General features: G+C 46.7%; 3 protein-coding genes and 3 long non-coding RNA genes across 13 annotated transcripts in view; 4 read left to right on the top strand and 2 right to left on the bottom strand.

Annotated features, from left to right (window-relative positions):
* LOC137863706 (G-protein coupled receptor 83-like) overlaps window positions 1–5,810 on the top strand; it is a 19,345-nt gene extending 13,535 nt beyond the window's left edge. For all 4 annotated transcript variants that reach the window (XM_068697085.1, XM_068697084.1, XM_068697086.1 and 1 more), the window contains 3 exons: window positions 326–451; window positions 2,600–2,733; window positions 3,208–5,810. In XM_068697085.1, the coding sequence (XP_068553186.1) occupies window positions 326–451; window positions 2,600–2,733; window positions 3,208–3,832 (885 nt within the window). In that variant the 3' untranslated portion in view covers window positions 3,833–5,810. The remainder of the gene's footprint in view (window positions 1–325; window positions 452–2,599; window positions 2,734–3,207) is intronic.
* Window positions 5,811–16,697: 10,887 nt separating this feature from the next.
* LOC137863911 (uncharacterized) lies at window positions 16,698–29,591 on the top strand. Its single transcript, XR_011101215.1, has 3 exons — window positions 16,698–16,832; window positions 26,395–28,135; window positions 28,696–29,591. It is a non-coding gene; the product is annotated as an uncharacterized lncRNA (long non-coding RNA).
* A 1,000-nt stretch (window positions 29,592–30,591) lies between these two features.
* On the bottom strand, window positions 30,592–41,738 carry LOC137863913 (uncharacterized). Of its 2 annotated transcripts, XR_011101218.1 has the most exons (4): window positions 39,922–41,738; window positions 36,537–36,753; window positions 35,864–36,331; window positions 30,592–32,638 (listed from the first exon to the last, which is right to left on the bottom strand). It is a non-coding gene; the product is annotated as an uncharacterized lncRNA (long non-coding RNA). The 2 variants fall into 2 exon arrangements; XR_011101217.1 differs by lacking the exon at window positions 30,592–32,638 and having other exon boundaries at window positions 35,618–36,331.
* LOC137863912 (uncharacterized) lies at window positions 33,805–35,773 on the top strand. Its single transcript, XR_011101216.1, has 4 exons — window positions 33,805–33,952; window positions 35,033–35,138; window positions 35,379–35,534; window positions 35,637–35,773. It is a non-coding gene; the product is annotated as an uncharacterized lncRNA (long non-coding RNA).
* A 2,439-nt stretch (window positions 41,739–44,177) lies between the features above and the next one.
* LOC137863910 (G-protein coupled receptor 83-like) lies at window positions 44,178–57,400 on the top strand. Of its 2 annotated transcripts, XM_068697523.1 has the most exons (6): window positions 44,178–44,319; window positions 44,790–45,040; window positions 45,808–45,933; window positions 47,029–47,162; window positions 50,963–51,571; window positions 56,938–57,400. In XM_068697523.1, exons 2-5 carry the CDS (start codon window positions 44,903–44,905, stop codon window positions 51,555–51,557), a joined length of 993 nt encoding a protein of 330 aa, XP_068553624.1. In that variant the 5' UTR covers window positions 44,178–44,319; window positions 44,790–44,902; the 3' UTR covers window positions 51,558–51,571; window positions 56,938–57,400. The 2 variants fall into 2 exon arrangements, with proteins under 2 accessions (XP_068553624.1, XP_068553623.1); XM_068697522.1 differs by having other exon boundaries at window positions 44,178–45,040.
* A 6,552-nt stretch (window positions 57,401–63,952) lies between these two features.
* EDA2R (ectodysplasin A2 receptor) overlaps window positions 63,953–69,785 on the bottom strand; it is a 15,218-nt gene continuing 9,385 nt past the window's right edge. For all 3 annotated transcript variants that reach the window (XM_068697520.1, XM_068697519.1, XM_068697521.1), the window contains 2 exons: window positions 69,343–69,391; window positions 63,953–68,921 (listed from right to left, as the gene is read on the bottom strand). In XM_068697520.1, the coding sequence (XP_068553621.1) occupies window positions 68,626–68,921; window positions 69,343–69,391 (345 nt within the window). In that variant the 3' untranslated portion in view covers window positions 63,953–68,625. The remainder of the gene's footprint in view (window positions 68,922–69,342; window positions 69,392–69,785) is intronic.

The raw sequence follows: 69,785 nt of genomic DNA, 5'->3' as shown, positions 1-69,785 counted from the left end.
TGCAGATACTCATCGAGAAATCAGTAGAAGATTTCTTTGTGTTTTCCGGAATAGCCACGTTACATGTACACATGCACACACAAACACACGCAGCGCAGTGCTCAAGTGGCTTTGTTTGCTCAGTATAATAACTCTCACCTCTTTTTCAGAGCCTCTTGCACAATCGTCATTTTCCCCAAAATCTGAGTATAATAATACATCTACAAAGGATAAGGAAACTGTATCACAATATTTTTCCCTTAAGATATTCCCAGGAATCCTATTTGTGACTTTTCAGGTAATGCACAATTTTAATTAATTAAATTATTTTTCCTCTGTTCTTCAGGTGCGTTTTGTAAGCAGTACCTGGGTTTTTGGAAAGCTGATGTGTCATGTAAGCCGATTTGTTCAGTACTGTTCCGTTCACGTGTCTGTATTGACCCTTGCTGCCATTGCTTTGGATCGGCATCAGGTATGCAATACACATCACACCCCTATTTTCTAGAAAGCAGTGAACCAAACATAGAGCTTTTCTCTTCTTCAAGTCACAATCCTGTGAGCCAATCCTGGAATCCTGTGCTGTCTTGGGAATTAAGGAATCCTTGAAGGGGAGTGATTCTAGCTTTTATGTTGGTGGATGTAAAAACTGCTTTTTGTACAGTGATGGTGACCAAACACTGCCCAGACAGGTTGTGGAATCTTCATCCAAAACCCATCCAGAAATAGTCTGGTGCAGCATGCTCCAGGTGGGCCTGCCTTCTGCAGGGGGTAGGAAAGGTGGTCTCCAAAGGTCCCTTCCTGCCTCAGTGACTCAGTGCCCTAAAGCATGGCAGGAATATATTCAAACATCAGCAAGCCCAAACATTATCTCAGCATTTATACATGAAGACTCTTCCGACTTTCAGGCTTGCCCCATTATTTTGGGATACCTGGGATTGGCAGTCGAGAGAACTGTGTTAGTATGTTCAGCTTAAGATGAGAAATTCTCTGCACTGTCCCCCTCCCCAGCAAAAAGATGCTTCTTGGCAAATACCAACCATAAAAACTGCATAGGCCAACCAATGAGTGCAAACAGGGCTTTCCTTGAAGGATAACAAAATTTGTCATTTTTGCTAAGGCTGACAGATGCTGTGCGCTGGGAGAGCAGGCTCTGCAAGGTACACTCGTTGGGCTTACTGTGTATTTTCCTTGCAGTGCTGGAGCCTGCAGTAATGGTTGTTACTGAAAAGCAGATGATAAGTGACACAGCTAGATGAAGTTGAAAACAGTAACTGATTCCACTCCGATTATCTGGGATGTGCTCCATCTAGTGTCAGAAAGTCACAGTGACTGCCAGAGCACAGACCATCCGCTTTTGTCTTTTATACCACAAAAAGTTTGGTAGTCTGTCCCTTCTACAAATAACATTGCAAAGTATTCCAATAACGAGGCATTTTAATTAGCAGATTCTGGGTTGATGGCAAAGCATGGCTGTGCATTAAGAAATGCTGGTTTAATTATGAGCAAACAATAATTGCTGTTAAACCCAGTGCAGTAAGCTCCTCAGAACTGGAATTAGCTGGCATGGCCCAAGGAGAAATAAATAGAAGTATGGAGATGTCACTGAGCAAAGAGAAAGCAAGACTTGACTCTAAAAATATTGCTAGTCCTGGGAGGTATCAGAGCAGGCAGATGTTCCAAGGGAATTATAGAAGCTCAATTAAATAAATATTTATAATGAGACAAGAAAAGATGCAGAAAAAAAATGCCAAAAAATTAATCAGCTAAGAAATCATGTGGATGACATGATAGTTCTATTTGTAATTATTGTTTTATTGTGTAATGTAATCATCTGTGGGCCACGTAGCTCAATGGACATATAACTTTCATGATCTCTGAATTCAAGTTGATGGTGACACTGAACGTGTTTTTCTGCTCAGGGCACCAGGCCAGCAGCAGCATTTAATGCTCACATAGCTCTTTACATTTTCCAGCCCTTACACTTTCAGAAGTCCCTTAAGATGACACTCTCCTGCCCACCTTTTAAGACTGGGGGGATGCAAAGCTGTTGTAGCATCTCAAACTGCAATGTGAGGCTGAAAGAGTGACCAAGACATCACCAGACAAAGTAGCCCTCCTCAGCAGCAAGCACACATGCACACATGCAGTGCACCACACTGTAGCCAGTACTGCACAGGACAGACTGTGGATAGAGAAGAAACCAGCTTTGAAGTTAGTGCCATGTTGGTCCAAGATTACATTTAACTGTAAGGATCTTAGGCACCATGTCAGACTTGTGCAAGTCCATCAAATGTCAAAAGTTGTGAATACCAGGTCTGCCATCTGCATTTGAGACCTCTTCTACAGTAATCAAGAGACACTTTGTGCTCTCTGTAGTGCAAACCAGAACAGACTCTTGGCTTTCAACTTCTACCACCCTTTAGGTCCACGCTGAGTATGCCTTGCTGTCTTGAAAAGCCCATACTCTGCTTTTTACTCAGAGTTCAGTGTCAAATGCTTGCTCTTGAACATGGATAAAGCAAAGGTGCACCTTTATTATTTCATTTATTTATTTTAATTTGCAGCTCATTTTTATCAGTTGAGGACATTTTAAATCCTCTGGATTGGTTGTTCTCTGCAGGTTATCATGCACCCTCTCAAGCCACGCATGTCCATGGTGAAAGGAGGGATTTGCATCATTATAATATGGGTTTTGGCCAGCTGCTTCTCATTGCCTCATGCCATTTATCAGACCTTGACAAGATTTTACATCGGGTAAGACTTTTACACAGTGCTTTTTTTATATGACATAGCTCAGTCAAAGTCCCACAGATTCTAATGCATGCATTTCTTCATCTGTGTTATTAAAATAGAAAGTATGGTGAAGCAAAGAAATCTTCCTTATATTTCACCAGGCAGTGAGTTTCTCTCAAAAGGATAATGAAAATCAATGACATTGCTTTCAGGCTTGTTGTTAGTTCATTTCATCTCAGAGATTCAGTGCTGTCATTTGAAGCAGGCACAGAAGAGATGTGAACAATTTTTAATATGAATTATTATTTCTTTTCTGGGGATGTGTTTAAAATACCTTCACTGGAGCCAAAGGTCAGACTTAATGTGAAGTTCTCAATTGAAAGAGGCCCTTGCCTGTGTTACCGAATTAATTCTGCTCTCTGTGCCTTTACTGAAACCTACAAGAACACTTAAGATGCAGAGGGATTAATGGTTCTTTATCTCTTGGATCTTCAGGAACAGAACAATACGAATGGTCTGCCTACCCAGCTTCCCTCCTCCTGCTGACCTTTTCTGGAAGTATTTGGACTTGACTACTTTTGTTCTCTTGTATGTCCTGCCCTTGCTTGTGATCTCCATCACATACACCATGGTAGCTAAGAAGCTCTGGCTGAGGAATGCCATTGGGGACATCACGATGGAGCAATACTATGCACATCAGCGGAAAAAGAAGATGACGCTGAAGATGCTGATGGTGGTGGTGATTGTGTTTGCAGTGTGCTGGTTCCCTCTGAACTGCTATGTGGTGTTGATCTCCTGTAGGGCTATCCACAGCAGCAATGCTCTGTACTTCGCTTTTCACTGGTTTGCCATGAGCAGCACTTGCTACAATCCCTTCATTTACTGTTGGCTGAATGAGAGCTTCAGATCTGAGTTGAAGTCTTTGCTGTGCGTGTGCCGGCGAAGGAGTGCAGCCCAGAGCCATGCTCTGCAGTCCATCTCCCCTCCGTTCAGGCATGCCTGGGTTGAGAACTGCCATTATAAGAGAGGCAGTGCCTGCCAGAAAACACGGGCAACCTCCCAGAGGAACTCTGCAAAGACAGACATATCCAGCGTTCAGCCAATTGTGGCAGAAAACTAAACCCTTGATCTGACGGCCAGGCAGCATTCTGTTATAATTGCAAAGTCACAGGGAAAAAATGGATTGGAAAGGGCTGCTGGAGATCATCTAGCCCAGCCTTCCTCCCAAAACAAGCTAACTTCAAAGTTCAGTTGGGTTGACTGGGACCTTGCCCAGTCAGGTTTTCCGGGGGTGAACAGCTCATATGTGGGTTCCAGAATGAAGTGTGTAGAGTGAACTTTTCATCTAAACAGTCAGCAAAAACAAAAATTCTTCAGTAGCACACCAAATCTTTCATAGCCGGAGCAAATGAAAAGAACCTATAGGTATGAACTAATGCATACTGTTTTAAAGTAGGTGGTTGTTTATGCATATAGAAACACGGCATTGATTCCACACTTTTATTTATTTGTATTTTATTTAAGAGTAATAAAATTTGTAGCCATTCTCAAATTTCCACACACAACATCTTAGCTGTTTACTCTGCTGTTATACAAATTACTCAGCTCTGCTCATCTGATTCATTGTGATCCAGAAGTGTTTATGCCAGTACCATATACAGATGCGCTTCCTGGTAGAGGAGGTAACATCTCAAAAATCACAATGAGAACACAACTTAGAAACAGGACAGCAAAAAAGTTACTCCATTCTTCTTTCAATTGTTTGTTTTGTTCTGTAAAGGTCACTCCCAGTCACCAAAAAACATTGTTTAAACTGCAGTGTCTAGCCAGCTGAGGAACCAATCCTTTCTTAAAACACATACCACATACCATTTTGTTGAGAACCAACCCAAAGCCCACTAGCCAAACACCGCCTGCAAGCCAAATAAATGGTTTCAGAATAATTTTGCATTTTTGCACTTTCTACTACTTTTCTTTTGTGATGTCTTTCTATTATCTACATAGGTGATACTAAATTGGAAGTCAAATGTTCATGGTGGAAATCATTTTTTGGACCGTGTGCCAGTGATCAGTGCAGACACCAGCCTGAGCCTCACAGAGACTGTCATTCCCAGTGGTGCCAGCAAGTTAAGCTGGTGACTCCAGGGCAGCTCTGCAGGCTGGAATATGACAGCTCGTTGGGTATGCTCCAAGGACTGGTGAAATCAAAGGCTATCACCCCTACCTCATATTCCAAATCATGAGTGGTGACTTAACTGTCCTGTCACTTACCAGTTGCGAACTGCCCTGTGACCAGTTTGTGCTGGGAACACTGGCTAACTGTAGGCAAGCAAACTGGGGGGGTGGCTCCATGTGTGAGAGAGGGTGGCTTGCAAACTCACGAATGGGTGTAGGGTCCATGCAGAAATATGGCTCTCTTGAGCTGTCCATGAAAACATGGCTAAAAATAAAACCAGTACGCAAGCACACAGAGATGGTGAAGTCTGAATTGTGACAGCATGGACATGGTGACCAAGGAGGTGTTGGCCACTAGGAACCTGTCCTAGGTATTGGCCGCAAGGAACATGTGAGTCTGAGTGCAAAACAATATAATTCTGGAAATCAAGATACTTTAATGATAGGTACAGAGCCTGTTAACACGTAGTCTGATACTGTGTTTGCATCTAATGAGGAGTCTGTGAAGCTGAGGGAGAAGTAATTGTAAGGCAAATCTTGTAAGATTTGGAAGGGGAGAGGCAAGCGGTGCACCATACAAGGAGCAGAGATGACACATCACTCGGGATACTGCAAAACACACTGGCATATCCAATTCTAGTGCTTAAAGTAAATGCTTGCCTCTTGCAAATGGCAATACCTTGTAACTGTCATGTCTATGGGAATTACTGTGCAGAAGGGTGTGCTTAGGGAAGGAAATTGAATTTAAAAAATGTCTTCAGAGAACGAGCACCCAGGACTCAGATATCTTCTCTAATTCACTCACAAGAAATGTGTTTGACAGACTTTCTCATGCAGGCGTTATCATCTGAGTGCTTATTTTACTTACATTAATAAACAAGTGTAAGTGGAGCTCTGAATGGAGCTGGCACAGTGGAGGCAGACATCTGAGTCTTTCATTTTTTGTTACAACTAAGAAGCATAAACCTGATATGATGACTAAGTTATCTGGAAAAACTGGAATTCAAACCAATGCAAATGTAATTTCTATAGAGTAACTGTCCGCAGTGTTTCTTTAAACAAAATGACTGTTGTTAAAAACAAACAAACAAAAACATAAAGCAACTGAATGCAACATTGTTAAGGTGAGCAGTAAATACAGTAATTCACTGAATACGGTGACCTGGCCCTATGAAGCAGTGTACTACCCAACAGCAAAGCCAAGATGTTTTTTTCCAGTTGTTGCTGCTCGGAGGTGGTTGAGGCAGCACCAAGGCCAGTCCCTTTCTGTTCAGCCCCACTGCAAAGCCCTGTTAGGAAGGGTCGATGCAACACAGACTACAAGCTCACCCGGGAGACAGGGGCCAGCACTGCTTGCTCCGGACCCCATCCCAAGCCATGCAGCACGAGAGGGGCTGGGCACGAACATGCTCAGGCACCTCGCCCCAGCACCTGCTCCTGTGGCCAGAGCTGGTGGGAGAGCCGGGCCCCTGCTGCATGGCCTGCCCTGTGCTGCTGCTGCGCAGGAGGAGGCGAGCAGCTTCGTTTTGCAGGGAGGAGCAGCTGACAGCCTGGAGCTCTGGGCCTGGGTGCTGGCTCAGTGTTTCATAGCACCTGGCAGGGTTTTAATCGGGCTTGATGATGTGAAATACTCTGTGAAACCAGAGCAAGATCTCTATAAACAGGGTTCTGGGAAAATTATTTATTTTTCTCCTTGGAAATAAAAGACATGCTCTTATGAAAGCTTCATGAAGAACAATATGGCCATGTAGCACAGCAGAAATACTCATCTTTCTCAGTAACATAGGCAAAGCACGTCTGGCCCTAACCAACTTCTCTGAAGATGGAATTGTCCTTTTTGTGTGCTAATGGTCTGCGCCATGCCACATTATGCTGCAGAAATGACCTTATTTCTTTTCTATATAATACTTGAAAAAAAAAATCAGAGGTCTGAATTTCTTCCCATGGTTGTATTTTACTCCTTTAGCAAAAGCTAAAAGCAACAATGCTTTTCTTTTCCTTCCTACATAACCTGATTTGAAGTCCTTAAACGGAAGAGCCCTCACTAACTTCAGGCAGCTCTGCATCGAGCCCTGGGCACAAAGGACAATTCATTTCTCTGTGACTTGCCCCCAGCCGCAGAGGGAGAGACCAAAGAGGTGTCCTCACCTTCTGGTACAGGATGTGAGTAATGCCAGGGGCGAGCAGGGTTAGTCACATCCGGAGCTGTTAGACCTGGGCCCATTAATTGGGTTCACTTTTACAGCACCATTACTGCGCAAAGCACTGTGGTTCTCCCGTAATAAAGACCAAATGCCTTTATTTAGAGAAACAGAGAAGTAGAAACAGAAAGCTACATGTAATCAAGGGAAATGAGGAAATACATCCATCCATAGAGGATGATTCTAACAGTGAAAGGAAGAAATGTGAAGCTTCACTTGTAAGGCTGTCAACTTTGTCTTCTCCTGAAGGAAGAGAAAATGCTCCCAGTCACACTGCTATGAAGTTGTCTGACTGGCAACCTGAATTTAGACTCAGCTTTGGATTATTGCTATTGCTAAATATTCCAGTGCTAATTGTGCAGGATAGAAGTTCGCTAGTCAAGTAATCATTAGCTAACTGTATAACTATTAAGCTGGTAAAACTAATAGCAACCCTTTATTTCTACTGAGGACTTTGTTCATTTTTAAAATTTTTGGTCACTGACTCAGACAAGAATTGCTCCTTGTTTATTATTTTATTTTCTTTACAAGAAAGGTACAAGTGTCATAAAGCCATTATTTGTGCAGATGTTGTTGTCTGTGAAGATGTGAAAGAGTAAACCCAATATCTTACCTGACAAAATTAGAACCCATTATTTTTTTTCCTAGAACAAATTTTTTCAGCTTTATTGAGTGGAAAATCCTCATCTGCAGTATCTGTGCTGACCCTTAAAATTTCCCTAATTCATTTTCATTTTTAATATTCTTCTGACAAGAAGTGGACAAGAGTAAATGGGTTTCCTATTGACATTTAACCCACAGAAATCTGGTGTGAAACTATCGCATTGATTGCTTAAAATCTGACAGGCTGTTTATTGACAAGATGCTGTTCTTGGGTATGTCAACACAAACAAAGATGTAAAAGCATGTCCTCCAAAATGGGCACAGAGCAAGGAGAGGCAGGACGGGGACCAGGAGGGGACTGATGTGTTGGGAACTCACCAAAGCTCTGAGGACCTGGAGGTGACACACACCACATGCTGTGGTGCATGTCACTTCTCACCCACTGCAAGTCCAAAGGCCTGCAAGACTGAAGTCTATTTTTCAGCCTGAATGTGTCACACCGAGGTCCAGACCTCATTGAAGGTTGGCACTACCAACGCTGTAACTATTTTACTTCTATAAACGCATTCTACAGTTTCAGATGATACCTCTGTCCATTTGCTAAAGTTCAGAGGTTTATTCTCTTTGTGGTTTGCTTTGTTTTATTCCAGAACATTTTGATGAGGCATAAAACAGACTTTTCAAGCGATAAAAACTGATTGCAGTGTGGGTCACTACCAATTCAAAAGTTGCTGAATGATCTGTAGCTGGAAGTAACTTTGTATGTTTTGCTGATTCAGAACTCACATTGCACCTTATTTCCCAAGGAAAGCATTACGTTAAATAAGCATGAAAATAAAGCTGGTTTTATCCACATAAAAGCTTCCATAAAACCAGAGCTGAGATACTAAGAATTAGAGAGTGGTTCTGAATCAGAGCCACCGAGAAGCACAACAGCCAGCAGAATGACAAGTTCCCAGAGATACTTGTGCATTTAGTGTTTGAGCCTTGGAACAATGGTAATCGCATAATATCAGATCAATATCTTTTTAAGTGTTTAAACTGGTCTGCAGTGATAGGAAAGATTTTTCTCTCCCCTTCTAAAAAAGCATTTCAAGAAGCAATTTGCTGTCACTGACCCTGTCACTGAAACCAGAGTGAGATGTGAGTTCTCTCCCATTGTGCAAGGAACTGGTACTTGCTTTTCTTCTTCCCTCTCCCTCCCTCCCCCCTTTTTTCAATGGTGGTTATCAGAAATAACCCACTTAGAGCTAGCCTGGAACAGGAAGGTCATGTCTTTAGTATCTCCTGGCGGAGGTTTCCAAAGAGGGATGATCTCAGCTCAGCTCTGCTGTGTAACTTGTCCTACTGACCTTTACCCCAATGTACATTGGAACTGATTCCTCCACTATTAGCTTTTAATGCAAAATCCAAAGGAAACTTCTGGTCCTGAGAATCAAAATCTAATGACAGAGTATATCGACAGTCAAAATCCTTAGTGCACCACTGTGCACAAGACCTAAACGTTGTTTCTTGTTACTGCTGGATGTTGTTAATAAAGTGCTTGCTGCCTCTCTCACAGACTAGAAACCACTTCTGCTGGTGCCTTGATGGAGAGCCTGTGACACTGCTCACAGCCTGGCAGGGATCCTGAGCAGACTGAAGTTTTCTGACAAGGCCCTGCTCAGGACTGAGCCCTTCCTTCAGTACCTCTGAAAAAGCCATTTTCTTGTATTAACATCTCAAATGTCTCTTAATAAAGCAGCTCAGAGAGCATGGCTTATGCAGGCAGCATGGCTTTGCCTCACTTTCTCATTCAATAAATTTGAGTGGGTGGTTGCTGCCTCCTGATGGGTCCTTCCCAGCCCGTCTGCTATGGGAGGGAGCATCTCAGACTGAAGCCTCTGTCTCGGCCTACAGGTTGTCAGAAGTCTTCCCATTGATACAGGGTTTTGTGACCTGAAACTAGCGTGCCTGACAGTACGTGTAAGCAGTGCAGCCTGTTCCATCCTAAATCTCTAAAATAAGGTGTCTAAACTATCCTCCTGCCGTAGTCAGTGGAGACAGACACCTCCAGCAAATTGCTTGTCCTATGTGTGGAACAGAAGGAGCGGCTTCTCGGGGGCTGCTGTCACAGAGGGGGGCAGCTGTCATCTCACACAGTGCACCCAGATCCTGCATGATTAATGCCAGACACACGGCTCCCACCTGGAGGAACTACAGACAAATTTAAGAAGGAAACGTCCTTATAATCTTACTGCTCAAGCTCATTCTTCTCTTCACAGACTCTGACAGTGAAAAAAAAAAAAGATGTCTGTCTTGCTAGTTTGAAGATTAAAAGTGACTTGGACTTGGCCTCCCTGATACCTTCAGTGTTCTCAGCTCATGTCCAGTTGGGCTCAGAGCAAAGGCTGTGTGTGACTCATTTCCCGATGCGACTGGCCCGCTTTCCTCTGAACCTGCCTCGACCCCTCACAGTGAAGGGCAAAAGGCTCCTTCCCTGTTTTACTTCTCTCAGAGCCCTCGTGAGACTTTAGCACAGGTAACCAAGTTTCCCTTTGTGCTCTCCGCATGCAGTCACTCTGCAGCCCTTGTGCTTCACTCCTGCAGATAGCTCTACCCTGTCCTGTACCCCTCTCGCTCAGTGGTCCCACGCCTTACTGGTATTCAGGACACCCAGGTCTGGTTTTGGATCCACCAAGTTCTCTCTCCTTGCTCAGTCTCTCACCTACAACTTGTTATTTTAAATAAACACTTCTCAGTTCAGCTTCTCCAAGGCTAAGCTTATTTTTTTGCCCCTGCTTCTTGTGTTTCCACTGCCTCTGGTTTCTCCTCTTACTCATCCTCTGTGCCAAATAGCCCCATCCTTTCCAGCTGCACCCTCTCTCTGCATTGGATTCCCACCTCTTGCTTCCCAGAATCAAAGCCTTGGTCTATAAGCTCCAGAGCTCAGCCAGCCTGTTAACACAAGAATGTTGATCTTCCCTCCCCATTTTCCTGTTTGCTTCCTTGAGACTCCCCCAGTCCTCTGCTTCCTTTGCTAGGAGTGGCCCCTCAACTTGACTTCATACTCTGTCCTTCTTGAAGAGCGGATTCTTTAGAGTAGAAAGGTTGTGTACGACAAGTGGCATGTATGTTCATGAGCCACCCATGTATGAGAATACATGGGTGTATTCTCATACATGGGTGAATGAAAAAGTCACCTTCCTCCACTAGCAATGTCCCTTGGGTCTATTAAATCATCACTTGACAGCTGGCTCTATAATGTTCTTAGGCAAAGGAGGGTATTGTGTGTAGACCAAACTGGCAGAGCTTTTCTGACAAACCATTTTCCTGACAAAATGATAATTTGTGAAAAATGAAAATTATTCAGTCAGAAATTAAATCTTCCATCTACTTCATATTCTTTAGACTCTTTGTCTTCCTGTCTGTGGAAAAAGGGGTGTGTTAGAAGCTGTAAGGCAGTGGCAGCAGTATTCCAGGGATGATTTCCCAATAAAATAAAAACAGCTTTGTTCCTCCCTGCAAGGAGCCATGGTTAGCTTGGGATGAGTGCAAAGGCAGGTTTGTAACGACAGAGAACAGTTTCTCCCCAGAAGCTGGGCTCAGCCCAGAGCTCCCTGGTATGACCAGAGCTCCCCGGTCATACCAGGGAGCTCTGGGCTGATGACTTCAGCTCTCAGCACCTGCTTGCCCAGCTGTGAAGTGTCACCTCCTCTACCTTGCTGGTGTGGTCAGCTGAAGTACTCCCACTAAAGGACCATGGAAATAAAGAGACATTGTTTTTCTCACAGCTTGTTGTGAGGGGAAGCAGCTTTCTTTTTGTGTTTTCCCTAGTTCTGCTGCAGACTAATGTCCATGTTACATTTTAACTTTTCAACTTGTTCCAAATTCTTTATTTGTTTTCAGGGTGGTGAAGAATCGCTTGCACCTCCTGCAATAGTGAATGACTCAACAAGGGAGAGCGCAGGGCTCTCTTGCAGTGCCTGGCTCCGCACACAGGACCCACACAATGCTCCGGTGTTGAGTGTTAGAGCAGAGTGGAAATGAGAAAAACCAAGAATGTTGTAAACAGTGTCAGAGGCAAAGATGTAATAAAAATGTTGTTTCATGAAATCATACTTGTGTTTACTGTACCTGGAATCCAAATGGGAGGAAAAACACTAGGAGGTTCAGATGAAGGTGGCTTTGACAACTCACTGCTTATGTTAAAGGACCAGAAATTTTCATTATTCCTGCAGTTTCCCGATCAGGTTCAAGCCTTCTGTTGTAAATGCCAGTTGCTTTTCCAGAGGCAATGACAATCGGTGTTTGGCACTGGAAGTCTTCACAGTGTGAGTCTGTGTTGGCTGCCTGCAGGACAGGCCATTTCAGTCCCCACCTGCTCTCTCCACATCACTGAGGTCTTGGCCACTCTCCTCCTGGCTGTGGTGGGGATTTCACAACGTGTACCTCGCCCATCTTACAGCATTCACAGACCATGATCCATGGCTGTGGCTTAGGGTGAAAGATGCTTTTCAGACAGAAGAGCAAAGCCTGGAGCCTGGAATAACATTTATACCTCAAGCTTTGTTGCAGCCTCTGAAAGTGCTGTGAGAGACAGGGAAGTAGGGAGCCCCACCATCAGCACTTGCCTTCTCCTGCTCTTGCTTGACAGACAGGGAAAGGAAGAACTGCCAGCTGCAGCATGGCACTAGACCTGGAGGTGTCTGCCAATGCATGTGTTGCAAGCACTGCAACAACACGAGGGCTCTGACCCCTGCCTTGCCGGCTGCCTGGCACCAGCAGGGAGAACTGAGTCCCGCAGGTGCAGTGAATGTCACCTGTGCCAGGTCAGCTCCCTGTGGCACTGGGATGGCTGGCAAGAAGGAACGAGGAGGTCAGAATAGTTTCATCAGGTAAAGAATTAACACATCAGGGGAATATAGCCTGCATGGATTCCTACAGTATGTGAGGCAGCTTAGAATTAGCTCTGAACCTACCACAGGATAAAATTAAACTTGTGTCTGCCTGGTCAATTCCAGCGCGCTGTTTTGAAAGCTATGCTGTTGCAAGAGCTGCACTGAAAATATTTTCTTTCATGAGCACATACCATTGGTTGTCAATCCTCTTGTTTTTCAAGAGAGGAAAGAGCAATAGGAAAGAAAATACACAAAAAAAAAAAAAAAAAAAGAGATGAATAACCTCATCCGGAGTTAGTCACCGGTTGCCAGAAATGTCATTGCTTTTCCCCACACTCTTCTTGTATTTCCATTTGACTGGGCGGCTCCCACCCCTGCTCTGCTTGCCCAGTGTCCAACCTGTCCGACTCCGGCGCCGCTCCCGGAGCAGGGGCCGGGGGGAGCGGCGGGACCCCCCCGCGCTGCCGCCAGGGGGCGCCGCGACACCGCGCTGCGGCCGGGGGCCGGGGGGGCCCGGGGGAGCCCGGGGGTGCCCGCGGGTCCGGCCCCGCCGTGCTCGGAGCGGCGGCTCCAGCGGGTCCCAGGAGAAGTGCCAGCTTGCTGGACAAAGCAGAGGCACCGAAAGCTGCCTACTTGTTCTGAAGGCCACGCAGAGGCAGCACGCTGTAGAATAATCTCTCGTTACAGCTCTTCCTTGTGTGAGTCATCAAGCGGGGCTCAAAGTATTAGCTGGAGGCTGGCTGAAATGGCATTTGATGAAGCATTGCTGGCTGAGGTTAGACACGGGTAAAACTGAAACATAGCAAGGTCAGGAAAAATCAAAATAAATGTCAAGCATTTGACAGGCATCTTCCACGTGGCAGCAGACTGCAGGACCAATAAGGTGTTCAAGCAGTTGACCTGGTGCTACCCTCATCTAGAAGTGGTTCTGTCGCTGCGTCCGCTGAGGTGTCTGGTGCAAGCGCAGAAACAGACAGCAAGGGGTGTCCTACTCTGGAGATAAGTCTGTCCTCCACGTCCTGACCTGAGACGGGTAACTTTATTACTTTTCAGTCTGCTTTGGGAATGAAAAGTAGAATAAAGGTTATCATACACACAGATATCTTATTAAAGTGCTGTTTTTTTTTCAGTAGTTCTCCACTCGGAATTTTTAAAATAATATCAAATGGGATTAGATTTAAGAAATACCATATGAGTGTGGGCACCTATTTTGAGCATTTCAGTCATCTACAACATGAACAATTGAAACAAATTCCATAGAGAGGGTTATTTGTGGTTGCACATGCATGCCCCTGGAAGTTCACTCTCAATTCAAGAAACCTAAAGTCTTGATTTACTAAACAACCATCCTTTTTTGATGGTGTGCCTCTGTTTAAATCACTTGTTGCTAATGCTAGTGCTGTAATTCTGGAGCTTTGCCTACCGCCTTGGCACAGGTCTCTGGGGCCTCAGACATAACATATATCTGAGGAGTTCTGTATCTAAGTTAAAAGAACACATTAAAATAAATAAGATAAGGTAACCTGGCCTCGAGTTCCTAATGCAGCCCAGCTGGATAACTACAATGAGTCCCGAGTTCTCAGAAGTGATAGTGCAGATAGCAAAGGAAGTGAAGCAATTATGTTCAAAACACACTTCACCGATGGCTCTTAACAAGCCAGGCTGGCAGAGGAGACTTTGGCAGAGTCTTTTGTACTCACAACCATAGAAAACAATCAATAGAAAAGCTTAACTTCCTGGACCTACACTGAATACTAAGTTAGCAAAAGAGTACCTCATTATTATACTACTTTTTACAAGGAAACAGTGGGCAGAGGAAATGTGACTCACTGCAAACACTGGGATAAAAAAGGTACTGTGCAAATGGACAAATAAGCCACTTGCAAGTAAGCTCCACTGAGAGCCACTATCGCATTCTTGTTGAGTCTCAGGACATTTCAGGATCCACTCCAAAAGGATTCTTCGTTATTCATATAGCTAAAAATAGGCCCTGACGGCTAAATTGCAGTGGTCAGCCAAAGCACAGAGCAGCCAAATACCACTGACACATTGAATGTAAAACTTTGGACCCCTCCAAAAAAAGACAAGGTAGGTGACAAATTTGCAGTGAAGTTGAACCAAATGTTGACAGCGTTGGGTTTTGTCCTCTGTCATAAAAATGTATCTCCTTTCCAGCTTCTGACTGTTTGCTAGTCATAACATTGCACCTAAACATACACAAAAGCCCATGATTGGAAAACAGTTGCCCCAGGGAAGTTAAAACAGAGAAATCCCACAGATTTTTCCCCCTTTCATTAATGTCTTCTAGAGTCTGATTGCTGCTCTGAAGGCTGTTTTGAACAACATGCATTTTTTTCTCCATTTTTTCTTATGAGTGGACATGCTGTCTTTTGTCCACTCGTCTCCCAAGTCCTCTACATTAGTCTTAAAATCACAAGACTCCATCCATATTTTTATATGGAAAGCACAATGCATGCAAGGTTTGTTTCCGTCAATCACCTGACAGAAAAAAGGATGCTAAGAACATAACGTTATGCAGAAAGTATCAGAAAGGAGGTGTTGCCTTAGTCTTGCGAGAACCATTTTAAAAAGTGATAACTAAAAAAAAATCTGTGGATGAATAATAACATCATCCTCAATATTGTAAGCAATTTCTTAGTATTTGCAAAGGTTCTGCAAATGTTTGAAGTACTGAATACTGCTATTAGTTGACATTAGCTCTTCTTTCTCTTCTTTTGCCGACCTGCAGATCCTGCTGTCTCTAGCAACAAGAGTCAGACTCTCCCACATTTACTGACAGGCAGTAAGGAGCATCTCAACACAAAACAGCCCTGGATGGAGAATAAGGCACGGCTCAGTGTGTGTGGAAAGGTGGCAGAACCAGACCATACATAAGTTACTATGAACCATGAATTGTTTCCACAGCTTTTGGGAAAGGACTAAAAAACATTTCTTGGCCATGTAGCTGAATTTAGAGACTTTACTATAGGTTGTTGTACAATAGCTAAATGTGGTCAAAGCAAGGTTTTCTGAAGATACACCTGGGCCTAATGTGCAGCAGGTCCGTCTGATGGGAATAGGCAGCCACGTGCTCAGCCAGCCTGCATTTCAGGTGCTGCTGTGACCTGGTGTTCACAGCATATCACCTCTGCCTCTGCTACCTGAGAATGAGAGACTGCAGGGGATGATCTTTTAACCAGGTGTGGCCTAGCAGAACATAATGTGTTGCATAACAATGGTCACAAACTTAATGGCTACATTAATGCCTCCACCATAATACCCTGCTTTATATGCCCCCGGGCTATTTTTTGACTTTCCAGCTGTGGGGTTGGGTCTTTCCACTAATCTTCTGGGGCAGCGCTCCCTTCTTGTTACATCAACACAAGTGACAATATTTGATCATTTCGTATAATACAAAAAAGTCCAAGCCTTCAACTAAAGCATTTTGTAAAAGCAAAATTACACAATTCTCATTACATATCTCTTCCTTTTTTTTCTCCATTGTTATTTCTATATAAAAGAAAAAAAAAAAAAAAAAAGCACTCAGGAGCATTATTAAGAATACTGAGAGGTTGTCATCATCTCGAGTTGAAATGACACTCCTGACAGTTGCTTTAACACACACTGCCAGCTCCTGCTTTCAAGAGTCATATAATTTACAGTGTTTGTACTTACTCAGGAATAGGGGAAGGAAGGAAGGTCATCAAAAAGTTAAAAGTTGATAAATTCAGAAAAACACCAGCCAAACAAGATTACTCACAGTCACTTACCCAGGCTGTAATCCTTGTTCAGAGAGATGCTTCAGGGCTCAGAGGTTAAAGCCAGAGCTTTACAGGAAGGAACAACTTTGCCCAAGTCCCAGAATTGTTCCTCTTCTCTCACCTCCAATGCACGTCAGAGCTAAAGTGGACTTCTAGTGAGGGGCCTTGTACGTTTAGGTCACAAAATGCTGGCAGAAGACTGAAGTTATGGATGCTGTGAAATAACATGAGAAAAGGACTCAAATCTTATTGACGATCTTATGGGCCTTTTCCTACCTACCTGATCCTATGATGACAGCTGTCAGCTGTGGCAGCCCTCCTCAGGTGGGCCTGCGTGTTTCCCCCAAACAAGCTGCACCTTCCTGCCCAATCAGCCAGGCCTTATCTCCCTGATCCCACACCCCACAGCTCCTTTGGCTCCTGTTCCTCAGTGTGCTGCCCTGCTGCTGCTGCTCCCAGCAGGCAGAGAAGCCCAGTGTGCCCAGCTCTGCTAGAGAAGGGTGAGCTTGTAACCACAGTATGGTTTATTCTCTTTCGTTTGTGCCTTTCCTCCAGTTTCTTGAGTTGGTCTCCTACCCTGCAGGAGAACAGACAGTGATGAGTTTGCCTTAGAAAACTGAAAAGCGCAGATGTTAAACCAGATTCCTCTGGGTACTGTTGTGAGAGGTACCAAAAGGAATTCTGGGGAAGCATAGATTTAGAGAAAGTTGGGCACTGTCAATTGCCACCGTGGGCACAGCTGGGTAGCAGAAATTCAAGGACTGTTTGTTTTGCCTTGAGCCTCCAAGAGCAGGTTTTAGATGTGTTCTGGGAAACCTCTTCTTGTAACTAGAAATGAGTTTTTGTTTCTTGCTTGATCTCTAAAAAAGAGCTGGCTTCCACCCCTCAGGCTCACAGTCAGGACTGAAAGTTGATGTGATAATTTTTCTTCAGTTCCTCTTTTAACAGGAAAAAAAATCTCAGCTCTTGCCCACCAGATGTCTGTTTCTTCCTGGAAGGCTTTTTAACTCTGTATTTTAGCCTTTGCAGTTCTGGAGCCTGACTGTGAACATGGTCACTACTGTGATTAAATATTGTTTTGCCTTTTTAAAATTTGCTGGAGCTGGCTGGGCTTTCAAACAGCAGTTCCTGAAGCAAGGTACCTAGCGACATGAATTTTGTTACATTCTCACTCTAGGAAATTCACATTGTGATGTACTGATGTCTCTGATAATTAGCATGTGTGTATAAATGTCAGTTCAATTTTCTTTGTTATTCAAGATTTTCAAATGAACTGTATCATCTTGTCCTTCCCTATGATAGTGGGAAAAGACAAAATTAAAAATAAAAATAAAAAGTATTTTAAAAAAATACTTGTCTATTAAAACACTTCCCCTGACCTGCCACCCTCCCCAACTCCATTATCATTGTGGCACCTTTGTGGCTACCTGAAGAGGCAAGTAACCCCAGTATCACTCTAGCCTGTTTGCTAAGGCGATGCATAGCGAGGCATTCATGTTTCCTGTAAAGTGCCTTGTTTTTATATTAGGCTGTTCACACCTGTTGCTTGCCATAAGATCTTAAGCCATATTATTTAGTAATGTCCACACAGTGGTATCTGTACAGAACTTTACCCTGCCCAGGGCTCCCCGCAGGTCTGGGGTGGAAGTGGCCTTGAGCACCTTTAGCACGTGGTAACTGGATCTGTTTGTGCTGCTGGTGGACCTGGTGATTTTGGTTTTGGCATCGCTTGCTAGAGATGAAGTGATCTCTAACCAATGTATGGGGCAAAAGTAGGGATCCCAGGGGGTTCTGCTATTCCTCGGCAGCCTCTTCTGTTGCAAGCTTCCCAAAAATGCCTGGGGTAACTTGTCACAGGGAGTTAAGGCAGGAAATGAAAGTATTAAGAGCACATGAAGCCAGTATGCCAATGGTCTGTCACACAAGACTTGAAAAATGTTTTATGAAAATACTTGTTTCACTGGAGATCTAGCCAGAAAAAGGAATCATTAGCTGCCATGTAAGAATCGATTAAAATATAAACAAGCATTATATATAAAAAAAAAATATTTTAAACTGAATAAGCCTCAGGGGAAGATTTTCTATAAGAAACTTAAAATCATATTTTATAATTTCCTTTTGTGGACACCTTGTTTTCTGCTTGTTTTTTCTTTTTTCCTTTTTTTTTTTTTGTATAGTTTTGTATAGGAATCTCTTGCTGTTCTAAGCAAAGAGCTTGTGTTTCTTTCATTAGGACAGACATGGAAAAGCTATATTTTTTTCTCCCTGTCAGTCCTCTGGCTGCCTAAGTTAAGGCTTCCTATCAGGTTGCTGTAGCCTGATCCCACCTGTGGGTTCATGTCACCAACTTCATCACTCCCAGTTTAAAGATTTTTTTCACTGAGTTAGCATGCCTACAAAGAAATAAATTAATCCCTGCTGTAGATGCACCTTGTTCCTCCTCTGCCCTTCTTGTCCCTTGGAAAATCGCTTCCTCCGGTGCAGTCTGTGTAACCAGGCACTTGCCCCAGTTTCCTCCCATGGATGGACAATTCTAAAGGCTTGAGAGACACAGCAGCTTGGCTATATTGATTCTGAAACATTCAAACTTGCTTTTAATGCCTTTGCTAATGAGCCTGCTGGCCTAGTATGATCACCTATAAACTGCTTCTTTAACCTCTTCAGGGAGCACTTTGTAAAATAATGCAGGCCCCAAAAAGTTTTGAAATGTAAAATACTGAAACAATGTGAAGAAAGGATTGCAAAACTACTGGTGCTTTGCTAGGCCCAATGAATCATAGAATGGTTTGGTTTGGAATGGACCTTAAAGAACATCTAATTCCAACCCCCTGTGCCATGGGCAGGGACACTTCCCACTAGATCAGGTTGCTCAAAGCCCCATCCAGTCCGGCCCTGGTTGTTCATGGGAAGATTGCCAGATCTGTTATTACTTGATTTAAAGCCTATTGAAACAAATATCAATGAGTTCTAAACAGGGATTTAAAAATCCTTATAAAATTTTTCTGTGATTATGGCAATGGAGAAAAGGAATCACCTTGCCATCAGTGTCGGCAGGCATCAGATACTACTTTTTAACCAATACACACTATAGTAATTCTCTTGGTTAACGTGTCTTGAGTCCTCCTGGAGGAGAGGATGCTGCAGCAATATCCCATCATCATTCGAAGTTTAAAACTGAAATCCTAGCTCTGCTGATAGTGGTGAAACAAGCGGTATGAAGATTTATTTTCCCTTTTTAATGTATCTTACTGATTTGCCAATCATTAAATTTTAGTAAGAAGAAAGCAGTGGTTTAAAGTAATAATAAGCAGCTCTAGAAACAGTGTTGTTGGTAGAGTCTTCAACCTTATTGAATAAATGGGGAAGTATAAAAGATTAGCACTGACTGTAAATCTTAAAACCTTGCCTAGCATCTTAAATGATCAATTGACAAATGAAAGTGCAGTTTAGAAAGGGATCTCAGTATAGAAGAATGGGTTCAAGAAATTTGGAGACAGTATGAGAAGGCAGAAAAAAAGTCTTTCCAGAAAGATGGATGTCACCTGGAAGAATTAAGAGGGTTTTTTTAAGTTCCAAATAAGCATGTGTTTGTTAGTGCAAGCTGCGACAACATTAAGGTGGCAAGAAGCCCATGAGGAATAAATAGAAATGATGCTGTGAGCACGCAATCAGCTATGAGTCACCAACATTCCTTTGCTACTCACATCATAATGGCAGCAGAACATCTGGGCAGTGTAGTTCTTAAAAGGGCTGAGCATCTGCCAGATCAGGCAAGGGGAAAAAAAAGGCATTTTCACGAGTTGTTCTAAACCAGGCATGAATTCTTCCCCGTGCTCTGAATCAAATATGAAGCAACATCATTCTTTAGTTCCATGACATTTTAGAAAGCATGATTTCCAATTATTCCATCTTGAAAATGTGTGTGTATATGCACATGGTTATATGTAAATAAGCGTAAAAGCCTCATTTGAAATATGTCCTTCATAGATACTAGTAAGAGTGGCGGAACTTTTCTAAGTTTGCAGAAACTAGCAGAATTAGGTCACAAATTTGGTTCAAGATCTTATATGAGATTGGATCACATTTTGGCGCTTGTTGCAGTTACCACCCTTCCATGATGCCTTGCAAGTTAGAATAAACATATACTTAACAGACCCATCTGGGACTTTCTGCTCAAAGTCAAGCCCAGAGGCTCTTCAGTGGTATCACCAAAATCTCCCTCCCCAGACTGGATAATCAGATATTTTTTTTTTTTTTTTCAGTTTCTGGAGACTGAGAAATAAAATCCAAACCAGGTGCAAGGAAATTCTCTGTTCATTAGCAGCTTCACCTGCTGTCATGGTCTATTTAACTGCTATTCCCCCTCAGTAAATCACAGCTTGCTGAGAACACTACAGGTACAGATTTGTAGTGAAAATGAGCTCATTTAAGTAGTGAAGGAGTTAATTACTGGTAAAATAGCCAGAGTTAATGGAAGTAAGCATGGGTCATGTGAAACTGAGAGGGTGTGTGGCAATCAATAAGCTGGTGTCAGGATGAGGCCATTAGGGCCTATTCTACCCAGATTTGGAACTGCCTGCATTTTGGCACAGGATCTTTTCTGGAGACAGGTAAAAGTTTAGCTGTTTTTGAATATTTTTAGGTCAAAGTCTTGTAAGCAGTTGTGCTATTTCCCATCCTTCCCATTACTTGAGGTGACCTTCCCATAATGATCCCCACTTCTCCATGTGACTAGTGGGACCTTGTCCTTTCTGGTCCCTTCTTCCTATTTGTTTTGTCTCCTGGTGAGGCTGAGCTAGTCATCCTAGGAACAAAGCCATGAGGGGGAGGAGGGTGCATTTTTCCTTGTCCATGATTAATGGACAGTGTGCTTGGAGCTAATAAGTGAGATGAGTCTTTAAAACAACATTCATCAAAGGAAAGAGCTTGTTGGTTGCTAATTTATGAGGGAGAGTGATTACCCTCCCTCCGTGGGCTGTTAATCCAGAACTGACTCACTGACTAAAATTGTTTAAACCATAATATTCCTGAAGTATTACGTTTCAGATTGAGGCTTAAAGGGCCAGGAGCATAACTGGCTGACACCGTTATGCATGTGTCCTCATCTATCTCGAGGGAGTACTGCGGCAGCAGGAGCAAAGCCCAAAAGCTCCGGTGGTAGAGCATGCCTCTCTGGTTCTCCCAATAACCCCAGTGCTGTTCCCCTTCTCCCTCTTGCCACATGCTTTGCACATGAAAGCCATGCACTTTGAAAAGAGGCAGTACACTTAGGAAGTTGGTAATTTGAATACAGGCACAGAAAAGAGATTCTTTTCAGTGGTGTCTTCTGAGTGGCTTGGCCAGGTAAGCTTTCATAAGGCACACCAGCCATCTGCAGGCAGAACTGGAGTGATTATCACAGCTACACTCACACCCAAACTGTGTAACTAAATCATTTGCCCAGCAAGGGGAAGTTGTTCTCAGTGGGAGGATCTCCTCCCAAGCCCAAGGAGACTTTGGCCTGCGAACCTTGCTTCCTTGAAGAGTTCCCTTGCCTCCAGCAAACGCCCACACAGGAAGACTGCCTGAGACAGACCCTCCTGTGGAAAGCTCTTCTACTTTATGTGGAAACTAAAAATCATCTAAAAATGAATCAGTTACTTAGCAGTCTAGTAGAGGACTAATCGTCTCTCAGCACGGCCACCTAAGTAGGAAGAGATGCACACACTCCAAGCTGGTGCAGCTGAGCCCTGTGAGCATCTCCTCTGGGGGCAGTGAGCCTCCTCTGCTGCCTGAGGGGTGGGGACAACACTAAGAAACACACGGTCTCGCACAGGAATGTGCGTGGCATATGCCTGGGACCTTGGCAGGGGCCGTACAAAGACTTGCTTTTATAAACCCAGCCCCAGAGTTTCTATTCTGGTTGTCCCAGTTGAGTGTCCGGGCACTTGTCCCAGGAGGAGAGCGCTGGCGAGCGAGCAGCAAGAAGGATCCGTGCCGGTTCGGGGAGCGCACCCCTCAGCCCCGCCGCACAGCCAGTGCTCAGCCTTTAGCTCCCCGTGCGCGGACGGGCCGGGATGCCCGGCGGGACGCCCCCGGGACCCCCCCCGCGGGGCGCCGCCGCTCGTCCCGGAGCGCCGCGGCCGGGCCACCAGGTGTCACCGCTGCGCCGCTGCTCCCCGGGGCCTGGCAGGAGCTCACCCGTGGGCTGGGGGGGGGGGGGAACCACCCCAAAGTGAGCTGCACAGACCAAGCCTGTTCACTCATTCCGTTTCTGGGGCTCTCGGGCCGAACGCATCTCCCACAGAATCTGCAGGTTCTCCGCTCCTCGCTCTCCGTTTGTTGGTTTGCTGCTTCCCTGTTTCCCAGGCTCTGATCCACGCTTCTCCAAAACTGGGTTTATTCAGGTGCTGAGATGTGTGCAGTCCTGACTTCTGGAGGTTTCCATCCAGCCTCAAAGGCAGCATCCTGGGTAGCATCAGGAGTTCCTGTTTGCTGCCTGGCACGTCCCGTTCAGCTGAGCATAGCCTGCAGTGCAGGCACAGAGAGCTGGAGGCAGATTATAGACTTGCACTCTCTGTCATGGTTTCCCCCTGTATTTGTATAATGTTTAGCAAGCAGTTGTTAGAACTGCCTACATCCTAGTAATTCTGTCAACTTGGAGACAAGTTTGGATTGGTTATGCAGTTGCTAAAATACAAACAAATATTAAAAAGGTCAAAGAAAAATACAGGCTTTGTAGAATGATCAGAAAGATATCTTTTTTTCTTTCTTTCTTGGAGTCTTCCTCAGGTTTCTGCAAATGCTTAACAAAAGTTAAAGGTCTGAAAATGACCCCAAAACCGCCATGAGTTACATGCTTGGGTTTCTTGATAGCCTGTGAATGGAAGCCTGCCATAACCCAGTTCTGCAATTATTAATGCGATTTTAACTTTCAGTACATGTCAGGAAAGCATTTAATGTCTTAATACTTCCTCTTGATAGTGCTCCCAAATTGACCCTGTGATCTGCTTCTACCTTGTCAGAAAAGATTGGTGCAAAACCAGTGGAGGGTATTTGTTTTCTGTTTGTCTCTTTGGGCTGAAGGTGACAGCGTGGGCCTTCCTTTTGCTGTGCTCCTGAGGCAGAACCACTTCTCTGCTTCCCGAATGCATGGCTTTGCAGTGAGCAGCTCTGTTCTTGCTTCTCTTCCTCCAGCAGCAACTGGAGTTGCTCAAGGCCTTTAATTAGGTACAAACTATCTGAAGTTAATCATCACATGGGTAAGTACGGACCCCAGAAAAACACACTTCAATGTTTTCTGGGCCTGACTGTTACAGACTTGGGCTGGGAACACAACCCCAATCCAGTCTGCTCCTGGTCATTTATGAATCCTAAAGGCTGGAGAAGTCTCATTAAGTCCACTCAGCCTTCTGCAATCAGTTAGTAACAGCATCTTTATGGTGATTTTTTTACTGGTAAAGCCATACCTCAGGCTACAAGGAAACTCTTTTAATGGATGCATTTCTTAGAAAAATAAACACACACCAAAAAGTGCAAAATTAATTAGAGAAATAAAATCCCCTCTGAAATAAAATGGGAGAAAGAGAAAAGAAAAACTAAGTGGCTTGCTTATACAATGTGGTAATTTTCTTAAGTCTGAATAAAAATTTGTCACTAATGACAGAAAAAAAGTGTACCCTAAACTGTTGTGTACACTCTTCTTTGCCTTTTGTTATAATTGCAGGCTGCAGCATCCTATGTGTGTGACAAAATCAATGCGTTGTACAAACAGTTTTTCAGGGTTATTGTACGTCACAGACTGAGCTTGTCCAGAGCTTCAGAAATATCTTTACTGACACCTCCTCAAGCTGAGTTCTAGATTTTGGCAATCCAGTCTCCTGTGAGCTGAGATATGAGTTTCCAGTATATGCAGCATTAAAAACGGATACACGCCGATTGCTGAGAAGCAGCACTTGTTTTGTTCCTGTGTCAAGCATTGTCGGCACGTTCTTTGCGACTCGGCTGCATGACAGCTGGGAACCAGCTAACTGCTCCTATTTGTCAAACATGTCACTCAGCAAAAATAAAAACAGCTGAGAAAGCCCTGGCTTCTGGGAAGTCGGCAGATACCATCTCTGCATGTCAGAGCCATGACTGTGTCAGGGAACAACATTATCACTGTACCTTGGCATTGTGCGTGGAGCTCTCATCAGCCTGCTCCCACTGCGCACAAAACCCTTGGTGAAGGCAGAGCCATGCAGATGCTGGGCAGCGCTGCTCAAGTTGCTCCTGCACCCATCCCACCTCAAAGATGTCGGAGGTGGAGCCTGATCATGCATACAGAGTGTGCTCTCACCAAGAAGGGGCATGGTGTCATCTTCAGGCTGGTGGAAAGGGGCACTGAATGCAGAAAGTCTCAAGACTTTGCTGCCAGTCTGCCTGATAGAAGAGTGAGAGAAGGAAGACTTCTCTTACTGTCTTAATGCCTGAAGAATCCCAGAATTTATTTTTAAAAAGGTTGTGTAGAATTAAAAAAAGAAAAGATGTGAATATAATGTGGTGTGGGACTGTGTTGGCTACCTGGAGAAGGACAGCTGGGGCTTGGGATACTGGCAACAGGTGGACCTTTGAGCTCATACTCCCACATTGACAGATTCTCCCTCTTTGTGTTCAGGAAATCACTTTATTTTTCCACTCTCCCCTTTCTGTAAAGTGAGGTTAACGATAGCAATTTCTGTGCTTCACAGGACTGCTGGGTAGGAATTAACATTTGAAAAATAATGAGACATAAAAGACATGATATTAATGTGGAATAAAATTGCTGCAGAGGAAATGCATTTTTTAAATTGTTGGGATCTCAGGAGTGAAATAGCTGGGCATGATGGGTCTAGACTGAGGAATAAGAATTAGATCTCAAAAACATTTGGGAGTTCATGTAATCTGGACTGGAATGCCTATGGCTAAAGCAGTAAGAGCGTGGGGTTGTCTTCAGGGTACAAAAAATGTAAATTCTTTCACTGGAAATAGAAAGGAAATCCTCACGTTAATGGGACCCTTAGGTAAAGGCTCCCAGCAATGGGTGCTTTTTTTTGTCTTCCTTTTTGAGTTGGCAAATTAATATTAAAACTCATGATTTTAAGATAAAAATTCATAGCAGCAGACAGAAGTGATCTCCCTTGCTCTCTACCTCCCAGCCACAATGTGGAAAGCCTCGTCCAATGTTTATAACGATGCCAGCACTGAGGAAGATAAATGAGGAATTTGTGTTGTTGGACTAGATTGTGTGTTTGTCAATAATTCCGAAGTAGTTCCTGAATTAGTCTATTATTAATAATCTATTTTCACCATAATTGGGAGGACAAGAAGTTCTAGCAGGCAATGCATGAGACATACAGGAGAAACTGATTAAAACAAAGCCAGAAATATCATCATACTGGAGTTGTGAGTCAGATCCTGACCTTTCAAATAAGCACCACAGCGAGACAGCTCATGCGGCTGGGATGCCGGTGACCCAGGTGACACTAACTGGACAGCTCAGCATGGCAAGCTTTTAACGGAGGGGGGAACTGGGAAGGTCACACAGTGACTCTGGCATGGAGGAGGCACGAGGGGCTTTGGGAAAGGCTCTCCTGGCCCAGGGCCTGCCTCCTGCCAGGAGACTTGCTATCCAACTCCGAGCGGGTCCTCCTGTGGGGCTGGGGAGCTGTGCCCTCCCCAGCCAGCCCTGGCTTGAGACTGGTCCATGCCTCCGGAGCGCTCGGCTGTGGTTCTGCAGGGGACAGCAGCCCGGGTCAGGCGCTGCAAGGGGCAGGATGAGTCCCCGGTTCCAGCAACAAGTAGCAGAGGCATGCAATGGCAAAGTGTGGATTTGGTAGGAGCAGAATTCTGCTAATGCCCATTTGGGTTCTCCTCCTAATTTTGGCTCAGGATCCAGACTTTCACCGAAGTCAGAACTGACTAGTCTGGAGTATGACTCAGGCCATAGGCAGCACAGAACTACCAGCCCCTCAGCAAGCCAGGATGTAACCTAAGCCTAACCCTCAGCCTGTGTTTCTCTCAAATTTGTGCCTCTCCTTTATCCCTCCTTGTGTTTTGTGCCAGCCGTAACCACCAAAGTGCCCGACAGGATCCAGGGCTGCTGTGTGCCGGGGTTTTTGCCGTGCCTGCCCTGCCAGGTCCTGCAGCCCCAGAGGGATGCAGCGAGCTCTGCTCCCGGCACTGCAGCAGACGGGAAGGAGATTCCAAGCATGTTAATCAGCTGAGCTGCTGACCTTATCCCTTCTGCTGCAGGAAAACATTTTCTATTGCTCCCTCTTAACAACGACACACTGCCTCCCTTGTTCAGTCACTGAGGATCTCCACAGAGGCAGAGAAGAAAGCCCCATCTTCTCCATGAGCAGAGATCCGCGGGGTCCTGCATACTCTGTGCCGAGGCCTCCTTTGGGGAAACTTTGTGGTGCCCGAGTCACAGCTGCTGCTGCGGGACGCTGTGGGTGCTGGAGAGCTGCCAGCTCCAGCAGCCCTGGCTCTGGCCCCGCGGCCCCGGGCGCTGCCCCAGCGTGACGCCCAGGCAGTGGAGGGGATGCTCCAGCGCTGCCGACCCAGCCTCCCGGGGAGTCGCTCGCCTGCCTGCCCACCCACAGCCCGGGCATGCAAAGAGGGTGAGAGCTTCCACGCCTTGGACCCAGGGCCCGAAGCTGTGTTATCCGTCGCCTTGCCTTCCTGTTCCCCAGGGAGCTGGGCAGATAGCCGCCTGGCTTACGCACACAAAGCCCTTAAAACACACAGACAGCTGCTGGCAGGAAAACAGCGTTTGTCTGTATGAATTCACTGATAAAAAGCTAAGTCTTTTTTAAGGTCATGGGCAGCGGAGTTGTCATGTCACATCCTACTATTTATTCCTCCATAGCAGCCCTTCACTTTCTGAACATGCAGAGCAGCAATGCCTCTTTGCAATAAATTAGCTCTGCTCACCAGCATTGCTTGGTAGCAGCAACAGCCAGCAGGCCAGGCTCCAGCAGCAGGAGCACGAAGAGCAGCAGCATGTGATCAAATGTGATACCCGGTGATACCCGGGCAGCCTGTGGTGCTTTGCTCTCACTGAACTGTGGGAGTTGCTGCCTGTGCAGCTCAGCAGTCACCAAGGCCTAATCAAAAGCTAGGAGGTGGAATGAATAATTAGAAAATTGTCTTCATATTTAGTTTCCAAGCCCAGAGTTACTCGCCTTGCCTGGGCTCTGTGGATGTTTGACAGGGATCATGGGTGTTTCATGGGATCATGGACACAATTTTCTTCCTCCGAGGCAGAAAATAGCCAGATAAAACAAGTAAAAGATACTGCTTGTGTTGATTCATGAGGAAACAATTTCCCTTCTACTTTAGCACCATACCAGCAGGAAACTGGAGGGCAATATGCCACAGGGGCATAGAAAATGACACTACATACAGATTTCCTGGGTGTTAGATAATTCCTTGATGGCCCTAAAATCTGTAAGTAGGTTTACACTGAACAATATGATGTAGATTAAAGATATTTGTCTTAGTCTCTAGTAAGCTTCAACAGAAGAAGGAGCTTAAATCATAGAATCATTAAGGTTGGAATAGACTTCCAAGATCATCTGGTCCAACCACCCCCTCTACCACCAATGTCACCCACTAATCCATGTCCCTCAGCACCTTGTCCAACCTCTCCTTGAATACCCCCAGGGACGGTGACTCCACCACCTCCCTGGGCAACCCGTCCCAATGCCTGACTGCTCTTTCCGAGAAGAAATGTCTCTTGATTTCCAATCTAAACCTTCCCTGGCACAACTTGAGGCCATTCCCTCTAGTCCTATTGCTAGTTAGTTGTGAGAAGAGGCCACTCCCCAGCTCCCCACACCTTCCTTTCGGGCAGTTGCAGAGGGCAATGAGGTCTGTCCCGAGCCTCCTCTTCTCCAGACTAAACAACCCCAGTGCCCTCAGCTGCTCCTCACAGGACTTTTGTCCCAGACCCTTCACCAGCCTCGTAGCCCTTCTCTGGACATGCTCCAGGGCCTCGATGTCCTTCTCCTAGTGAGAAGCCCAAAGCTGAACACAGCACTTGAAGTGTAGCCACACCAGAGCAGAGCACAGGGGGACGATCGGCTGCCTGGTCCTGCTGGCCGCACTATTCCTGACACAAGCCAGGATGCCGTTGGCCTTCTTGACCACCTGGGCACACTGCTGGCTCATGTTCAGGTGAGTATCAATCAGCACCCCCAGATCCTTTTCCTCTGCACAGCTTTTGAGCCATTCTCAGTGGAGTGTTATCTACACCACTGGAAAATGGGATGGGAAGGATAGGGAACAGGAAGGGAAATGAATCTCCTTGGTGCTCCCTGCTGTCAGCTGTGCTGGGATTTGCGCATGAGATTTCTCCAGGTTTGTATCCACACCTTGCAAGTGGCTCTGCTTTTGAGCCACTCAACTCAAGTTTCAGTCCCCACATCTTGAAGCACTTAAGAGTTTTAATAGCTTAGATTTCACTTTGCAACTAAAAGCCTTATTTGCTACCTGTATAATTGCCTATTATTATCTGCTTTTCAAGTCACATAGTGGTTTCTTCCTCCTGTGAATCTTTCCGTAATACCTCACTCCTCTGTCAGTGACAAGGCAGTTTCACAACTCTGACTTCTCTGAGCATAGCTGCTGTACTCTGAGAATTCAGTGGCATTTGGTTATGTTGTGGCAGCTGAAGCAACCCTTTTTGCCACTGCTGGCCCCAATAAATGACCTGAAATGCTCAGAAAGGTGCTATGTAGTGATTCTTGAACGTGCTGGTTCTGAACTCATGAAAATTCAGCCCTTTGGGTTGAAGGCTCCCATCAGCTCCCATTCGTGGAGACAAAGCCTCGTGTTTTCTGTGTCTCCTGGTTGACTCTGGAGTCTGTGGCTCTGGCTTTTAACAGCAGCTGCTCAAATAATCCCATTCTATGTTTTGTAAATATTCAGGAGAAGAAAACAAAAGATTGTCTAAACAAAGTGAGCGATTTTGCTTTCTCTGAGAATTGAGTAGCTGTTAAACTGCTTCTCCAACAATTCTCCAACAGCTCCAAAATATTTTTCTCCCCTAGTGATCTGTCTTATTATTTCTGAGCTGCTGTGTGGCCACGAACATGATGATGCAGTGAGTTAGACCATCCATTTCCTGTTTTCTCCAGCGTTGGGGACATACTATCTTGAGTAGAGTGTAGCAGAATGTGTTGGTTTGGTCATAAGAGTGGAGATAGCAGAGCACTATTCAAACTAATCCAACATTAAAGATGTTGATTTGCATTTATATATATATATATAATTGTAGGTCTGTATTTGTTTCCTTGTTTCTGCTATGATCTTGCTTCAGTAGTGAAATAGCTTGCAAGCGGAGGTGCAAATTTAACAATTTGTTACACTCCATTGCCCACCGCCCTAAAAGACAGTAAAAATTGCTGAAAACATCCTGTTTCTAGCAGCCCTCAAAGGAAATCATATATGGTCTGCAATCTTGAAGGGCATTCTGATGAATACGCAGATTAGCTCTTCTCAGTTACCCTCAGTTTAGAATTTTGGAGTCACGGTCATCAATCTCTGTGAGCCGTAACTAAGAGAGCAGTAAAAGCAAAATGTGCTCAGATATAGAAAAATCAAAAAAATAATGAGAAAGTTAGGTTAGAAGGCAAGAAGCATTCATGGCTAATCTTGAAGGGAACTACCAAAGGATCTGCACTCCCCATCACCAGTACAGCTTCCTCCTCCCTTTCTGCACCCTGTCCAGGATGTTCATGCTACTAACAATGCCCACTTGGTCATCCTTGTGAGCTTCTTATGTATTTTTATAGATTTTTCAAGAAACTTTTTTCTGTCTCCTAGGTTGTGAAGAAATGGACAGTCCTTTAGTACAGTTCATGGATGAAGCACGTAGGAACTGGGATAGGGTTTTTTTTTGGCATTTTAGTGACATGAATATTCAGGCTGTCCTGGGACATTCACTGGAAATCTCTTTTCTACCAAAGTTCTGAGCTTCCTAAGAATCCAGAAAGAGTTTACAAGCAGCAATTCAAAAAATGTTTTCATAGCCTTTGAAGAGCCACCCTGTATCTTCTGGTCCCCTTTTATGTTCGATACTTGTCAGAGCATTAAGATGAGTATTAATTGCTGAGCCCTGTAGGAAATGGGAGTGTTATGATGTGGTCTATAAAGGAAGATCTCACATATTTCAAAGCACTCGAGAAACAGACAAACCCAGATAACAACATCAAAGCTGACATTATGTTCTTATAAAATACACAGCATTTGGTAGAGGAAGAAGATTTCATAATATAGTTGTGTTTCTGGAAGAGAATAAAATACCACTTTGTGAACCTTTCAGAGCTGCAAGAGCTGCACTGTTCACAGCCCCCAAGCTCAGTCATCAATCAAAACTCTCTGGAGGAGCAGTTCCAGCAGTCTGATGGGCAAGTGAGCAGTGAGGAATTACACCTGGGCCAGGGAGGGTAAACTGGTTCAGCCGGGCATTTGCCAGGTGTGTGGGAGGGGAGGAATTTGCAAATGCTTGCCAGGGACTGGAGTTGACGTTATCTTGAAATGATTTTAAAGTTCTTTGAAGTACAATTACACTTAACAGCTTTTCATTTTAATGCATTGATTTCTCAAAAGTAGGTATGAGCTAACCTGGAGAAAAACTAGTGTTTAATCTAGATTTGAAATTTTGAATCTTTATTGTCTGTCTCCAGACCAGACAAGGGTCTCCATGATAACATCCAGTAGTGAGATCTACATACAGATTGAGCCTCAGGTTTTATTTAAAAACTAGATACTTTGGGAAAAATAAAATAATAATAATAATAAAAAAAGACTAACAAGTTTGAAGAGCAACCAGTAGAAACTCCATCATGACCTGGTAGCTCATCTCCAGAAAGCAACTGTGTAAAGTGTTCATTAAATAAACATTATCCAGCTCTGGTGGAGAAGCAGCAGAAGTCCCAATGGAGAGATAGTACTGGATTACATAGATGAAGATTATCATGAAACAGACACATAAACAGCATGGATTCATATTGCACAAGAAGTCTACTTGATTGCTGAGTCTTTGGCTGTGCAGTCCTAGCAAGCACTCCACCAAGGCAGTTCTCCTGTGGGTGTAATTGCAGATGAGTCTGGAACAGCTTGGAGCCTGGGGTGAATGTAGTGCTCAGAAGCTGTGATATTTCACAGCTTTGCTGCAGGAAGCTAAGGACTGCTGGTAAGCCACTACTGACCAGTAGTCGGTCCTGGAGCACAGCGGGCTCTCTGTGGAGCAGATCAGCTGCCAGGTCTGTGGCATCTGGTCTTTCAGAAGAAAAGATAAACTAATATTTTTAAGTTGTAGAATGGTATCTATTTTGCTCTTTCTATTGCCCACACATTCACACATCACTTTCTTTCTTTTCGAAGTCTTCTTTTCAAGCTCTTTTTCAGCGTGTAGGACCCCAACCCTATACTAAACAGAAAAGAAAGGAAATCACTTGCTGAGCAGCCTTGCAGAAGAATGTCATGATCTAAAGTGCTCGCCCTGCTTGTTGCGGTAAGGAAGGTATCCAGGTGCCTATGTGGGCCACTTCCATCACTTTATTGCAATCCTGATGATTGGCTGGAGCAGAAAACTCTGGCTGGCATGAGTAGGAGAGGTGAAGAGCTGCAGCTGCCTTGAAAGCTACCTGCAGCTTTAGCATATCTTTTCTGACAATGAGCTTCTCACACATGGAGAGGTTGTCAATTCACAATCACTTCAAATGCAGGCAAAGCAGAATATTGGCCTATCTTTGTTCACAGCCCCATGCAACTGTAACAGCCATTTCTGCACCTTTTCTTTTTTGAGATAAACAAATACTAGTTCCTGAATCAGAATTGGAGAGCTTAGACTGTAAAAATAAGCAGATGGCAACAGCCCAGAGATTTATCTGTGCTCTCATATGAGGACTCCAATGTTGACAAGAGATGACTACTTTCATAACAGAAGGATTTTAGGGTTCAATTCCATAACTCAGTTTAGGCTGGTCTGAGTCAGGCTTTCCTCCGTCTCAGCAAGCCACATCAGTGACCAGAGTAACTTTTTTTTTTTTTCTTCATTTAGATTATACCCTGTTCATTAGCACAAATGAACTGAATGGAAAGAGGAAAATTGCTCCCCAGGCCCTGCATTTGGCAGTGAATTTTCTATATAAAAAGGAAATGCCTGTCTCTTCAGCTTTAATTGCTCATATTCTTAAGCAAACAAAGAGAACATAGTAAAGAGAGGTTCACGGTATTCTTCCTCTGAAGCCATTCATGTGCCTCTGGGAAAGATTTGGCTTCTGTGCTTGCCAAGCTAATCAGTGAAACAGAAAACACAGAACATTAATGCGCATTTTAATCCCAGGCACTGCATAGTCACAAAAAAAAAAAAAAAAAAAAAAAAAAAAGAGAGAGAGAGAAAAAGTTTGAAAGATAAATCCACCTGATACCCATGACTACTTGACACTAAACATGAACACCTTGGACTAGAGAGAGAAAAGCAGAAGGGACATTTCCCATTTTAGTACCAGCAAGGACAGGAATAACAACTGGAAGAAGAATGGATAGGACCCAAGTTCCAGGTTGGACAAGCCCCAAATACACAAATTAATCCATCATCCAGTGTAATTAAGCATCACTGACATGAGCAGTGGGTTGCCAGAGCGGCCAGATGAACAGACGATGTGGCAGGCTTTCCACAGGTCTCAGTGTTAGCCTTGGCTCTGCTTGTACCATGGATAGCATAAAGCCGACCAAAGGCTTTGAAATCCTGCTCCACGTTTCCTCTTGGGAAAGGCTTTCACTTAGCAACTGTATCTGAATCCTGACATGGCGTGGCTCTCCGTCACTTTGACAAAATATTTTGTGGCTGTGGGTTAGGTGTTTGGAGACATGCACTGTGCGATGCACACAGTGGAGAAGGTCAGGCTGGAGTGTGGGGCAGCCTCCCCTCTCCTTCCCTCTCCTCCCCTTCCCAGCCCCTGCTTGCTTCAGTTGTGTCCTGGGCAGCTTCCCTGGAAAGACGGGATGTGCCATGAGCAGCAGCAGAGGTGACTCGCCTCTTCTTGTGAGCAGCTTGCAAAATGTTGCAAAAGCAAGAAAGAGTTTCCTAAGTTTTGTTCTCACATCTAGAAAAGGAGGAACCCTATAGGACTGTGATTTAGATCAGCCCCTCAAGTGAAAGAGATGGACGCAGGAAATCAGCATTCCTGTGACATCTTCTTGTATCGAGGCTACGGCCTCAGACAGGACTAGCAGCCTCTTATTTGCCAAGCACGACATCCAGCAGCTGAGCAAAGCCGCCCCAAAATCCAGAGGAAGATCAGAGAGTTTCAAGAACATTTTGAAGCTTCATTTGACATTTCCCTGGAGATAACAAATCTGCAGGTGCTGTGTGCAGGGTCATGCCCAGAGCGCCCGTCCGGGCTGCAGCGGCCAGGGGCTGGGGTTTGCTCCCCAGGACACTCAGGTGTCACTGCAGGCACCCATGGAGCCGCACGGCCACAGATCACGCCAACAGCCATGGGCAAACTGAGACAGTGTTGGGAACTGGAGATCAGCAGCTGCTTGATCCCCGAAAGGTGTGGAAGCCTCGGCAATTCTTCCGAGATGAAAGTACTGCGAACAGGTAACAGGCAGTAAACCTTCATATATTTTCGTTCTGCTTTGCATTTGTTCCACAGTCCTGGTTCCGGAAGATTTCAGATTAACTCCACAGAAGCAGTATTTGAGTTTCCATTTGAGTAAGTTTTAGAAACTATTGCAGATAAAGGAGCCTAAATTTACACATGTAAACATGTTTTGCCCAGTAATTGGAACTTGGAACAGTCTTCACAGAGTATGCTGGCTGGCTACTCTGTACAGCCACATGCTAGTTGGGTGGTTTGCCTATTTATTTGTTCCCTGGATTGTTTAGGACACTGGATGATTCTGCATCAGGAAGGAAAAAATGGCAAATTACTACCTTGGCCACGAAGTATTACAGAAATCCATCCCCGAATAGCTCTGGAAATCTTTCTGTATTGCTTGGTCCCAGGTCCAGAGGTCATTTTCCAGTGCTCTCATTTAGCTCCTTAGACCTGAGATTTTGAGGCTGCAATTTTCCCAAGCACTGCATTTTGCAAACACACTCAAGCCCCGGAATTCTTTGCCTGCTTAAAGCTGTAGAGATGTGAGTGTGGTGCAGCATAGCTGTATGTCTGAAACAGCAGTATTTTTCAGCTAAAGGCCAGCCCCTCCAGTAAGTTCCAGCACTGCTCAGCAAACCTGAGGCTTTCCCTGACATTGAAAAATGCCCCTCTTTGCTTCTCTTCAGTTAAGCCAGTCCTCCTTTGCTGCAGCATTTTCCTGGACTGCCATGGAGAACATCACAGCCTTCAGCCCTGCTGCCTGCCAGTGTCCTGCACAGGCTCTCCTGCTTGTTGCCCTGGGGCAGGCAAAGCCGCCTGGTTTGCTGCCAGGTTTTTGTGCCCCTGGGCTGTCCGGGCTGTCCTGGGCGCGCCATCACATGGTGGCTTCATTTCTTCAAGAGCCTTTGGTGAGAAATCCAGCACGTATCTTTCTGGGGACCCAAACTGGCTGTATGTAGTGGGTCCTCCTTGTCCACACTGCCTTCTTTAAGCAAGAATGTTTCTCTAAAGCCAAGGCATCCAAACATTTCCTCTAGTCAATCCCCTTTCTCCACATGCGTGTTGATTTTGTTTTTCAGGCTGCCTGGAAGGGAAGCTGGACGTGCTGATTTGAAGTGACTGGGATTGCCCCTGGCTCTTGTTTTAGAAAGGATGCCACATTTGCCATTTTGTGTTCCCTTGGTGGTAAGACAGGTTGAATTTACAAATTAAAAAGCACAGTAATTAGTGTTTTTGTATTTGAGCACTTTAGACCTTCTGGGGAATTACTGTTTGGAGTATGCTCTTCAGATTTCATTATTGTAACTTCATAACCTCTTTTGCCTGAATTAACTGAAAACTAAAAAATAAATGCGTCAGAGTGAGTGACTGACAAAAACAAATGTCCCTTTCTGATTGTTTTTGCTTCTGCTGCCACGTTTGCAGGCACAGAGAGCTGTACCACTCACCCCACCCCTGCTGAATTTCTGACCTGCAGGGGCTTTCAGCTGCCCGTTCTCCCCACGAGGCTGTGGCTGCTTCAGGCATCGCCTGCTGCCCAAAGCCCTCCTGAGCCACAGCTCCTTGCACAGCTGCCCACAGGTACACTTGTCACCGTATTCAGGTACCCATACCAGGGGCCCGAGGGGTGCTTTTGCCCAAGCAGAGCTTGGAAGGAAGCAGAGCTTCTCTTCCTTTTCTCAGAGCTGCACAAAGAGACAGAGACTTGAAATGAATGCACACGTGGCCACTACAGCTTGAGCCTCATCTTCCTTCATTCCTCGCTTCCTCAGTACGTGAGTTATCCCAGCAAACCTATCACAACTTCAAATCAATCCAGGAGCAGAAATAATGGGCAAATGCAGGATGCCCTTGTTTAAAGGGAGGAAAATGCACAGCAAATGCTGAGGTGCTACTGAAATTTTTCTCACCTTGTCAGATGCATCCAAATCCCAGTTAATCAATTTGACTTCCTAGATGATGAGTGGAGAGGTGTAAATGAGAGGTCTCCGCTGTGTCTTCTGGTCTCTAATGCTTTGTCAAGGGCTCAAGGTGGCAGGATTCCCGTTACAGACTCTTGCCTGCAGAGTTGCAGCTCTCTGCCCTCAGATCCACAAGGCACTTGTAGATAGGCTTGGTTTTAAGACTGAAAAGTGAACAAGTTTTGAACTTCTCATCAAAGGCAACACAACTCCATGTGAATGCAGAGAGAAGTGTGCATCTAAATGCAGTTTCTGGATGGTCTCAGCTGAACTTGAGGGTCTGCTTACGGTGTCTGTATTTTCACAGACTAAAAGCAATACGCACAGGTTGGTGCACCGAAGAGCAGACTGCTTGCAGAGGTGAAGAACTGTACAGTATCAGTATATGTACACGACACAGTAAAAATCGCCTACGTTCTCCATTCATTCTCAAGTCATTTTTGTTAGCAGTGAGTTTTCAGTTAAGGAAAAGATGGTTTGGGTTTCTAATTCTGTCCTATAGTCCAACAGAGATTATGAAGAATGACCAGATTTAGCACCTACCTAAGAAGAAAACTTACCCTAAGGCGCGTTAAAGGCTTGGAGACTTCTGGAGCCAAAAGTCTACCACAGCAAAGGATACTGCATTCTTCAGCAATGTCAGGGTGGCTGCTCTTCCCAGAAATGGGGGCTGTCCCTGTGGACTGCAGAGTGCCTACCAGTGCAGTGAGCTGCGCTGGCGTACCCAGAGACTCCAACAGGACTTTGCTGTCTGCCAGTGTTATCTGCTGGTTTCATACCACAATGGATATCATGTGGCCAGATGTCAGACGGGAACCGAACACACTGTCAATGGCAGTCTGTGTGATTTTAAGGAGATAAAAAGGAAAAAAGAAAAAAATAAAGAAAAAAATAAAGGCTCAAGATGCAGACCCAAGAGGACTAGCTAGACAATACCCATCAGCTCAGGGAGAGGGAAGATTTACAATGTCATATTGGTTTTCTTTGTTCTGTCACCCAAATCTTTCAGCTGAAAATTCAAGGACTATCAAATCCATTTTAAAGCCTTTCTTTTCCAGCCACTCTGAAGTTCCATTATTAGTAGCTATTACGTACTTGCCATTTGTGTTTTGAATAATAAAGTCTAAATTGTAACAGTCCACAGAAAATCAAATGCAATTGCTATTGCATTGTTGGTCTTTTCTTGTTTTCTTTCTTTTTTTTTTTCTATTGAAGCCCTTTGTATAAGACTTTTCCCTCCACCCACTTGCTTATGATGAATGTAAGTGCTCTTTAAAATATATGCTAATGGAAGATTTTAATCTGAAATAATGTGTCTGAAAGCACTGTTCCCATTTATATGGACAGCTAATGCTGGATCATACTCTGACCCTGGGGAAACTGTGCCTGAATATCACTGGAAGTTTAACTTACAGTTCCTGCCACCTGAATTTTAATTTGACTTAAGACAGCAAATGTATTTAAAATTTTGTTATAGTTTCTGTTTTGAATTTGAAATATCAGTTGTTTAGATATCTGACATTTTTATCCCAGGTAGGCAAAGCCTCCACACAGCTCTGTCTGCAGGGAGGCTTGAAGTCCCTGCTTTGTGAGCTGAGCTCAAATGGAATAGTAATTTGAAGGGAAGTGGTCTGGTGCAGAAGATCTTGCCCTGCAGTTCAGAATTTGTTAATTCAATCCCTGGCTATGCTGCCATCACCTTATGTAAACCTGAACTGGCTTTTTAAATGCAAGTCTCATGAGGGAGAAGGGGTGAGTAACCTACATGTTGCCCATCTGTATACATTAAAAGGTGAATGCAGGTATCATGCATGGTGATAAATATTTCAGGGAATTGGCTATGCCTTTTGTGCCTCGAAATATGACGATGATAACAGAGCAGACATCAATATTTGAGAGCAAAAGGAGTTTTCCTGAAGCTGGTAAGTTACAATGCCTCTGTACCTGTGTATCATTAATTCATCAGTCTAGAGGGCATCTAGCCCTCCAGGAGACAAAATGACCTTCTGACATTTAAAAGTAAGACACCAGAAGGAAAAATATTGAATGCCTTTAACATCTTCAGTCTGCAAAGTCTCCACAGAGACAGGCAGGTAACTTGAATTTTGCCCAAGAAAAAAATGCAGAACACTTGAAGCAAATTTATTCCACAGCACAGCCACTCCTGCTCCTAAAATATTTTCTGGTAGGCAAAGAAGCGGACTGGTGTCAGAATGACATGGAAGCAAACGCTGGCTGCTCCATAGGGTGCCGGAGGGGCAGTGGGGCCAGCAGTTGGTGCAGGGGCTGGGAGAGAGCTTGCTGTGAGGAAAAAAAAAACACAGGAACCTTAAAGCCAGAGCATGACAAGTTGCATTAATATGAATTATTTCAAAATAACTTGATTTAAATGAAATGTTTTAAACAGTGCCTTTGGAAACATGGCTGACTTGTTTTAGTCTCCACTTGGATTTCAGGTTGCAGTCTGAGACCTTCAGTTCACCCAGAAGTTCAGGCACACGCGTGAACGTCAGGTGCAGCAGAGCACCAAGACCTGTGCTAGCTCTGAAAGCCACAGACAAGTGCTGTACTGGGTCAGCTTACCAAACGACTCTGGACGGGGACATGCTGTGGGTTGTGTGCTGGCTGGCTGAGGTGGATGTGTCAAAGTTAGCTATCAGGGAAGTGCACAGAGTGAGTGGGGTGGAGGAGGTGGACTGCTTCTGGCCAAAACTCTTCTTCTTCCCCCTTCACTAAACGGGGCGCAGTCGTCCTGCGCAGGAGTGAAGGCCGGGGAAAGCAGCAAGCATCACCCAGCTTCTGGCCCATCCTCAGTGCAGAAACGAAGCAAGCAGTAAGGCATAAGTAGAAAATAGCAGGGCCAGCTGCAAAGGGGAAAGTCACTGTCCCCAGTCAGGAGGGCTAATAAGGATTATTGTTGTAATGGGAATACTGGAGACAGTGACTGCTGTGCTTCAGGTTTTCATTCTTCAGCAAATGAGTGCTAGACTGTTTCAAGAGGTTCTAGCACATATATGTAATTAAATAATTTGTACCTGAAGAAAGATAACACGCCTGGGATTCTGCTGGGAATTTGATTGAACTCAAAGCTTTCGTCTTGGAACATGCTTGCAGTTAGAAAGCAAGTAATAATGTGTGTCAGGTAAGACAAGCATGAGAAGATAATGAAATGGCTCTTGAGATGCAAGGGAATGGCCGGCTTCCATTGCGTGGTAACACAGAGAAAGCCTGACTTTAGGAAAGAGAAAAAGACTGCGCTTGGTGCTGGCAGCCTGAGGAGAGGAAGGTCCCTGGGCGGCGGGGGAGGCAGCAGCCCCGTGGCCAGGGCACCGAGGTGCCATCACCAGTGAAGGACCACGGCTTCGCTAACAGCCACGTAATTCAGACCCCGAAGGGCTTGTCAGGCCTGGCCGATGTTTGCTGTGTGTGGAGATTATTTCTGCTTCCTTCAGCTGAGATCGCAAAGTTCACCTACAGTTAGGTGGCTGACATCTAACTTAATTTTAGTTTTTATGTATCTTTATACAACTGAGTGCTTTTTTTTAAACTAAACCCATTGCACAGTGTATGATAAAAGTCTAGTGCAATCAAGGAGTTGTGTCATAATTAAACTTCTGGACCAGAAAGAAAGATGTGTTAACAACAAAATGGTCAGTGATGGCACCAAGGAGACCAAGATAAAAGGGAGGTGGACTATGGAAAGGAAAAAAACACTGGTAAGAGGCAAAAATTGTGCAGAGGGAAAGGAGGGAAAGCAGCTATGGACAGAATCAGATCATAGTGGAGACTGGAAGTGGACAGAAAGCCAAACCTTTTTTTTTTTTTTTTTTTTAATAAGGTGTGAGCTACACACACATACACAGGGTGGAAAATGAGAAAGACAGTAATCTCCACTTCAGAGATATGTCTTCTAAAACCTTTAACTGAAAACTAAGCTGCCTTTGTGTTTTTGCAAATCTGTGTCAAAATCCATCAAGAGGGATCCAGGCAAGGGAAAAAGCACTTACCTAAGAAGAATGCATCAGTGCTGCAAATCCACTAAGAGCCCCACTTCAAGAATTCAGACTTGGAGATTTTTGTGATTTTTTTTTTTCCTTTCCCATTAATTACTTTACCAGCATCTCTGCGCAGCCAGATGCTCCATGCTGAAAGGTCAGTGAAGGACCCTGTCCGTGTTCGATGCCCACCCCGTGCCCGCTGCCCCAGCCCCCTGCCAGCAGCCTGGCCGCAGGCTGTGCTGCAGCACCCGCCGGGTGCTCGCTGGGACCGCACGCAGCCTGGCTCCGTGTCCCAGCCTGGGGACTTGACCCAGAGCCCAGTGAAGACAACGCAAAGATCTTCATTGAGCTCACTGGTCTTCTTGGCAACTGCCTTTCAGCAAGGTGCCATAGGCACTGAGTTTCTGTGCCAGCTGGTCTGGGAATTAACGTGTGGAGGAGACCAAGCTTTATCCTTGGCATCCGGGGCTGTGTGTTCTGGCAGCCCACACAGAGGAAGGCACCGTTCTAGCTCCTGTAAATGACTTTTGAGACCGACCAAATCTCTTGGAGTAAGAAGAAAAGAAATCTTGTTCTTTTTTCACAAGAACTGATGAACAGCTTCTGTTCAAAAGGAAGTGACAGTTTTACTGCACGTATCAAGCATCCTATCTGCTTTTTCTTACACTTTCACAGTGAAAGAATAGCATGATCCTTGTAAAGGTAATACAACAGCACGAACCTCTTCACTCTTCTAAATGTCACAGAGGAACATGTGAGTTATGCTTCCCATAGAGCTCTCTCTATAGGACAGTTCTGTCTTTGGACCTCTCCTTTATGTTCCTGCAAAGCACACGCGAACCCACGGCACAGAATAAACCAAAGACTCGCTAATCCCCGGCGTTGCTCGCTACCTCCACCCGTACATGCCGGGAGATGAATCGTGTGCCTCGGCGCCCGGGTCCACCCGGCATCCAGCCCTGCAGAGCCGCGGGCTGCCGGCAGAGCAAAAAATCGGGAAACGCTGCGGGAGCCGGCGGCGGGGAGCGCCCGCTCAGGGAATGGCCGTGGCCGAGGGAGCTGCCCTCGGGCCGCTCCGGGGGGGCAGCTCCGAGCCCGATCCAGCCCGGGCACCCCCCGGCTGCCCCCTGCGCCCCTGGGCTGCGGCCCGGAGGGGCCGGGAGGGGCCGGGCCGTGGCGGCGGCTGCCCGCGGTGGGGGAGCGCCGCCCCCCGCCTGCTGCCGGGGCGGGGGCTCGGGGCTTCGGCAGCGCCCCCCGCATCAGCGCCGCAGCTCGCAGCCGGCCCCGCTTCACCTCCGGCCCTCCGCGGCTGCTCGGGGGTGGAGCGCAGCCCCCGGGCCGGCCCGCCCCGCGCCCAGCCCGGCAGCAGGACCCGGGGGGTGCCTGCCGAGCCCCGGGGGCTTCCCGAGGAAAGGATGCGATGGGAGGATGGCACGAGGGGATGTAAGTGGCGGCGGGTATTAGCTTTTTTTCCTCCCGTTGTTTGGGTTTTGTTGGGGAACTGTGAATAACTTGTGCTTGCAACGCGCGTGCTCTTCTTTAAAGATTTATCCGGTGCAGAAAGTGAAGCGTTGATTTATGTTGAGAATGCAAGTAATTTGTCAGACTGTGGTTGGAAAGATGTACTTAAATTCTTTGGAATGAAAGCATCAGGAAGAAATTACTGCTAAAGCAGGGAGGTGTATTCAGCCAGCCTCTTGCAACCAGACAGTAGAAGAGCCGGGAAAAGTTGAACCAAGGTGTGATCTTCCTCTCTGGTCCTTCAGACTATATTAAATTATATAATTGTATAATTTTTCAGTAGAAAGCTGAACTCTCGTATTGCATGCAGCCATAGTGTTCCAGCTCATCAGGGTAATCTGCATTTAAACACTGTCTCAGGAAGACAGCGTGGCCATCTCTGCTGCACCTGTGGTAGCCAGTGCTGACAGCTTCAACAAGCACCTCAAATAACGTTTTAGTGGGTACAGAAAGATCTGAAGAGAAATTCCATGTCAGAAAATCAAGTTGTAGCTCCGTCTGCTTTCTAAGCTCTTCCATTCCCCTTGTCCATTTGTTCCTAGAGCCTTCCTTGGAAGAAATAAGGTTCAGCCATGGAGTGGGCCAGGTCAGAAGGCTGATCCATCTGGGAAAGCTGATTATTTAATTTTCAGCTGGAACAGCTTCTTGATTTGATTGTACAGGTACCTAGACACAGGCACAAAAGAAAAGTAGTAACCAAGTCCCCCTTCATTACCCACATTTAAGGCTGTGGCACCCTGATCACTGTGAACTATCTAGAGTGCAGGTCCTGCAGGTAGTCCATGAGAAACAGGCTTCTCAGTCACGTTGGCACTTCAGAAAACCTGTCTGCACATTTTTTAAATTAAATAATCAGTCCTGAGACGTTTCTTGATCTGTTTTGACCCATGCATTGTAGTAGTTTCTCGAAACTCAGATTCCATTACAAGCCTCTCTCTCAGGGTAGCAAAGACAATTGTACACATGAGATGCAGGGAAGGCAGTAGGTGTTTTCATCTGTCATACCACAGCATCATCTCTCAGGCTCAGTGATGGCATTTCAGTGCAGCATGAATATCCCAGATGTGCTTGTTCAAAGACGAAAGTGGTTCTGCTAGAGCTGACTAAAACTGTCTTTGTTACACATACACTGCGCTACCTTTACAGATCACTGTGGCTTCCTTTCATTGAAGAGTGAAGAATGATCGCCTTGGTGTACACCACAGCAGACATTAAAGAGGCGTGGAGAACCACGTGCACCTTTCCCAGACATGATAAACCTCACAGGTCTTTTAACACCCCAAGTGGAGCAGAGAGACTGTCTGCTCTCCCCTTGCAGAAGTCCAGGTGAATGTATTTCTGGACGCTCTCATTTCTGGTGTGAGCATCAAGTCCTTTCTGGGTTGTGCCAAGCTCCTGGTCTCAGAGATGTGTCGCTGCAATGAGTCCCCTGTGCCAGCCGTCTTCTTCAAACAGGATGAACGATCCCTTTCCTCACTTGCAGCTCTCATTTCAGTTTCATAGCAGCACCCCAGCACCATGTCTTGTGAGAAAGTCAGATTAGGACCTGGTCTAGGGCTGGGCAGATACTGAAACAGGGAATAATGAGGTCAGGTATAGAGACCGGGATTTTCTGCCTGTTGCACTAGAGCTGCTTTGCTCTAGCAGAGTCCATGAGCATTTGTCATGCTTCCTGTCCTTTCAGGGTTATTTCATGCATAAATTTGCCCAGGAAACTGCCACTGCCTGTACTCAAAATTTCTTCTTCTCTTTGTCTCCTGCATAATTGCACCTTCCTCCCACCCCAAGTTGTTTCACATCCACTGCTTTTGAGGGCCATCCTCTCATAGGTCCTCTGTATTCCCAACACTCACCAACGCAAGCAGACAAGCAAAGGAGATGTTATTATGGGAATGTATGGGTACGAACACACATATGCTGCTTACTTCTGTAAGAAATCCGTTGATCCCTGATTCTTGCTCAGTGATATTTGCAGCTGAGGTCCAGAGGCAGGAGCAGGTGGTGTGTTAGAGCTTGGGATCTGCTGAAAGCCTGCTTCAGGTCCACCACCTGCTATGCAGTGAGGTCACTGCCCTCAGCCGCCTGACAGTTTGCTGTGTGAGGAGGTATTTCAGGGAGCTTTTAGAGATCTGAAAGCACTGATTATTAATCCTGCACTCCATATGAGGTCCATTGATTTGTGCACACAGTCATGGAGCTTGACGGGAATTGCATGTACAAAACAAACCGTCTCTCCTCTCTGAGAACCTGGAAGAGTTTCTAAACAACTTTCTCCTCCTGTATGCAGCATGTCCAGAAATACTGGTGTGCGTGGTTCATAAGTTCCACCCAACACCAACAGATCAATGCAATCTAAAATAATCAGAAATATGTAAAAACAATAAAAGGAGGCCTAAAGGTGAGTAAGCAGAGATTTTTTTGTCTAGTGAATTGTTCTGGTGCATGTAGCATTATGTACTGGTTTGTATATGGTGTAAGTGTGTAGTCTGGAACTTGCATGCCACTTTTATTGCTAAGTCTCACCTTTTGCAGGAGAGACTATTTTCTCACTGAAAATGAAATGCTGTAAGCAGAATTCGGCTGTTGTTTAGAAGAGAAAATATGAAATAGACCAAAGTTGACTTCTGATGTGATTTCCACATTCTGAACCACTTTGGGATAATTGCTGGGGTTAGATGCAGACAAAAGCTTCTTGTGCTTTTAAAAGTGGTATCCCAAATGGCTCTGTCTTTATGTTTCAACAGGGAAGAACCAGGTGTTTTGAAGTAGAGGATGAAAGCATCAACTGAGCAGCCTTCTCTGAAAGTTGGAGGAAAAGTGGGCTCAGCTGAGAACAAATTAGAACAAGCTGACATGGAATTAAAGCAATTTCAAGCTCCATCTGAGGTTTTCCTACATTTACTTCATGTAATAACTAATTATTCTTTCCAGCCAACCTGTGGAGCTATTACTGTTCTTGATATATGAAGGGGTTGAGGGTGTGCAGTGCCAAACCAGCCCCTTTCCAGTGTGCCTGTTGAAAATGCTCCCCAGTGCTGCCTCTGCCCCTGAGGAACCTTAAAGGCTCCCTTTGGCTTTGCACTAAAGATATTGTTCATAATGCCAACTGCATCTTCATCAGCTTCCTAGAGAACCGAGCAGTTGAAGCTGACGGATCACTTGCTATGCCAGCTAGAGCTGTGGTCCCAGCTACCCTGAGTGATCAGAGCCTGGCTAACCCGCCATGCTTCACTCCCTGCTGTGGTCGTACAGGCCACAGATGAGAGGTTTTCTTGAGGAGTTTGACCATTACTCTTCCTTGGTCAAACTCATGTCAGTATACCAAGCAACTAACAGGACCACCTTCAATTGGACAGACAGCCGCATTGTGGAGTGGGAGAAATTTGCGGAGCTGGCTAAATATGAGCCAGAGTCCCAGAAGCCAACAGTGAAGGCTCTCCTCATCGTGGCGTACTCGGTGATTATCATCATGTCGCTCTTTGGGAACATGCTGGTGTGCCACGTGGTGCTGAAGAACAAGAGGATGCACTCAGCCACCAGCCTTTTCATTGTCAACCTCGCGGTCTCTGACATTATGATCACGCTGCTCAACACGCCTTTTACCTTGGTAAGTGGCATGCTGTGCTGTCCTTTCAGCCAGGAGGGACATCTCGTGGAAAGGCTCTGCCTGGTGGTCGAAGGCTCTCTGCGCGTGCTGTTCTAGGACTGAGGCATGAACCCAACAGAAATAAGTCTGACAGACAACTCTGCCAGGCAAGTAAAACTCTGGTCAGGAAACTGTGTGCTTCCCTTGCTCTTCTAGACTCTATTTCCTAAAAGACTCCGAAGTCTCTCCAGGTATGCTGCTGAACTGACAAATCAGAAGAGCTTGGGGAATGGAGAATAGGTGTCTGGATACGTACGTGATATTAACGTACATGCTGGGGGATTACAAGGTCAAACTTAAGACTTAGTGGGTCAAAACAACTTGGATGCTGGTTGTACTTAGGTAACTGGAAGAAAGAAGGCAAGTTCTTCAGATCTACCAGATGGGTTAAGTCTTCAGTGAAAGTTCTCCAGACCTGCAGGGAGTGGTTGTGTGAGCAAACCATGGTCCGCTTTTTCCAAATAAAATTGTCAGTATAATCAAAAAGTTATTACCATTACAAATGATGTTTATGTGATTAAGCCAGGAGGGCTGCAACAGGACCACTCATTTCAACTATGTTTTTTAACCTTATAAACTCTTCTGTAAAGTGTTTTGAAATCCAGTGTAGCTAGTTGGGTTTCAGGTGAGGCTGCCCAGACAGCCAACCAAAAAGCATGAGCTGGCTCAGGTGCTGTCCAGGGGCTTTCCCTACGTATTTCCTTACTGATGGCTTGTTTTCCCCTCAGGTTCGGTTCGTGAACAGCACGTGGATCTTTGGGAAGGCCATGTGCCACATCAGCCGCTTCGTGCAGTATTGCTCGCTCCACGTTTCCACGCTGACTCTAACAGCCATCGCCCTGGACAGGCACCAGGTGAGGCACTGCTTGTCTGCACTTCCCTTGCAAGGCTCCTCCCAGGCCCCTGCCAGCCTTGGCTGAGCCGGTGGTTCAGGCTTTATTTTAAATGGGGGCCTTGAAAGACAGCAGAGCTGCTGCTGAATGAAACACATTTGTTCAGCTATACAGGGAATTTTTTCAAATATTTTCAGCTTTCTATCCCTAAAGCCATAAAACACTGGTCTGTATCATTCTCAGCTTAAATTCTGACCTCATCACCTGTTTGTTCTTTTGTTCTTCTTTTTCCACTGGGCATTTGCTGCATCATCCAGACGCAGGGCAGATTGAGTTGGTAGCAATTCTCGTCTCACTGTAGCAGTGAGTAAAAAGCAATCCTGATGTTAAAGTTCTAAAGTAGAGGATTAAAGCGTAACTGTGGGACTGATGCTGGACCATAAAGGGGAGTGGCAGAGTGAGAAACTTCTGTTGGCAACACTGGGAGGACACGGAGCTGTGAGAAGACTTCCTGCCATCTGCCTACAGCCAAGCTGCATCAGTTGCTTACTGTAATAAATACTCGATGTACTGCAAGTAGACAAGAGAGGAGGTAGACCAGGGCAGTGCTTATTTCTAGCAGTCACTCTCCTTTCCTGTATACACCTATCAGCCAAAATGATGTTCTTCAGACTTTGAGCTTTTATAAGCTTGTTATCTTTTAATCTAACTCAGGAAATTTCGTAAAAGGTGAGTTAATCCCTCAAAACATGGGAGAAGGGCTCAACTTGATAGGTTTAGCTAGTACAGAAGACATTTTGTTATGTAATTTATGTAGAATAAATGAACGTACTCATTATTGAAGAGACTTGTGTAGATTTTTTTTTTAAACTAACCTACAATTTAAAGAAAATTAGTCTCACAGAAGAAAATAGAGAAAAAGTTTATTTGAAAGCACTTCTGAAAAGTTGAAGGGTTGCCATTTTCTAGGTCACTCTAATAAGCAGGACATTTTCCTAATCATGGATGTTATTTTCTTAATAGCATTAGATCATGTGAAAAATACCTCTGCTGTGTGTACTGGTGGAGGCTTTGCTTTCCCATGAGATAAGAATCACTGTGAAGTCTTTATTACAGGTCATTCTGAACCCACTAAAGCAAAGGATGTCACTAACAAAAGGAGCGCTGAGCATTTCTGTTATCTGGCTGATGGCAACCTGTTTCTCCCTGCCACATGCCATCTATCAAAAGCTTTTCCAGTATAACTACAGGTGAGTTCCTCCCTGGCACGTCTGACCCCTTCCAAGCAAGAAGTCTTGCAGCCTTCAGCTGCAGTGGTGGTGGCTCTTAGCAGGCAGAGCTCCTGGAGGGGCTCCCAGGTTCGGGGGGGCAGGCAAGAAGTTGGTGGAATCAGTGGGAATTTGTGTCTGAATAAAATCTAATTTCCTATGGCAGAGGTGGCTGCTGTGAAGAGCCTCGTGGCTCACTTCAGTGCACATATGCGCTCAGGACCTCAGTTTGTCTTCATCTCCCCAAAATCAGGACGAGTGGGTCAGTCTCACCTGTGCAGCCTCGTGCTGGTGGTAGGCTGTAAGGCGCAGGTGGGCAGGTGGTGCCCACCTGCTCGGGGCCTTCTTGAGTTTCATTGCACCCTCAGGGTGGGCTTTGTCCCCAGTTTCTCCCAAGGGCCTTTCCTCTTCCCTCCTCACACTCACTCAGCTATTTAGTCCCAAGAAGACCATGTCTATCCTACTTGCCCAGTACCCAGACAAGGAGGAAGTGGAGAGCAGGTGCAGCAGTTTGAAAAAGAAAGAAAATAAAACTTAACATGTAAACACCTGGTACTTGCTTTAGCAAGACGGTACAGAAAACCACCTGAAAAACTGTTTCTAGTATGCTTCTTTGTCTTCCCTAGCAATGAAGAGGGCTCTTTGCTTGGCAGAACACAACAACAAAAACTATTAAAAGAAGGTAAAGTGGAATTTCACACCCACGTGAAGACTTCTGAAGTATCAGAAGAAAGTGAAGGTTCTGCTCTGGAGAAAAAAAATAAAAATAAAAATATGCTTATCTTCTCATCTACCTGTTAGTCTAGTGAGGGCTTTCATTGTTAGGAAGTCACCCTTTCTACTAGGGAGAAACAAAGAATCAGAAGTCTTGTTTGGGTTTGCCCTTGCCATCTGTTTTTCCTCCACATTATCCGATCTGTGGTCCTCTTGTCCTCACAAGCCTCAAGAGCGACACGTGGCAGGAATGCCGACAGACCCATGCGAAGCTTTGCCCTGGGTGCACAACATAGGTCAGGAGAACCCACAACCCACAGCACGCCTGTGGTGTCACTGCAACCTCCTGGCCACAGAGTAGGCCACAATGCTACGTGGTGTGTGGTTTTCGTGGTGCCGCTTCGTATTGCTGCTGCCTGCGTTTTGCAGGAATGCCGGGCTCCAGGCCAAGGGACTGGAATTTTCAGCCTGAGAGCTGAGTACCAGGGAGCAGAGTAAGAAGACAGCAAGAGAAAGATTTTTGTTGTAGATCTTGAGCTTCTGTATAAAGGACAAACTCTTTTTTCCTACAGCATGGCCACTTCTCTCCTATCAGTGTGACAGGGAGAGCATTCAACTATTCGCACAGGCTTTTTATAGCTGTTTGCGTACAGGAGGATACACAAAATAGGAGAGTGATCAGGGCTTTCACAGCTCTTCCTTGCTTGTGCTTTTAATTTATTTGCTGAGAGATGCCTTACGGGGGATATAAGATCTTCAACCGCTTAGACTTTGTAAACAAAGTGCCGGGTTACTCCAGTGCTTGCATTGCTTCGCAGCTGCGCTCAGGCTATTACTGAACGAATTGCTTATGAATGAACAAATGCCGCTATCTCTTTCACTGCACCTGTCTCTGCTCATCCTTTAGTGTGCCCAAAGGAAACCTAGCCTCGAGCTGGCATGAGGCAGCTCGGCGATATAAGGACTTCCAGGACACGTTATTCTCATCGCTGTTTTCCATTGAATAAAAATCCCGGTTGTAATATCGCCCATAATAGGTCCTGTGGGGCAGGAGCCCCTGAGACATCGGAGCGGGGAGCTGTTCCTCCCATGGGAACAGGGATGGGCTCCAGCAGCGCCGGATCCCGCTGGCTGCAGCGTGTGGTGGCGCGGCCAAATCCGTGGTGACCCCGGGCTCCACCAACACCCAGCGGCCTCTCCGGCCTCGCTCTCTGCCAGCCGCCGTCCCTGAGCAGGCAGGAGCTGCTTCTCACGCCTGCACCACCCGCAGGCCAGCTGGCAGCCCCAGGGCACGGCCTGGCCTCCCCGTGCCCCCCAGGAGGAAGCGCGGCCGCTCTCCTCTCCCACGAGCATCCTCGGAGCCCGCTGTGGCTCCGCTCAGAGCTCTGCTCCCTGCCCTTCGTGCTACCTCTTCACAGGCGCAGCTCCACTCACTGAAGTCCTTTTCCAAGCCATCTTCTATTTGTGGCACAAAAGCCAACTCCGAGGGTTGAAAACAGGATATTAAAGATATTAATCAATACTGCAGCAAATAATGTGGCTTGATGGAGGCTAACAAGTGAACAGAGGACAAGGTTTGAAGAGAAAAGGGCAAAATGGAGTAAAAGAAAAAAAGCAGGGGAAAAAAAAAAGGAAAGAAAAGGAGAGAACATCCACAGGAAATAAATTTCTGAGTGCCCCTTCCTCTTAAGGTGTTATTGTTTCCAGGCATCTGCTGTGCCATGTGGAGGAACACTTGGTTCTCTGCAGGGGCTGTTGAGGTACGTGTGCTGAGAGCAGCAAAGCAGCGAAAGAAATGCTAACAGAGCATGTCTGTTGTGCTGAATTTGGCAGGTTAGTTAATTTCTGTTGAATTAAGCTATCAGATATAGTTAAACTATTTTTTTTTAAATTTATTTATTTTTCAACTATTGTATTTATTTATTTATTTATTTTTGTTAGTTTGCCACCAGAAGTTAAACTGGTGTTCAGGTTAAACCAGCGTTAAGCAATTCATTTTTCCAATAGCTGTGCCTGTTTTAGGAGGCAGCGGTAAGGTCCCTGGAGGAAACATGACGGGCAGGACACGAAGCTGTGCTGTCGGGGGTGCAGGTGGCTCTGCAGGGGGCACCTGAGCACTCCCTGGTGCAGCTCTCGGCCTCCAGCCCCGGCTGCCTGCAGTGGAGCCCCGGACAGGAGGGCGGCTCAGTGGGGTAGTGGGGCCCTCAGGGTGCCCTGGGCAGGGGGGAGGCTGCAGCAGTGTGGGCAGTGGCTGCAGGTCCAGCGTGGCAATGACAAGTGAGAGCTAGGGCAAGCAGGCTGCAGCGATGACCCAAGCGTGTCCTGAAACTCTGCTGCGTCCCGGTAGTATCGGGTCAGTTGTGCGTGGCCAGACAACTGCTTGAACTGGCCATCCACAATAGGAGTAATGCATCCTGGGCTGGATTTCTGGGTGGACACATTTAGGGAGACCTGGGCATCATGTGTGCTTCACCTGGGTATGTAGGAATCACGTACAAGCTGGGAGAAGAGCAGGGAGGTCAGTGGTGCTCGCCCACTATCCCCTCTCCTCCTGCACTGAGATTTTCAGGAAGAGAAAGGTGACACTGCTGTGTCTGTGCCCAGGCACATGCAGATCTGATCAGTTCAGTGCTTCTTCCACAGGAGCCCATTTTGTAAAAAGGGGCCTTCAGGAGCAGCTTCTTGCCATGTTAAGGGGACTCATCCAATTAAAATCCACTGCAGCTTCAAAGAAGAAACTCCACATTGTCATTCTAAGACTTTCTTGTATCAGACAACACAACAACTTAGGAAGAAAGGTGATACAAATACACAGTAGCCGGTCAGCGTCAGTGAAAAAGCTGGGGAGAACACCATGAGAGAAGGCTTTCTGGGAAACTGAAAATAAGCAATTTTGAATTAGCTTTGTTTGGTTGAGATTAGCAATATCTGGCCCTCCTCTGTCAGCATTACAAGCCAGAGGAAGTGGTTGTGGGTGGTGTGAAAGCCCCTCTATGGTTTGCCAAATTAGCAGCATCCATTTACAAAGCAATGTCCACACGCTATATACGTATTTCTTTGTTTTCAAGGGAAGCCACTGTCCGGAGCTTGTGCGTCCCTGATTTTCCTGAGCCTGCAGAACTGGTCTGGAAGTATCTGGACCTGTCTACCTTTCTCCTCCTCTACCTCCTGCCCCTGCTCATCATCACCGTCACCTACACACGCCTGGCTAAGAAGCTGTGGCTCCGCAATGCCATCGGAGACATCACCACGCAGCAGTATATCACCCACCACAAGAACAAGAAGAAGAGCATCAAGATGCTGATGCTGGTGGTGGTGGTCTTTGCCGTCTGCTGGTTCCCTCTCAACTGCTACGTGGTGCTCATCTCCAGCCTAGGCATCAAGACGAAGAACTCCCTCTATTTTGCTCTGCACTGGTTTGCCATGAGCAGCACCTGCTACAATCCTTTCATCTACTGCTGGCTGAACGAGAGCTTCCGCTCGGAGCTCAAGTCCCTGCTCTGCATGTGCCAGAAGGTGCCCCAGCCTCGGGACAACGTGCTGCCGCCTGTGATCACGTCCTGCCGAGAGGCATGGATGGAGCAGGCCAGGTGCAGGAAGGGACCTTCCTCCCAAACCATTTGCTCCACTGTCAACGTCCAGACAGCCAACACCGATCTGTGAGCCAAAGGGCAGAGGTGAGTCGGTTGGTGGACATCAAAGGGCATCTCCCTGCTTCTTCTCAGGAATCCGTGTTGCTGCTCTGGTTGATTATTCCTGCTTTTCACATATTATTTACTGGTATCACAGTAGTACCCACACTGGAAACACAGCCTTTCAAACACCCTCCCTCCAAGCCCCCAGTTGAAACTGGTCCAAGGAGCAGGCAAGCATGCAGGGGACATGGGAGAACATGGATGGGGTGGTTGCTTTGCAGGGGACTCCCATCACTTTAACAGCACAGGCTGTGGGACCCCTAGATTTACAGAGGAACAAGTGGATGGAGCGACGTGCTGTGCCCAGCACACAGAGCTCCGAGCACCCAGACCTCCACCCTCAGCGGCACCCGGGGAGCAGAGTCAGTAAACAGGAAGGGATCGTCCCCACACTGCAGCTTAGACCGGAGCTGTGCTTCATAACTAGAACAATTTCATATAGTCCAGTGAGAATTCCTTCTAATTTCTATTATAAACCCATTAATTCATCAAATAAACCTACACAGGAACTAAAGGCCACAAAATATTGCATCAGGGCTGTAGCATTCACTAACTGAAGAATTAAATTATTCTACATAATTGCTAATTGTAAGAGAAATTCATTTAGACAGCTGAATTGACTCAGAGTAAGAGGGAAAGTTTTGTTTACAATCCTGGGAAGAATACAGTTTAATTTAGATGTGCTTGGGAGGTAAATGAAGAAAAGAAGACGGAACAAAGGAAAGAGAGAGAGAGGAAGAAAAAAAAGAAAAAGAAAAAGACAAGGACAAGAGACAAAGAGGCGGGCAGAAACCAGATTTGCTATGTGATTTGAAAGCAGTGTTGGGCATTGGGAACAGGATCTGCTTCTGACCTAGCCAGAGCTATCCCCTCCCCATCATGTCACCCCTGTAATAAATTGCACAAAGACTGGAGATCAAGAGAGGCTGAAACAGTCCCACAAAATGCACTGCTCTAAAGTTGAGAACCCTTAAAGCAAGCCTCAAAATGTGTTCATTGTGCTCTCCGCAAGTCGTGCTCAGTGTGTCTTTTCATAGTCCCCTTTATGTGTGCACACGAAACACATGGTTTCGAAGAGATCCATCTTTCTGCAATTTCAATTGTACACTTTACTTACAGGCTTCTATGAAATAACCATAGCAACAATATTAACATGATATATTCCATGAGAAACACGGCTCTCACTGTAATTCTGTATTTTCTTGTGATGTTTGTCCAAGAGTGCTGGTACAGACTGGCTGCCCGTTTCCCTAGAAAGAGCCACACTTCTGGGGAGCAGCGAGCCAGCCCTGGGGTCATACCTCCTGGCATCCTCTTGGTACAAGAAATGGTCTGGGAGCACCTGTCACTTCTGTTGGCTATGGGAGTATTGGAAGTCTCTCAGAAATCTCTTAAGCTTGTCTCAAGTCCATCTTTAAGATTTATTAATGTTTTTTTTTTTTTTTTTTCCTTTTTTTTTTTTTCTTTCTATCTTTAAATGGCTTCATGATCTTTTTCTGGAGGAATCAAAGACCTCAGTCCAAAGCAGGTCCCTGTTCATGCCTTGGTTTCCTGCCAGTCCCCTGCCATGCATTTAGCTGTCTCTTGCTATGAAAAGTAACTCGGCTTTTCTCCTTAGATCTGTAAACTGTAGCATGTCTTTATTGCTGAGATTCTTCTCCCCTAAATGGGCATGATGTAAGAGCTGTCTGTATTGCATCTTTGTAATGACTTTGCTATCTGGACTGACAATTATCAATGCCTGAATGAGATTCAAAACCTCACACGTTTAACTCATTACCTAGGGGCTCTTATATCACTTGAGGGCGGATGCACTGGCTAATCAGCTTGCAAGGAAAGGTTAGGATGCATGACTTAGAAAAAAAAAATAATAAAGGAGGAAAGCTGAGCTATGTTGTTTGACGTGGGAAGGTACAGTGACTGAGGGTGCACCTCTGCTGGTATGCAGGGACAAGGTTTGCTCCTACCATTAGAAGGCTTACCTGGCCAATGTATGGAAGAAAATACTTAAGAAATCTGCTTTTGCTAAAATGTGTCAGGGTCGAGCCTACTTAACAGGTAAATAGATGCTGAAGTGCTCAACACTTTGTCTTCAGACACACGCTCACCCGTGGGAATGGCTTCCTGAACGGTGCCCAGGCAGCTGCATGTCCTGCACCATGGCTGTGGCCAGCCCTTTGCACCGGGTGCTCCTGTCCCCCCGCTGCCCCAGCAGGCTGCCGGGGGCTGGCTGTGGCTGGGTGGGCAAGGCAGGTGTGCCTTGTGCCATCAGTTCCCCACAGCCCTTCTGGCCCTGGACACCCTCAGCGCTGGGGTGGTGGGGTGGGCAGAGCAGTCCCAGGCAGCCTGACCGCCACGCAAGCCCTTGTCCTGTCCCTGGCCAGGCTGAACCGGCCTCTGCCGCCCTGGCTGTGGCCCTTGGCAGCTCGCAGGTGACTCAGATTTATCACTGCGGGAGGCAAGATCCCGAGGGTGAGCCTGGAGGACACAGTCCCAAGACGGCGACTTACAGGAGCCTGCTCTGCAGGAACTACCCGAGCACACGCAAATCAGTATGCAAAGATTCAACAGGGAAATGTCTGAGTGATTAACAACCCAGATTTACTCAAGTTAGCTCATGCCAAATGTATCCAACTGCCTTCAGCAGAGTTGCTGATGAAGGCGATAACAGAGAACACAGTGCAGAGGATACCTGAATTCCAGAGACAAATCCCCTTATATAGCCCCACCACATAATGAACAAAGAAACCACAAAATGCCAACTAGATGAGGAAAAGCAAAGCAGAAAAAAATGCACAATGAGTCAGAAAATTAGCTCAGGAAGGAGAAGCAGAATAGAATTATTAGCAGTTAGCTCTTCAAGTTGAAAACAGTACAGAAAGTCTGTTCAAAGGAATAAATGGAAATGTTCTGTCCGATCCAGATCAAGCCCTGAGAAGTGGGAATGCAGCTGGGCCAGCACCAGAGACCATCCTCTTGCACTGCTATAAAAATTAGCAGATTTGTTCATGCTGATACCCAGAGGGAGAAGAGGGAGAAAAACCCCCAAACCTCACACAGGAAGTTTGGATGCAAAGTGCACACCTAGAATTAGCAGCTGGAAATTAACGAACAGACAGCCGCTGCCGTGGCCAGCAGAGAAGAGTTTCTCCCGCAAGTCAGGGAAGATTGCTCTACCCTCTCACCAACTGAAAAGCAAACGCCCATTTCCCTCAAGCTATCACCTCCTACATTGTGGTGGGGAGAAAAATTCCTCTGATCTCCCCAGATTTTGGATGAAGCCCAAGCAAGAGTACTGAAGGGATAAGGACAGGGTTCGAATGCCCAGCATAGAGCTGCAGTCAGCTCTCATCTTAAAGATTCGGGGCTTTTCACAAAGCTGTCCTGTCCCACCGCTGCTCAGCAGTAGTCCCTACCCAAATTCCGTGGATCTTCCTACGTCCTGAGTTTGATCTCCAAGCACTCCCAAGGGCACACGCCTTTCCAATAACAGCCGCTCCACGTCGCTTGTCCTGAGCAGCTTCTGCAGGTACGCCAGCGGCAATTTTGCTGTTGGCCATACCACATTTTGGGTGTCTGCGCAGGAACAGAACTGCAGTCCCTGGCAGAGCCGTCAGGACAAGCAGCCGTGCAGGAGCAGATCCCTGGATGCTGCCGAAATCCCGGTGCAGGTCTGCCTGAAGCACCAAGCTGCATGAGGAGGGGGTGGCACGGGGTCAGCGTGCCCAGAGGAAGGCATGCAGGAGGCTGTGCCTGATGTGCTGCACTGCAGCAAGCCCTTCCGAAGGGGCTGCTGGATATCTCCCTCCAGATCAAAGCCAAAGCATTTCTTGCTTCACCTCCTGTCTCGCCTCACTGTATTTACTCCTCTGCCCCCAGTAATAGGGGTTAAAGTAACACCTTTGGTCTATATAAAAAAGTTTTTTTCTCCTGTGAGTCAAGAGTGGCCAATAATGCCTTGTTTGGCAATACTAAACTGTGTGATGGTCTCCGCAATGAGCCGCCAGTGAAGAGCAGCTGTCACTTATCAGAGGTGACAGGGAAAAATATAATAATAATAATAATCAACAGGCTGAATCCCACAGAACCCAAGTGCTTGGTTTTATAACACAATAGTCTGTCACTTGGAGAGGCCTTTTTTTTTTTTTTTGTTTCTATGACAGCCCTCATAAAAATCTCCTTGGCAGATAAGAACAGACAAATTGCTTTATAAAATCGGATTGATGGACCATCTAATTTGTCTGCTGGAGACAAAAACAAATGCTTTATGGAGTACCATAAGAGACAATCATAGGGAGTGTCCTGTTTAATGGAATTCTTGCTTATTGACTTGAAATTAATGCTGCTTTAGTGTATATAAGTTTATATCCTCACCAAGTGTCTTGTCTGTCTGACCTACCTGCATGCTTTCCTGGTGCACTTAAGTAGCTAATCCATATCATGTCCTGGCAGGCTGTCGAACCTCGGCAATCTCTTGCAGAAAGGATTTCCACTCTGGCAAGGAGCTCTGCTGGGTACGTGTAGCTGAAAGCTACAGTGATTTTCAAGACATGATGGTTGACAGCTTCATGCCTTTCTAGCAGAACTGCACCAGATGCTTCTGCCAGATCCGCAAAGTCTTGTGGCTTCTTCTACTTTTTTTAATTGGTTGGAAACAGGAGTGCTGAGAGACTAACAGGCTGACTCCCGTCCTTACCCCTGCCCTCAGAGTGGTTCCAAAGAATGTTTTTCAATGTGGTGATAGGTGCTTTATGTACATAAATGTATACAAAGACTTTGTTCAAATCCTCACTTGTAGCCAGCTCTAGTATGGTAATCAGTGTAATTCCAAGGTTGCCAGACTTTGGATGTTGTTAAGGGGATAATTTATGATACATCGCAAAAATGATGGTGGGCAAGCATTTGAGCAGCAGGTCTTGTTCCTTTTCTCAAGACAGAAACGATTGCTGGCTGCCACATCGTGTCTTGGGCAATTTCAAACAGGAGTTAAGTGACCAGTGACCTAAACCTAGATTCTTTCTCCCTTCATTGCTCTCAAATCCTGTTTGCCTTGGCTCTGAAGGGAAACAGGTGGGAGTGTGTTGGAGAGGCTTGTCCCCAGCCGTCGTGGCTTTCCTTCGTGCTTTTGCAGGCACGGCGACACCGAGCTCTGGCAGAGCAGCAGTGCGGCCGGCAGCAGCTTGTGCTTCTTTCCTTCTTCCAGTCACTGAGGAGGACAAAGAAGACTGAACAAAATAAAATATAATGCAGATGGAAGAAATGTACAAAGCAAGTGAGAAAGAAGTTTGGTAAAGTTTTTTCTCCTTATGAAACAATTTATTTTCTTATTTTCTTCCCCAAATCTCCAGATAACCATCTAGAATACAGCTGAAGCCTCCCACGGAAGCAGCTCGAGAAAGGATGCTCACAGCTCCTGGGGGTCTCCTGGAAAGAGATTTTCTTCCTTCTCCTGCTGCTGTGACTGTGCGTGGTGTTTTCAGGTTATCTGCTAACTCGAGGCACGTGGCAGGGTGGAGCTGCTGGCACAGCAAACATCCACTGCTCCTCAGCCTGCCTGAAATACATCTTCGTTGTTAGTTCAGGACATGTGTTTGATTAACCAGCTCTGGTCGCTGCCCATTGCAGTGAATGTGTAGTAAAAAGGGAGCGAGGCAGCACCGCACCCCAGCCTGCCTGCTGGCCTCTGCCACCAAACCCTCTCATGAGCAGGGCAGCTCCACTGGGATGGGCATGTTCCCCACCTGATATTCCCCGGTTTTGCTTTTGGGAATGGGGGTGGAGAGGGATTTTGAAATAAACGAGTGCTTGTAACTCCTGGTGGCACAGCTCAGTACATGTTTCGGGGGCAGCCCCTGACAAACCCCGCAGAGAGCAAACACCCCCTGCCATGGGAAGGGCAGCCTGAACCAAGGCAGCGTTTCCCTCCCCTTGATCAGAGCTGCAAGATAAATGAAATGCTGGGCTGTAACCCTCCTTTATGCATTGGTTCATTTGGATAACACATCTTTAAGTTCAGAGAAATGGCTGATTTTCAGCTGCACAAGCTGCCCATGGCAAAGCACCTGCTGAAGTGGCAGCAAAGGGAAGAGCTGCTGGCTGCTGCCCGGCTGCTGCTCAGGCAGCCTGGACTTGGAACCCCCTGCCATCAAGCACCCCCCCAGCACATCCAGAGCACCTTTAGGGAGAAGGTGAGATTTTTAATGGGGCTGAGAAAAAGCAGCCATAGGCACTGCAGAGCCAGCAAGCTGCCACTGGGTGCCAGGGGACAAAGGTACCCTCTGAAATCTGGCGTATTTGCAGCATCCCTACTCTGCCTGAGCTGCTTGAGCAAAGCAAACAAACCTGAAGTCTATTACATCTGCATTAGTGGGATTTAAAACTACCTGCACCAACACAGTAGAGTTAGCTGCACTGATAGCTAAAGATTCATTTTCTGTAGCCTTAGTCCATCACTCCAAGCAATTTGCCTGCAACAGACACTCTTTAGGCTTGACTCAGTCAAGCATCACTCAGCACGGTTTGTCCTCCCACAGCAAGTTCAGGGCCATTTCCTTTTCCCTTGCAGCTGAAATCACTGTTGAAATCGTTCTACAACTGCTGCCAACACTTTTCCCATTGCAAGAAAAATAAGGAAGATAACCCCACACCTCCTGAACCTGCTTGGTGAGGTTGCTTCTGGTTGCTTAGCACATTTTATTCCAGCACTTCCCATTTGTTATTTGATTCCAAACTGAAAAACTAGAGCAGGACAGCAATTTCAAAAACAGCAAAATAAGAATGGCACCAAGCTAAGGCCTGGTATCATGTGCTTTACCAAGCTGTTGTTTAAAAAGCTCATTTCCCCACTGGGTACCAGTCTCCCCACCTTCAATATGTTTACCAGGGGCCAGCATCAGCCTTTGCTGCTCCACCGAGCTGCCGCCCTCAGCCCCTGCAGCCCAGCAGCAGCTCGTGCTCAGACGAACAGAGCAGGTGCTCAAGCAGCAGCGGTGGTGGTGTTGGACTAGCCAGGTGTAGGCAATTCCCTTAACAGTGATAAACTGTCAGAAGCCTGGAAAAGAGAGAACAACCCTATTACTCCAGCATGGGAGAAAACATGGGTCTTGTGAATGTCCATGCAGGCTCCTAGAGGAGGATGCTGCCCAGTGGGAACCTCAGGGAGCACCTGGTGCCTTCCTTCCCCTCCACCCCTGCCTGCCTCACCCTCTGCCTCGAGCTCTCTGCCTGGCAGTTGTTGCTGTCCTCCCAGGCTACTCTTTGCCTGTGCAAAATGAGTGACAGCTGCCGGGGGCAGGCAGGAGGTGAATTACCTCTTTTTCCTGAAGTTAAGTTGTCAGTGATTTTCTTTCACCGTTGTGTTTCCTCTGCCATTGTGAAGGAAGGAGAGGTTGAGGGTGAAGGTAGGAGGACCTCCAGTGTTTTCCTAATTTTTGCTTTAAGCATTGCTAAAACATTCTCTGCCCCCTCTCCTGCTATGAATTGGAGGATACGAGCCATTCCTCCACTATGTTTTATATAATTTTGTTTACATTTCTGCATATACATGTACACTGCTGATGCTGGGCTGCCCTCCTCCTTCCCAAACCCGCTCCCCGGTGCGTGTGCTAGGACTGGGCTCTGTCCGGGCAGCCCCTGGGCAGGGCTGGGGTGGGGGGCTGGCGGCAGGGCCCCGGCGATGCTCACAGCAGCCCTGCTGGGAAGCCCCCTCCTGCTCCCTGCTGGAGTCGCTTTTGCCATGGGTGGCCTCTGGAAGTGGCCTCTGGGCTCTCAGATGCGGTTGTGCTCGCTGCTTCTGCTTGCTTCAAATTAACTGTAGGAGGTAAGAAATTGTGAAAGCTGGGCCTATTGTTATTGTGTTTGATTGGGGTATTTATTTGTAATCCAGTAATTTCTTAAAAGCAGCTCAGGGGATGAGGTGAGGGGGAGTTTGAAGAGGTACTGAATGGGTTGCAAAAGCACATTATTTATTTTCTAAAACTGTGCTCCCCAATGCAGCTGCGTTCAGATCCAAAATCAGCCCATTATCCCGTCTATTGGCTCCCGTTAAGGTAATAACTCTTGCACAGAAATAGGCTGGCCAGTCTCAAAAAGACTCATTTACCACCAAGACTCGGAGAAGGAATACAGGAATTTCACTGGGATAATAGTGTATTTTTTATGAAGAGTAATAATTACTGGCTTCGGGCCGTCCCTGAAGAAAAACAGTGTTTATTTTTAATGAGCAGGGCTTTCTGATTGGAGCGGCGATGCTTTCCACTAAAAATGAGCTTCTGCTGCCAAGAAAAGGCAGCGTGCCCTCATTTTTAATCTGTTGCTCCCAGCTTGGTTCCAGTGGGGAGGCTTTGCTCTCATGGCTGTCCCGCAGTGCTCCGAGCAGCGAGCGCACTCCTCAGCCCTGGCTGTGCAGCCAGGGGACATGGGCTGGGGGGGTTCAGGCCGGGGGGGCTCCCCTTCAGACCAGGTTCGGCCCCAGGCCTGCCCGGAGCTTCCCCTGCCCCATGAAGCGCCAGCACTGGGGCTGTGCTCCTGGCTCGGGCAGCACAAAACATTTGGAGAAGCTGCACCCCAAACACGTGACTCACGAAGCCTTTTGGCTGCCTTTGGAAAGCTGCGTCTGGAGAGTCCCTGAGAGCCAGCCCAGGGGGTTGCAAGGTGAGTTTACCTGAGGCAGAAGAAAAATGATTTTCTGTCTCCTGGCAAGCACAGTCAATAGTCCAATAATATGCTATAAAATGTGTGTTTTCATTCACATATAATTGCCCTAATGTCCTGTGGAGAAGTAATGAGAACCACACACACAGGGGGAAAACTGTGGAAAATATAAAATGGGAAAATCAGAGAATGAGCAATAAAAAAATCATCTGTCGGGAAGGAGAGAAAGGAAAGAAACGGGGCCCTGGAAATTCAGTTCTCTCTAATGGATTTAAGTCTTCATTTTTAGCAACCAAAATTTAACTAACTGTTCTCTAACCTCCCCTGTAGAGGAGACAGGAACGCAGAGAAAATGGTGCAGGGCGCATTTGAGAGGTTCAGTGCCACAATTACTCTGTCAAGGAGAGCACGGACATGCACAGCTGTGAAAGATGAGCCCAGCAGGAGAAGTGGTTTATTACTGTGCTAAGTGAGACCAATTCCTACCAGGATGAGTAATTCACATGCAAGGAGTATCGGCAGACAAGAAGAGATGACGAACATCGCCAAGGCCCTGTCCTTCCTGAAATTTAAAAGCACAAGCTGAAATTTAATTTTTGTCTTTCTGCTCGACTTTTCCCTGTATGAATGCGCTCCCCCCTCACCGTCGCACCCTCACGGGTGGGGAGTGCACAAGCAGCAGGGCCGGCGGCTGCCTCCCACCTGTGCCCCCCTGTGCCAAGCAGCGGCTCGCTGCTAATGCAGCGATGGCTCATGGGGACACGGGGCTGCCACAGGGACTGGTGGCAGTGCTGGCACAGAGGCAGCTGGCAGCGTGTGCCCACCTTCAGGGCTACAGCCAGCCTGGTGCAGACGTCTGAAGGAAACGTCTGCTGGACGGTGAGCATCTGAGCTCAGGTGTGGTTGGCTGCCCAGCTGCCACGCTTAATTCTGCCAAATTATCCATGCTGCCTGGGTTGATGCTAAGGACTTGGCTGAAGGTGCCTTCAATAGGCATAAAAATCAGATGGACCACCTTTCACTGCCTGAATGTCGGCCGAGCAGGATGGTGCTGCTGAGGTTAGAGCCTAGAACCGGCACCCACGTGGTGACGGAGGGCACTGGACAAGGAGGAACCAGAGATGCTAATAGCCGAGACTTGAGGGTCTTGAGAAATATGTTCTGATCATTTATGAAAGATGCTAGTGACTGTCACATAATTGCATGTAATCAGGCATCATTGTGTGCTAATGAACAGCTGTGCCATGTTAAACCCCTGCGAAGCCTCTGTTCTGCTTACCATGGGTGGTTTTGCTGCTTCTCATTTGTGTGTGCTCAAACAGCTTTGGGAGGCCCCAGGTTGCTCCTTGTCCACTTCTACTACATTTTATAAGCTCTAGCAAGCTAACTGCACGTTGCTCTTCTGCCTGTTATTACTCTTCTGCCTGGCCCTATGGTCCCTTTTCCTGCCCTCTCCTCCATTTGAGCATGGGTTTTTTGTCTGTATTTTCATGTAACGTTGTTTTTAATCTGGATCCTCTCAGACCAAAAGTGGACAAGCAAGCACAGGGTTTGAGGGGCAAACTTTTATTATGAAAGTACTCACTGGGTGCATCCAGACTCTGTGCACAAGAGAAAACCTTAGAAAGCTCACCTGCCGTTACCATTCACAGGTTGGGCAGTGGTTCACGCAGTAACAACCAGGCTCACTGCTGGTTGTGGCTGTAGGCTGCCAAGCAGGACCCCACAATCATTCTGCTGATGGTAACAGCTCCTTCAGCCTGACCTGACCTCTCCCATCAGCTCTCCTGTGCCGCTCAGCACTCGCCGGGCAGAAGGATGTGCCCTCAGATGCGAGCTCCCTGTGAGGGAGATGCAAAGACCCACTGGACTGGCAGGGCCACCTCAGTAGTTCCCAGGTAAAGCATGTTCAGGGTTCCTAGGCCTACACAAGGACATTGAGAGCCTCTGATCTCCATGTCTGCAGTTACTTCACGCAGGTGATGTGTTTCCACATCCCGTGTCTTTCAGCCAGGCTCTTTAAAGCAAACCCCCTTGGTAAGGAACATTCAGCCTGGCAGGATCCCTAGCTGTGCACCGGGGCTGCTGTCAAACACAGGATGCACTTTTGCATTCCTGCTTGAGACCAGCTCAGGAGACTGCCCAGTGCACGTGCCTTGCGTGGGCCAAAGGGCATTCACTGGCATCCTCCTCTGGAACTGGAGGCTTGTCAAGCAGTTGGCCCATGTGCTTTGAATGCCTTCACAGCAGCTTTGCGTCCCAGCTGGAGATGCTCCTCCCAGAGGCAGCTGAGGTGAGGACCCCGTGTACCCCAGCATCTTGATATGCTGCCAGACTCTGCAAGTCATGTCTGATGGGGCACCAGACTGTCTTATTCTGAACACCTCAGGGCTGGTTTTCAACCCCACACTTCTTACATGGAATATTTTCCTCCTGCCTGCTCTCATCCTCAGATGTAGACTATTATCACAGTGCTGAGACCAAGAGTGCCAAGTACTTAGAGGGGAACGTGGCTTCGCATCACTCCTTAAACATTGGCCAAAAGTGAGAGAGCAGACAGTGCAAATGCCCCAAGGCAAGCACAGTGGGGTGTAAAGCTCTCGTTCAGAAGGAACTCCTGGTCTGTGTGCACGCCTCTCCTCTGCATGGGAGTGGTCACCCCAGGTTGTTCTCCAGAAGAGCAGAGAAAAAGGCCAAAATCACCCCCACCTGACCTACTGCTGCATGGTGCCCACATCCCCCAAACCCAACAGTCACTGGAAGATTAGGCAAGGTGTATTCTGATTTCCCATCCCACCACACAAGCGTGTAAACCCAAAGTCTCGCTCTCCCACTAAGTTGGCCCCAGGCCTCTCCTCCAGATCAGCCTTCCTGCTTCAAGCTGCAGAGGTGTTGGGATCACTTTCCCTGCAGGCCTTCAGGAAGGCTGATTGCAGTCAGTACGGCCACTAATGCACCTCACTGTGTACTTGGAGAATAATATTTCAAGCATATGTGATAACAGGCAGCATACACCCAAGATGCTCCAAGCAAAAGGCTTCTTCGGAAGCCACGCATGCTGAATGCCTTTACTCATTCTGTACTTTTGCATCCAGTGAAGAGTGAGTGCTTTCCCATGCCTTGATTTCAGAGGCTCCTTTACTGACACCTATTGTATTACTTCAGTGGTACAGGCTCACTGGACTGCACATGGGTGTTCCTTACAACTCAAACAAGCGACACTAGTACAAGAACCTGCAAAGCGTGAGAGGGTTTGAGCAAGTATAATAGCCTTAACTGGAACAAAAAATGATATCCTACACTCTAATACGAATACTAAGAGCAGACTGAGTTCAGGGGCATGAACAGACTTAATAAGGACTCTAATTACAAGCTGAAAGAACAACTGTTCCTCATTGAAGCTACAGAAACAGGAGGCTCCTTGGGTAGCATGTATAGGGTCTCTATAGCATCTCTGCCTCTTCCCCCTCCCCAGGAGCTGGGCCCACAGACAAACCCCACCCAGGATTTGGCACTTCTGAGAGAAACCAGGCCTGCAGAACAAGTAGCAGCTGCTGTGTGCCACCGAACATGAATAGGATATCAGCACACAACTCTGCTTCTGCCCCCAGCCTGCGTTTCAGCAGTGTGGGCACTGGGTCAGGCTCCTCCACACCCAACAGACTGGGACCCCTGGGCAGGAAGGACAGAATTAAAACTCACAGCGCATCATCACCTCCAACTCTGGAATTTATTTAACTACAAGCACACAGCATTCAACAGCACTATGTCTGGGTGGAATGTGGGGAACTCAGACACCCCTTGTTTAACAAAACTTAGGAGTTTCAGACACTTTTATTTGAATACAAACTTCACCCCAAAAAAACAATGGAAACAAATAAACTTCAGAATTACAATGCTAATGACACAGGATTTACAAAAATATAAATAACCTATTCATAACCTTAAAGAAAACAGAACATCCACCATAAAAATTATCATGTATTCCCAGCAGTAAACTATGACTACAAAAAATTATTTATTTAGTTTTAGAAAAGCACCAGAATTTGCATTGTTAATTAATCTAAAACACACAGGGCACCTCCCCACAGGGCATCTCCACTTGCAGATTTTTCAGAGCGTGCCCATATTGTAAAAAATTTTCTTCAGTATTGTCCACTCATGTAAGAGTGTAGTGAATTCTTATAAGCACCCTGTTTGAGAATAGCATCCAAGGATGTACAAATTACTTCTTTATTTTAATAAGATTTAAACATATGCCTATTTTTAAGTGTATGCTTAGAAGCTTTCAGAACAGGGCTGGACTGAAACCCATCACAAATTCTTCTGTAAATCAGACTTCCAGACAGGACTAGTGTCAAAACAATTGCTTGTAAAAAAAATAAAAAAAAAATCTCACCACCCAAGAGTATTTCCATTGTTCAATCACAGCTAAAGTTTGCATAGATACTGGATTAATTTATTTCTTTCAACTCTTTTTGAACCATGCCAGCTTGGCTTTGGTAGCTTCCTGAAGCTGAAATGTGAGATCCAGCGCTATGAGAATTTCCTTCCCTTACATTCCATCTATTGTGCTGAAAATACCATTAAGAAAAAGCAGAAAAGTCAAGTACCAAGTCTATTGGTTCCCAGCTAAAGAAACTGAAGCTCGCCCACCTGCCCAGTGATGGCCACCATTTGCCAGTGTCCAAAGTGCAGCGCCAGAGCCTGTCTTTCAGACTCCTGTGGTCCCCCTTCTTCTGAGGACTTCAGCTAGACTTGTGAAAAATCAGCCCAAAGGGCCTTGAGCTGGCTAAATTAAAGGCCATGTAAACACAGCTGATTCTGAGACTGCTGACAGCACAGCTGGATGGCGGCTGCTGGCTACGGACATCAGCACAGGTGGGAGCAGCCCTGGGACAGGAGCCCACTGCCATTAAAAAGCCCACTCCACAACAGTACAGTGTGGGACTGAGCACCCATGAAGCACCATCCACAGAAGCTCACACTGCGACTGTGTAAAAGGCTCTGAGCAGGCTCGAGTCTTCTCAAGAACAGTTAAAACAGTTAAAACACAGCTACCCACAGACCTGCCGTGGAGGTGGCTGCCCCGGCGCTCCCAGTGCGCAGGGCAGGGCTGGCAGAGCAGCCCCACGTGCCGCCTCCCCAGCACCACGGCGAGGTAGGTTTTGAATGTGAACAATGTTGCTCAGATACCAAACAGCTAAAATATAAGTTTACCTTAAATTGTTAGGGGAATGGGGTTGATTCCTTAATAGAACAGCAACAACAAAAAAGAAAAACAACAAATGCAGACCCCACCTACATCAACAGGAACACCCAGCAAGCGCAGGAGGGACAGAGACCACTGGCCCCCAGCGAGGCTCTGCAGCACACAAGTGATGAAAACCCTTTTATTCACTCCATTTCTCGTTTACCAGGCTGTTGCTAGCCATTGTTTGCTCCCAATCCCACAGCGTTGCGCTGGGAAGGAGCCTGCTCCGCCATCCTGCACCCCACTGGATGGGCAGGGACATGCAGGACAACCCACCTACACCTGCTTCAAGTTCAAAGCCATGCCTGATTAATTAAGCTGCATGGATGTTTTTTTTTTAATTCACCTACAGATGTATAAGTAATCTTCATTCCCATTGTGTGTCCATAAAGAGATTAAATATTTGATTTTGTTACATGATTAATGTGAACACACTCTCTCCCTGCCACAGATAAGCCTTCGATGGAAAAACCTTATCCCCAGGCTGCATTTACACTAGAAATACTTTTTCTGACTGCTTCATAACAGACCAAGTACATCACCCCAGCCAAATACGGGTACAAGGTCTAACGCTTCTGGTTCTCACAAAGCAAAGAGCAATAAAACAACCATGACTCTGAAAGAAATAAACAGAGATAAAGTGTCACATCCAGTTGAAGCTGTCCATGCCTCCTGTTATCTGACCACATCCTGAGTGTGTTCAAGTCTTAACAGCATTTAACAAGAGAAAGGGGGAAGGGGGGGAAACAGAGCAGCTATTAATACTGCTGTTTGGGCAGATCTGAGCAAAGGGCTGTGTTCCCAGAAGGTCGCTTGCTTTTTCCAAGTACTGTGGTCAGATAAAAGGCAAAGCCTGGGGATGCCCTGGTGGCGGCGGGCAGGGTAACAGTGCCGCTTGCTGGCGGCCACCATGCCGCCAGGGGCAAGGACAGCATGGGAAGCAGCGCTCAGAGCCAGCCATCAGCTGCAGCCTTCAGGAGGGACACACACACAGCCAGCACCGTGGCTCAAACCCCCTGCAGGTCCTGGGGCACTCGGGGCCCGCAGCCACCCAGGGCACTGAGCCCTGCAGGAGCCGCACCGCGTACAGGGGCTGGGAGTGGAGGCTGCGAGGGGACAGCAGCACCAGGGAAGGGTGGAAATGGCATGAGATGTCCAACAGACCCCAAGGACAGGGCGGAAAAAGTTGGGCAGTAAAACTAAGCGGGCACAAAACGGCATAGAAAGAGGGGAAGAAACAAGACAGGCTTGTTCTCCCTGGCACATGGCAGCAGAGGCAAAAACCCGCTCCCGCTGACCTAAAGGCATTTTTGACTCTGATCTTCAGTGGGATCAGGCACTGTCCTGGTTGAGTAAGCACAGTGGGTCCATTTCATTGCTCCAGAGGAGGGTGTAAAAGGCTTTAGTAGTCCTGGTGCAAGTGGCAGGGACAAAGCTGGGGGCTGACACCTCCTGCCTTCCTTGGCAAGCAACCAGCTCGCAGCAGGCCTCCTGCCCTGGCTGCAGAGAGGCTGGAGCCAGGCACAGGGCGAAGGCCGCTCAGCTGCTCCGCGCCATGACCTCAGTGGGACAGGCATCCCCGTCCCGGGAGGCGGCGGCACAGCGGGGCCAGGCGCGTGCCGGGCGGCCGGGGCAGCTTCCCCAGCTGACGGCGGCCCCGCATTCCCGTCCACCCCCGCAGGGCCGCTCCCTGCGCCTCGCCTGCTGCGCAAGGATTCGCCCCCGACAAAAATCCTGGAGCGGGAGGCTTGCACAGACACTGCTGCCGGCAGGCAGGGCACGGCTTCCCACTGCAGGTCTTCTCTAGCCTCATGAGCCACTCCACCATGGACCCCCAAGTCCCACTTGTCGGACCGCCTGGCCAAACCCCCTGTGACACTGCGAGACCCTGAAGCTGGTGGCAGACAGAGGAGAACAACAGCACAGCAGCCACCAACCCAGCAAGCTGCCCTGCAGCTCCACAACCAAAACTGAGGGGAGCCCCATGCAGGCGAAAGCGCTGCAAGCTCTGACAAATCCTCCAGGAACAAATTAAATGCAGAAGGGTGTTTCCTCCATAAGACCTACTCCCAAAAATGAGAAAATTAGCTTGTTTTTAGGCAGGAAAAGAAAAAAAAAGAAAATATTCTAAAGCAAACCTGCTCTGCCACAGGGACTTCAACACTCACTGCAGCACAGTCGCAGTCTTCAGTCTCCAGCTGACCCCTACATGCCTGGCACTGGCAGGGCACCAGCTGTTCCCTGCAGAAGGCAGAGGAGGGTCCCTGCCTCTGGCACCCCGCATCAGCCTGCAATGCCTGATGCACACCGAGGAGGCTGCCAGCACAGCTGAGTAGAGGCAGTCACCAGCAGACCGGGGAGCAAAAACTGCCCTGGGCAAGGAGCAGCACAGCACTGCACCTAACACAACTGTACATCAAAGTACCCTGGTGATCAACTTGGAACTTCTTTAAGAAAACTACACCAGTTCAAGTAAAGGAAATTAATTTAAACATGCCACGTGCTGCACTGGCACAGAGACTGACTGCTCAGCTCTCCCTGCCACAGCAGCAATGGTCACACAGGGAGGAGCAAACAAAATTTCAACTCAAAGTGGCAACAGGAACCCAGAAAAAAATAACACAGTATTGGCCAAAGGAAAATGTTCTGAAAAGCTGGAATGGGAGAGAAGTGATTGTTGGCCCTGTAAGAGAGTGGCACACAACCAAGCCCAAGCCCCTGCAGAGCGTGTGGCCAGGGACCTCACAGAATTCATCCCAATGCCAGCAACTCGCAAAGGACAGGGCTTATTACAGACAGGCAGCACAGTGATTGTGACACCGCTCTGCTGCTGGACATGGGTTAAGTACAGATGAAGAAAAATGAACTCGGAGGTGCTGAGCACAACCTGCCCAGAAGGGGCAGGAGTGACAGCTGTGAGGATACACAGTACTGTCACCTCCCCAGCTCCTCCGCTCTTCTCCAAGGAGGGAGACTCCTCCTCATGTGCTTCTATTCCACAATGCAAAGACTCTCTCCACATACTCCCCACATGCATGTTAGAGAGATTGTGTGACCACAGGGCTACCAGATCCTCTCCCGTACCAGTACACACAATGCTTGAAGTTTCCTCCATCCCTTCCATCTTATCCTAGCACTGGTGGCCCTGAATCTGGCTGAGAGCAAAGTGGTCACACAGCAGGAGCAAGGCGTCGAACCGCTGCAGTCGCTGCAGAGCCTGGGCCAGATGAGGGATTGTGACCGAGTCTCCTGAGTAGGTGAGGTGAGTGATGAGCTGCTCAAATCCAGATATCCGTCCCAGAAACTGGGGTGCAACCCCCAGCTCCAGTGCCACGTGGCTGAAGTTCTTCACACCATTCAAGGACGGGTCTAACAAGAAGGCAAGCGACTGCACCAAGGAATGGGGCAGCTCTGAAACAGGGAGACCTGGGGGCAGCAATACAGAAAAGTGGGGTTAGAAACCACGTCCAGGTTTGGTGAGAATAAACACTAGCTAGATTCAAACCCCCGTCCCTGCCAAGCTGGTGAAACATCTACTTGTCATGGCAGGGATCTCCTCCAATATTGCTTTCAGAGCTCAGCAACACAGAACCGGATCAGTCCTGGGGAGACTGCCAACATGCAATAATTGGGTGTCCATTCACCACCCACCCTCAAGCCACTTTGAGCAGTACTGCAGGATATCTAACCTGGAAACTAGCACCAAAGGCAGTGAAAGTCACCACATCCCTGTAATGAGTGTCACCTCCACACAGCCAAGGTAGGCTTTTGGAGGAGCTCCTTATCAAAATCTGCATCTCTGCTACCCCAATGCATGGTGAACAAATGAGGCTGGGAAGACACTTACCCTTCATTGTGTTACTGATCTGAGTCACAAGGCTCTGGGCATCATTCACCTGGAAAGAGAAAGACACCAAGGTTGGGGACAGTCTGACAGCAACAATGATGCCTGTCAGTCCTCCCAGGGCCACCACAAAGGTTCAAAGCAATGGCACTTGTCATGCCAGCATTACTATCCCAGGAGCTAACAACCTCTGAGGGCCCCCCAGCAAACTGCTTCCATAAACAGTGACCTGGAGCTAAGTTAATATGTATATATATAATTTTACCAGGCATTTTCTGAACCTCAATTATGTTAATGACTAGTCTCATTATAAGCTAACCTGGGCAGGAGTAGGAATCACTGACTCCTGGTGCCAGGTCAGCTTTCTAGATGAGCAAGAGTCTAAGAAACACCCACAGAGTACATCGGTTAACGCATAGCTAAAGGTGGGTTTATACACTGAATAA

The sequence above is a fragment of the Anas acuta genome, chromosome 13, assembly GCF_963932015.1.
Source record: "Anas acuta chromosome 13, bAnaAcu1.1, whole genome shotgun sequence".
Classification (NCBI taxonomy): domain Eukaryota; kingdom Metazoa; phylum Chordata; class Aves; order Anseriformes; family Anatidae; genus Anas; species Anas acuta.
The sequence above is the reverse complement of the archived record's forward strand: the minus strand, read 5'-3'. Positions and strand labels throughout refer to the sequence as shown.

What these genes read in the sequence shown, in the direction of transcription:
- LOC137863910 (XM_068697522.1), top strand. Translation starts at nt 44,657, where the DNA reads ATGCTTCACTCCCTGCTGTGGTCGTACAGGCCACAGATGAGAGGTTTT. An exon ending in TCAACACGCCTTTTACCTTG is followed by an intron (nt 45,041 to 45,807) that starts GTAAGTGGCATG and finishes TTTTCCCCTCAG; the next exon opens with GTTCGGTTCGTGAACAGCAC. An exon ending in TCGCCCTGGACAGGCACCAG is followed by an intron (nt 45,934 to 47,028) that starts GTGAGGCACTGC and finishes TCTTTATTACAG; the next exon opens with GTCATTCTGAACCCACTAAA.